Source organism: Ictidomys tridecemlineatus, chromosome 6 (assembly GCF_052094955.1).
Source record: "Ictidomys tridecemlineatus isolate mIctTri1 chromosome 6, mIctTri1.hap1, whole genome shotgun sequence".
NCBI lineage: Eukaryota > Metazoa > Chordata > Mammalia > Rodentia > Sciuridae > Ictidomys > Ictidomys tridecemlineatus.
This window is the reverse complement of record NC_135482.1, coordinates 55,608,988-55,681,076: the sequence shown is the minus strand read 5'-3', so window position 1 is coordinate 55,681,076 and position 72,089 is coordinate 55,608,988. Positions and strand designations below refer to the sequence as shown.

General features: G+C 37.2%; 1 protein-coding gene across 6 annotated transcripts; it reads left to right on the top strand.

Moving 5' to 3' along the window:
- Positions 1 to 27,072: 27,072 nt before the first annotated feature.
- Atp23 (ATP23 metallopeptidase and ATP synthase assembly factor homolog) lies at positions 27,073 to 44,614 on the top strand. Of its 6 annotated transcripts, none has more exons than XM_078053232.1 (7): positions 29,689 to 30,739; positions 33,676 to 33,721; positions 34,837 to 34,918; positions 39,181 to 39,318; positions 41,042 to 41,125; positions 42,692 to 42,738; positions 43,930 to 44,126. In XM_078053232.1, coding segments are annotated over exons 1-7 (585 nt in total). In that variant the 5' UTR covers positions 29,689 to 30,552; the 3' UTR covers positions 43,931 to 44,126. The 6 variants fall into 6 exon arrangements, 5 of the variants coding, with proteins under 5 accessions (XP_021589216.1, XP_040136335.1, XP_077909358.1 ...); XR_005731789.2 differs by lacking the exon at positions 42,692 to 42,738 and adding an exon at positions 41,345 to 41,483 and having other exon boundaries at positions 29,691 to 30,739; XM_021733541.3 differs by lacking the exons at positions 29,689 to 30,739; positions 42,692 to 42,738 and adding an exon at positions 27,073 to 27,132 and having other exon boundaries at positions 43,930 to 44,614.
- The last annotated feature ends 27,475 nt before the right edge of the window (positions 44,615 to 72,089 follow it).

Genomic DNA, 72,089 nt, shown 5'->3' with positions numbered 1-72,089 from the left:
ATGTTTTCGCAGGGTTATTGACATTTTACATTTGTTTTTCTGGGTTTAGTATTCATTTTTCTATGCTTGTTTTTTTTCCTAATTGGTTTTCCTAATTGATTTGTAAAGACTTCCTAAATGTTAAAGAACTTCACCCTTCTTCTGCCATGCATATGGATGTACTGCTCTGCATATCCCTTTCCTGTAGCCCACTAATGATGGGATTAAAAACCTTGACCTCTATAACACATTGAACATATTTGGCTCTGAGCACTTCACCATATTGAAGGATAAAGTAAAAGCTGGTGGAGACTTGGTGGAGGAAGCAGTGTCACTCTGTGGAAGTGGACAGTTCATATTAAATGGACATTCACAGTGTGAACACTGAATGTCCATTTAATATGAAGACAATATTGAAATGAAGACTGGAGAGAAGGTTTGAGTTGGGGCAATGGGGATGTGGTCAGTGTTCTCTGTTCTTTTTTTTTTTTTTAGTATTTGGAATTGAACCCAGGGCCTCCAGAAAAGTAGGCAGGTGCTCTGCCACTGAGCTATACCCTGAGCCCTGAATTCTCATTTCTTAAGTAAAATGTTACCTGAGTAAATTTTAGGTGTCTTGGGTATTTTGGCTCCCCTACGCTCATGGTAAGAACAGGGAAATTGAATAGTTTCCAGGGTCCAGCCTGTCAGGCACACAGCCCTGAGGGAAGGCATTCTTATGTGGGAAAAACACAAGCTCAAGAAAGCTGACTTGTTCCAGGTCACACAGCTGTTAAGTGGCCAAGCTGGGACTCAACTCTGGGAACACTCACTCCCTATCCCTGCTCTTTGCAGTGAATCATAGTTCTACAATGATTAGGCTCAATTAGGGGAGAACTTGGCTTCCAAAAAGGGATTTGTTAGCAGGGCCTTCTAACAAGAGAGCAAAATTAGGATATGTTTTGCCATCTCAACAGTGAAATTTCACATTTATATGATTTAATGTCAATAATTAGCATAGGTAGTACTTCTTGGAGAACACAGGTAAATGAACAGTAATTATAATTGGGCTCTATTGAAAAACAGCAATAGTTTCAATAGCCCTGTTCACACCTGAATGTTTGTGATAGAAATCATCCAGGATTCCATTTTTCCCCCTCTTGAATTTGGATGACACTAAATTTTCTCCTCATTCATTTATTTATTCAACAACTGTTTACTAAGCACACATATACTGTTTTGTTCAAAGCTGAGATAGTGAATAGACCCAGGTCCTGCCCTCATGGAGCCTATAGTCTAGTGGAGGGATAGTCAGTAAACAAGGAAACAGACAAATGAAATACCTAGTGCTTCATATGAGTGCTGTGAAGGACATATACATGTAAAATTGCAATAGGGAATAACAGGGGGACAGTTTAGTGGGAGGTGGGCAGTCAGGGAAGGAAATATTTATTTCATGGGTGGTTAGGTACTAATATTTATTTATTTTTGGTAAAAAATATCTCCTATAATCAGCCTCCATATCAATAGCTTTCTTATAGGGGAGGAGAAACAGCATCAGTATATTAAGAAGAAAAGCAGGGACTGGGATTATTTCTTCTGGGGGCTACACAATTAAAATAACCACAAAGCTCCCCAGACAGGGTTTCCTTCTAGTTCTGTATGCAATCACCATTCATTCCTGGTGTAGTCTTTTCATACACTCTTGATATGAATCCTTATTTTTGATGAAAATTTCTTCCTTGAGATAAGGAAAAAGATACTCCCCCCTTTTTAGAGAAAGCGTCTACGGAGAATATAAATTCCAGAAGCCTGTCCAGAACTAACATGAAATTCCCTTTTCTAAGTTTGCAGTACTTCAAGGCAAACTTCCTTGGAGCAGGTTTGGGGATTGGCTTTCTGTATCTTACCAGACCCCTGTCCGCTTGCCTAGCAGCCACATTGACCTGAACGTTTTTCCTCATCAAACTCTCTCTTGCAAGGACACCTTTCACTTGGGTCTTCTGAGACAGGAGAGCACCAAACTTTCAGGAATGTAAGCTGATGCTCATGGTTGGGATCCATTCTTCCCTCCTGGACTGTTTGGAGGCTTTTATTTTGATTGTTTTGCTTGTAGGCATACACATTTATTTGTTTTTAATTAAAATACCATAATACCCCTGAAAAAAATAATGATAATTCTTTGGATGAATATAAATCCTTAGTCTATATTCAAATTCTTGGCTCTCTTATTTGGGCTTCAAGAAACCCTCTTTTCTAAATAATTATTTTTCCCCAGTACTAGAGATTGAGCCCAGGGTCTGGCCCATGCACACAAGGGCTGTATGACTTTTCTAGACCCCCAGGCTGGGTAGTTGGAAAGCTCACAGAGTCTTGCCAAGTTGTTCAGGCTACCTATAAGCTTGCTATGCTACTGCCTCAATTTCAGGAGTAACTGGGTATAACCAATATTTAAAAATTTCTGAAGTGTTGCTTTTTTTCCCCTTCCTACATTTCCTCTTCCTTAACAAAGTAACAGATAACCCTCCACAATTGACAGGTGTTTGTGTGGTCACTATGGGAGAGATTTCACTTTCAAGGTAGAGGGAATGAAGGAAAACTGGTAACTGTAGCGACTTGATATGGCGTAAAGATCTTGCCTCCCTTAAACTAGCATTTGGGTCCCTCTTGTGGCCAAAATAATTATAACACAAATTCGGCCTCCCCTTTTCCCTCTGGTGTTAGTAGGTAGTATGACACCCTTGGAATCTTCCTGCTTTTCAGGATTATAGAAAAAAGATACTGATCAAGAAGGAAGTGAATTAAAATTAATATTAACTCTTATAAAGCAGATGGGGGCTAGAGATGGGTTAGGACAGTACCACCACAGGCATGACAGCTGCAGTTGCTGCCTGAGGGCCCCAGGATATTTAAGAAAACCCTATATAAGAAAATCCAAATTTTAATTTTGGGTGGAGTTGGGCAGAGATATATTATCAATTAAAAATTAATTATCTTGTTCTTGAGTCAAAGAATTTTAGAGATGAAAAGATCTTAGAAATTAGTCAATACAATAAAATCATTTTACGTGGGATCTAAGGACGAATGAGATACATGTGAGGGAGGCCTGTCCTCAATGGATTGAAAGTATAGGAGAAAAGACAAATAAGTAAGCAGATGCCTTGTAGTGTTGTAGGTGCAATAACAGTGAAAGACCATGGCATGCCGTGGGAACAGAAATGTAGAATGGTCACCTTCACACAGAGGCTAGTGAAGGTTTAAAGAGAGGAGACAGCATCTGTTCTGTCTTGCTAAATGAAGTTTTAGGGAGGTGGGTGGGAGTGGAGATGAGAGAGGGAGACCTGGGTAGTTGGAAAGCTCACTGCCTTGGGTGTCTGGGCAGTGCAAACGTGTGAGGTGCAAAGCCAGATGCTCTAGTCATTGCTGCATGAGTGAGTAAGTGCATAGTGCCTGGGAATGGGGAGAGAGGAGGCCAAGGAGTTTACCTGAGGCCAGATGATAACACTAAAGGAATTGAATGTGCATGAGAAGAGGTCAGGGGCCATAGGGGTGGAGGTCCCACTAATGGGTCTAAGCAATGGAATTATAGCATAAGATTTGTATTTAAAAAAATTTTTTTTTGTAGCAGTGAGGAGACAGAACTAATTAGTGCACTATTATAGTAGTTCAGTGAAGGATGATAAAGTCTCAAGGCAGTGAAATGGGAACACTGAGGACAGAATTGGTTTGAGTACTGTTAAGAATGTAGAATTGATTGACACAATGAGAGAGGGAGGGAAGTCTGGGTTGGCTGCCACTCAGGGTTTCAGCATGGAGTGTTGGAGGAACAGAATTTGATAGAAAGATAACACAGTAGCAAGCCAGGTAGACATCTTGAAAATGTAGGACCTGGTTTAGGATCATAAGACTAAATGAAAGACCCCCAAGAGCCTGTGGAGGGGTGGGCAGAGAGCCAAAGAGAAGGAACTTTGTGAGCAAAGGATTGGTGGAGAGGGGGCAGAAGAGAAGCTAGGAGAGGAAACACAGTGGAGGGACAGCAGTCTCAGGATGGGACATGCTGTGCAGGATACAGGACAGGCTGGCAAACTGCACTAAGTCTGCTCTGAAGGGATCCGAAATCTGAGCTGGCCTGAATTGCTTTTAAAATGCTTTCTGTGTTGTCTGCATTATATGTTCACTTTTTAAATCTATTACTTGCCTTCATCTTCTGAGGGTGCCTCTCTCTAGCCTGGAGTGGCAGCTCAGTGCCCTCCCTGCCTGCAGCCTCTCTCTTCTGGTCCCTCTCATCACTGGGGTCTCACGAGCTTGGATAATGGGCAGTGGCACATTGGTGACTTTCCCTCATCACTCTTGTTTGCTCTTTTGTGTGTGTGTGTGTGTGTGTGTGTGTGTGTGTGTGTGTGTGTGTGAGGTGGGTATTGGGGATTGAATCCAGAGCCTCGCACATGATAGGCAAGCACTCTACCACTGAACTACAGCACCAGCCCTTTAAAAAACTTAATAGAATAAAACAGGTTGCCCAGACTTAGCTGGGATTGTAGGTGTGTGTCACTATATTTGGCCATTTTCTTTTTCTCCATCTCCTTTTCTTGAGGCTCCCCACTTCCTCTGTAATAGCTCTCTAGCCTATAATTCAGGAACCCTAAAATCTGAACCCAACCTCTCTTTCCAGGTTTGTCTCAGAACTTTCCTACTCACTTCCACTAAGTCAGATGTTAGATATGTAGAAGCACATTCCCTCTCTCTATATTAATATAGTCACCCAAATTCTTTCCATCCTGTAAGGTCAAAATAGAATAGACCTCCATTCACATTTATCCTTGTATAGTAATTTAAAATCCCATTTTATCATTTTAGGCCTGTCAATATAGAAGGGGTCTGTCATACTTTTCTTCTTTTTGCATTTTGGTACTGGGGATTGAACCCAGGGGCGCTTAACCACTGAACCACATTTTAAGTCCTTTTTGAGACAGAGTCTTGCTAAGTTAGAGGCTGTCTTTGAACTTGTGATCCTCCTGTTGTAGTCTCCTGAGCTGCTGGGATTCCAGGCATGTGCCATTGCCCCTAGCCTTCTCATTTTTTTTTTCTAAAGTGCCCAACATAATGTCCTGTTCATACTCAGTGTATGTTAGAAAATAATTGATGACAGACAAAATGCCTGGGGAAGTAGCAGCTACTATATTTTTTCTGAACTAGGTTAAGAGTTGAAGCAGAAGAATAATTGGGAAGCACAAACCAGTCCTATTTGTCAGTTTGGGTGCCCATAGAAAAGGGCAACAAGGAAGACTGTGGACTACCTAAGGGCGAGACCCCAGGATTGGGCTTGAAGATAGTTGCAGGAGTTCATTACTTTGTTAGCTCCCTCATAGACATTAACTGAGGAAGTTTATTATGTTTCTAAAAGGGGAGGCAAGGAGAGATAGCGGTCACAGCCTGTCCTGCGGAGCAGGAGGAGTGGGGTGCCACTGGGGCCTATGTGCTTGGACTCTGTGGTTGGGGGCTTGGATGATTCTTCAGAACTTTAGGGAGCTGTTGAGGTCAAACATTGCCTTATACATGTTTTGCTGAGGGACACCCTGCATAAGAGGTTAGCTACCAGCTTCACCTTCTCTGGCCTTAAATGAGAATATAGCACAAACATGGGCAGGAAGGTGTGGTAAGCCAAATAATGTGTGTTCACCCACCAAGAGTCTACACCCTAATCCCAGGAATCTGTGAATATGTTAAATTGCATGGTAAAAGAGATCTCACAGAGGGAATTAAGATTATGGACTTGAAAATAGGGAGATTATCCTGGATTATCCAGATGGGTCTAATGTAATCACATGAAGGGGGCTGGTTGGCAGCACAATGAGTCAGAGAGGTGAGACCAAAACATTGGAAGCATAAGGAGGACTTGAACCCTGGCTTTGAAGATGGAGAAAGGCAGCCATGGCCAAGTAGCATAGGCAGCCTCTAGAAACTAGGAACAGCTGATGAAATGGAGACGTCAGTCCTACAGTTAATTTCAAGGAGGTGAATTCTGCAACAACCGGAAAGAGCATGGAACTTGATCGATTTTCCTCTAGAGCCACCAGAAAAGCAGCTTGCCGCCTTGTAGATTTTAGCCTCAAGAGACCTACGCAACTGTAAACTAAACATTTAAGTTGCTAAATTTGTGGTGCTTTGTTACTGTAGCAATAGAAAGCTAATATAAAGGTAGATCACCACTTAACTTCTTAGGTCAGTAGTCCTTCACTGATACCCTGATGAAAGCTATGGATCTTCCATCTAGAAGAATTCACATATGGGGTGGGGACAGAGGGAGGTTGGATAATAGATACCAAAACAAAGTTGAATAGAGGGACCAAGAAACAGAGTTCTACAGCGTAACGTGGGGACTGAAGTTCACAATAATTTATTATGTATATTGTGAATAACTGGAAGGGAGGAGCCTGAAGCCTCCAAATACAAAGGAATGATAAGGAGAGGGAAATGTTAATTATCCTGATTTGATCATTACATGATGTATTAAATTATATACATGTATCAAATTATCACAGTGAACTCCATAAATACGTACAATTAAAATATAAGTGGATCCTCAGAATCACCACCAAGAGAAAAAAAAAGAGAAAAATATTCAGATACACAAAACTTTGAATTCAATTTCAAGAGTTTTATAAACTCAATAAAGCACATCTCATGGGCCCAGGGGAGAAACCTTTGTAGGTGGTAAAAGGCAGAGAGTACTGTTCAGAGGAGACAAGCAGGGTAAAAGGAGAATTCCTAGTTAATGCATTGTTATCCCACCAAGGGCTGTCACAGTACCCAGGAGAATGCTTAGCTGGGTTACATTGAACTAATTCAATTTTAATGAAATGAATTTCCCAGACACTGGAGCTGAAAGGCACTGTCTCTGTCTCATCTTTTACTGACTTCTTGGAATGAGGCCACACCACTGAGTATGATAGTCAGTCTTCATCAGATAGCTACTGATATCTAGTGATTTGAGGATTACTCTGAAAAATTAAAATCACTAAGAGGGGGATTATTGATTTTATTCCCCAGAGTATGAACAGGGGAAAAAAATCTATCACAGGTATTATTATTAGTAATTTAAATTTAGTAAAAGTTTGTGATAACAACTGTTTTTGGAGATTGTTGGTGTTATATATATTTCCTATTTATTTATTACCAAAAGAAATATCATGTGATCTACTTAGGTAATTCTAGTAGCCTCATTTAAAAAAGTAAAAGGAAGTAAAATTAATTTTAATAATTATTTTATTTAGTTTAATATATCTAAAATAGTAACATTTAAACATGTGCCAATATACAAATATAAATGAGGTATGTTTCATCTTTTTTTTTAAACTAAAGTCTTTGATATCTGGTGTATAGCTCATGCTTATAACATTTCTCAATACTGACCAGCCATATTTCAAAAGTGTAGTTGCCATGAGTAGCTAATGCTGACCATATTAGTTAGACAACACAGATTTAGAAAGCCATGAAGTGCTGACATGAAATTTTTGAGGCATAGATATTATTCAATAATAAATTATAAAAAATCTAAAGATTATTTTTCAGCAGATATTTTTTTCTTTTTGCCGGGGGGGGGGGCAGGTCCTGGGGACTGAACTCAGGGGCATTCAACCACTGAGCAACATCCCTAGCCCTGTTTTGTATTTTACTTAGAAATAGGGTCTCACTGAGTGACTTAGCACCTTGCTTTTGCTGAAGCTGGCTTTGAACTCACAACAATCCTGTCTCAGACTCCCAAGATGCTGAGATTACAGGAGTGTGCCACTGCACCTGGCTTCAGCAGATTTTAATTTAAGCAGATTGGACCAAAGTAGACTTATTTAACCTTCTCTGTACATAATAATCCTTTAATATGCATCTGTTCATTTTATTTTGTCACTAAAACCACAATTTTAGTATTGGAAAAGATCTTAAAGATAATTTATTTTTTTTTCAAGTGGGAAACAGATTAGAGGATGATAAGAAAAGAAAGCATGAAGTTATCTTTTTAGCCTTACTTGCATGGGGGTTTTATGTAGAAAGTCTAAGTTCTCTCCTCTGTCCACTATCAGTTACTATTTATTGAGTTACTAATGTGTCAGACACTAAAAACCATCATTATTCATTCTACATTAACTCTGCCAGGTGATATTTTTAATCCCCATTTGATAGAAGAAAACATTGAGACCTAGCTAAAAGTCAAAGTTACCCTTTTTTTTTGTTTGTTTTTGTAGTACTAGGGATTGAATCCAGGGTGCTCTACCGCTGAGCTATACACCCCAGCCCTTTTTATATTTTACCTTGAAACAGTGTTGCAAAATTGCTCAGGCTGGCCTCATACTTTGTGATCCTCCTGCCTCACTCTCCAAAATTGCTGGGATTATGGTGTGTGCCACCAGGTCAGGCTTAAAGTTACACCTTTTCATCCAAAGCCTGTGCTGTTTCCACTATGACACATGGCCTCCATCAGGTCTGGGAAGGAGGGATGAAGGATAAGATAAAAAGCAAGGGACAGAAGGTAGAAGTGTGGTATAAGAAGGGAAAGCCAGTTGGATGTCCTACATTGAAGTTAGTGGGGTGGTTTTCTCTAGCCTCCCTAGAGCAGTGGCCCTTGCTTGACAGTTAGCCAGCATGGGCTTTGAAGAGGTGGGGGAAGAAGACACTGGTGAGCTGATTGACTCCCTTAGGGAGGGGCCTGGCCTCCTGGCTGGTTCCACATTGTTATCCATTGACAGAAGGGCCTTTTCCTGTTTGGGATCCTGAGGATGGCAAGAACAAAGTGAGGGCTTAAAGCCTGTGCACATACTGCTCAGCAGCCTGTGCTTCTTGGGGGTTGTAGTGTGCATTCAGTCAGACCTGAGAAATATCTGCAGTCTTCTCCTTGCATATGTCTCAGGATGATATTTAGTTTCACACATTTACCTTTTGCTTGTTTCTTGGTGCCAGAATTTCCAAACGTGAAAAAAAATTTCTTACATGATTAAATATGTGAATAAAGCAAAACCATAATTTTCAGGGAAGATAAACACAACACTCAATCTTTGAGACAGTGACAAAGGGCATGTGAATATAAATTTGAGTGATTGTCCTTAAGGCATGGTATTTGCATCTAGCCTGCTGGTGGGGTGGCAGCCAGGCTATGTGATGGGCGCTTGGCTCTGTGGCTAAGGCAAGGGAAATGCAACATGGGTCTGGAACACTTGCTCTGCCAGAAAGTAAGAGCTAAAGCAAGCATGGGGACAAAAGGACACAGGAAGGGATGTGTAGAAGGAAAAAGATTTAGAAAATCACCAATTATACAATTACCATAATAATAATTTATTCAAGCTAGAATCATCAGTGTGTGCTAAAATTTTGTTGTAGAAAATTCATTGTCTCGAGGCTGGGGTTGTAGCTCAGAGGTTGAGCACTTGTTTCGCATGTGTAAGGCACTGAGTTCAATCCTTAGCAGCATATAAAAATAAATAAATATTAAGATATTGTCAATCTACAACTAATATATATATATATATATATATATATATATATATATATATATAAAAGGAAATTCATTGTCTCAAAAATTATCAGCTAAATATAAAGAGAAAAGGAAGAACAAATCTTGAGGAAATCACTTCAAGCAAGTCATCAAGGTCAATAGCATCATCTCAAATGATACAAAATGACCTTAAATATGTCCTGATGTAATGGATATAATATTGCTTATGTAATGTTTCTGCCCAAAATACATAATCTTGATTGACTCATGAAGAGACAATGGGAACAAAACAATGAGCCTGTATTCTTAAAAAATGTCACTGTCACAGTCAGGTTCAGTGAGGCATGTCTGTAATCCTAGCTACTAGGGAGGCTGAGGTAGGAGGACTGCAAGTTTGAAGCTAACCTCAGCAACTTAGAAAGACCCTTAGAGACACCCTGTCTCAAAATAATAGATAAAAAGGATTGGGATGTAGCTCAGCGGTAAAGCACCCTTGGGTTCAATCTCCAGTATAAATAGATAAATAAATATTAGGATTTTCTAAATGTTTCCTAATTTTGTGGTTAGTTAAGAGAATGCTCTTGTTCCTAGGATATACATGCTAAGGTGATATGTCAGTTAGTTTGATGCTCAGCACCACGTATAAATAAGTAAATAAATGTCCATCATTAAAAAATAATTAAAAAATAAAATGGAAATATAAGGCAAATATTATGCTTTTAAGGCTAAAAGTAACAAGTCCCATATCTTTTTACAGAAAATGGGATATATGAGTCCAAATTGCTCTAGTTGGACTCGTTTATTTATATAAAAAATAGATTCATTCTAGCTACTTCAAACTAAAGATGATGATAATAACAAGAGTGTTATGATTTGGATCTGAAATGTCTCCCAATGGCCATGTGCTAAAAAGCTTGAGTGCCAGAATGTGGCAATATTACGAGGTAGTAAAAACCATGAGGTAGGGTCTTGTTGGAAGTAGGTCATGGGAGTGGGATTTGAAGAGCATATTTTGTTCCTGATCTGTTCCTCTATCACACCTCAGGTCCAGAAACAATGCAGCCCAGTAGTCATAAACTGAAATCTCTGAAATTAGGAGCCAAAGTAAATATTTACTTCCCTTAAGCTGTTTGTGTCAGGTATTTTGTCACAGGGATGGAAAACTGACTAACACAGAAACTCGGTATTGACAAGTGGGGTCATTACTGTAACTACATCTAACAATATGGTTCAGAAGCCTTTGGAGTTGGTGTTTGAAAATGTTGGAGAAGAAAGCTAGAGAAAGCTTAGAATGATGTTAGAGGAATTTATTAGGTAATCTGGTGGGAACTAAGAAGACCAGAATGCTGATACAAATGTGAGAATAAAGGTCAGTCTTGTAAGGTTTCAGACAGAAATGAGGACTCTATTAGAAATTGGACTACAGCCCATTTATATTACATTCATGCAAAGAACTTGTTTCAAAATTATTCATGCCCTGGGACTTTGTGGGAGGTTGAATTTAAAAGTGATGGGCTAGTTTATCTGTCAGGGGAACTTTCAAGACAGTACAGTGGCCAGGCTGTGGCATGATTTATTATTGGCTGTTTTTAGCTAGACTTACAGTGAAAACTGGGAGTAAGAGGCAGGGCAGAAAAATCTGAAAATCTTGTAGCTAGGCCAGAAAAGAAGTTGTGGCTAAGGAAGGCATGGTTGTTAAAGAGATTAGTACCATCAAAAAGAAGCCAAGTATTTTTCACTGGGACAATAGGAAAGAAATCTTGAAGGTATTTTAGGTATCAGCAAGACCCCATCCCTCCCAGGCTCAAAGATGCAAAAATAGAAAGATTTCATTTTAGAAGAGAGCTTCTGGATGACCTGCTTCCACAGGGCCACTTTGGAAGTTGTTTCCCCAAGATTTGTTTCACATGTTCAACCATTTGGGCAGTCAGAGGCTGCTGCAGCAGTGGTCCAAGTGGCCCTCACTACTGCTTAAACTGAAGGCAGACTCTAGTATTGTTCCTGAGGTGCTGGTTTTCCAGGTACACAGAATGAAAGATTTGTGGGGTCATAGAGGCTTTCACCAAGATTTCAAAGGAAGGCCTACAAGGCCAAGCAGTATGTGGCTGGGTTAAAGTCCCTGCCAGCAGTCTCTGAGGGGTGGGGCAAAGTTCCAGGCAGCAAGGCCATGGAGTGGGGCTGCCCAGGCCCTTTGAAGCTGACGTTCTACCATTACCATTATATGACCCAGATGCTGAATATGGAGCTATAGGACTTTTTGTTTTTCTTTCTTTCTTTTGTGGTACTGAGAATTGAAACCTCTTACCACTGAGCTATATCCTCAGCCTTTTGTAATTTTGAGACTGGGTCTTGCTAAATTGCAGAGGCTAGCTTCAACTTGCTATCCTCCTGCCTCTGCCTTCCGAGTGGCTGGGATGACAAGTATGCATCACTGTACCTGGCCAGAGCTACGAGATTTAATATTTTCCCTCCTGGGTTTTGGTTTTGCATTAGTCCAATACTTCCTTGTTATTCTACTTTTCCTTACTTTTGGAATGGAAATGTTTATCAAGTGCTATTGTATGTTGGAAGTATATAACTTTTGTTTTACTTTTTATTGTTATAGGGGCTCTTAGCTAAGAATCATATTGAGTCTCAGAGGAAACTGGATTTGAATTTTTGATCAATGCCAGCACTGCTAACTTTGGGGACTCCTGGAGATGGACTGATTTTGCATTATGATATGGAAATGTACCTTTGGGGATCTGTGGCATAATGTTGTGGTTTGGACCTGAAATGTTCTCAAAAGACCATGTTCTAAAGGCTTGGTCACCAACTCATGGTGCTATTAGGAGGTGATGAAACCTTTGGGAGGTGGGGCCTAGTTGGATGAAGTCAGTCAGTCCCTGGGGATGGTCTTTGAAGGGTACATTTTTTTCCCCCTGGCTACTTTCCCTTGCTATGTCTCTCTTTCTGCTTCCTGGCTGCCATTAAGTGAGCAGATTGCTCTACCATACCCTCCCCACAGGCCCAGAAACAATAGAGCCCAGTGACCATGAACTGAAACCTCTGAAACAATAAGCCCCAAATACATTTTTCCTTCTCTTGTTTATGCAGATATTTTGTCAGAGTAATAGAAAGCTGACCACAAAGTGGGACAAATAGACAACATACTGGGATTATACCTCAGAGAGTCTCTAGCTGGAGAATGGTTCTGGATTTAAGCAGATATGTGTTGGCCTTGGCTCCATGCTTTGACATTAATGTGATTGGGGGATGCTGTACTTTTCTGAGTCTAACTGTTCAGCTTAGTGATTGGCTGCTCTTGAGTAAGGTATCTGATTATATTGATGTGATGCTCTTGGCTAAAAGAAATAGAAAACCTGATTCAAAGTTGTATAAACATTATCATATATACCATTAATTTGGAGATGGGGCATGTCCTCTTTGACCTCATCAAGGGCTCAGGTTCTTCCCATCGTTCTGTTTGCCATTCTTAGCCTGTTGGCTTTTTCTCTGAAATTGGCTTCTTTGATGATTCCAAATTGGCTGGTACAGCTTCAGAAATCACAGGGGTTGACAATACTGAGAGACAAAGTTAACTATCTTTATCATGTGTTCCTTTTAGAGAGCAAAGGCTTCCAACAGATTTACGCTTGTATCTTATTGGCAGACTGGGCAAGGGAAATGGTACTTATCATGACTGACTTAGACTAATCAAGATTCATCCTTTTGGGCTGAAGACGTTATCAGGCTGGCATAATGCATTTGATTAAAATAACAAGGAAAGTTCCCACTAGAAGAAAGAAGGGAAAGAATACTATTAGATATAGAGCCACACTCCCTGGCTAATCATTGATGGTGATGATAAATGGTGACATGGTCCAATAAATTGCCCTTTAGGGAAAAAATATGTGCACAAAAAGTTCCCTTAGAAGAATATGTGGGTTGCCAGATGTCCATAAAAGAGAATATATGAACAAATTATGGTATACACATATAGGATTCTATGTAAGCAACAAAAAAGGAAAAACAACATAGGACATTTTAAAAAACATTTTAAGTTAAAACAATTAGACACAAAACGGTATATACTGTAAGTATGAGCACATTTACATGAAGTCCAAGAATAGGTAAAACTATCAGAGGGCTGCCTAACCCTTCCATCTTTTTTGCCACATGAAGACACAGTGTTTGTCCTTTCCACCATTTGAGGACATAGCTAACAGGTGCCATTCTTGGAAGTAGTGAACCTCTGATAGGCATTGAATCTGCCAGTGTCTTGTTCTTGGACTTTCCAGTCTCCATAACTCTGATAAATAAACTTTTATTATTTAGAAAGTACCCAGTTAAGTTATATTGTTATAGCAGCATGAATAGACTAAGTCACTATCTATGGGGATGGCAGTGAGAACGTAGTTGATTCTACGGGTGAAGGGGAACTGACTGTAGAGACACATGATAGAACTTTCTATAGATAGACACGATAGAAATATTCTATAACTTATTTTGGGAGGAAACTACATGAGTATACACAATTGTTAAAATTAATCAATCAGTTATAATCTTTGCATTTTAAATTTTCATTATAACTTAATGAAAAAGGTAAATAGAATTTACATATCTCTTGGTGGGTGCATACAACATTGACTTACCTATAAAAGATTGCCAGAAATGTTGAATCTGAATCTGATAAAGTTTCTAGATCTATGCTTCAATTTACAGGAAACAAAGAGAAAAAAAAATTAATGACACCTTGGGGTTGTGATTGGCAAAACTCAGACCGTGGGTAATTTTACTGCAGTACTTTACTGCAGGAAAACAGCCCCTGCTCAGGGCCTCCTCTGGCTGTGCCTCTTCAGATGGGGAGAGATGTCCATGGGACATATCCACTTAGAATTGGTGCCTCTTCTTTCAGACCATGGTCTAGTTACCTAGAACCTGAACTTCCTGGCCTACACACACCCCATGCCTATTTCCAGGACCTGCATGGGCCCATTCCTAAGTTTGTTCTCCCAAAAGTGGACTGTCTACAGAGTCCTCTCTGTTTACAGAGGTTGTTGACTGAGCTTGGACATGTCCTTTTTAAAAAAAAAAATTTTTGTGGTGCGGGGGATGGAACTCATGGCCTTACACATGCTGGGAAAGCCTTTATTGCTGAGCTAAATCCCCAACTTAAAAAAAAAAATTGAGAAACTGGAAATCCATATGTAACAAAATGAAATTAAACCCCTATCTCTCACCATGCACAAAACTTAACTAAAAATGGATCAAGGACCTTGGAATTAGACCAGAGACTCTGCATCTGATAGAAAAAAAGTAGGCCCTAATCTTCATCATGTAGGATTAGGCTCCAACTTCCTTAATAAGACTCCTATAGTTCGAGAATTAAAACCAAGAATCAATAAATGGGATGGACTCAAACTAAAAAGTTTCTTCTCAGCAAAATAAACAATCTGTGAGGTGAACAGAGAGCCTACATCCTTGGAGCAAATTTTTACCCCTCGCATATCAGATAGAGCACTAACTCTAGGATAAAGAACTCAAAAAGCTAAGCACCAAAAAAACCCAATAACCCAATCAACAAATGGGCCAAGGACCTGAACAGACACTTCTCAGAAGAGGATATACAATCAATCAACAAATATATGAAAAAATGCTCAGCATCTCTAACAATTAGAGAAATGCAAACCAAAACTACTCTAAGATATCATCTCACTCCAGTCAGAATGGCAGCTATTATGAAGACAAACAACAATAAATGTTGGTGAGGATGTGGGGGAAAAGGTACATTCATACATTGCTGGTGGGACTGCAAATTGGTGTAGCCAGTATAGAAAGCATTAAGGAAATTCCTTGGAAATCTGGGAATGGAACCACTATTTGACCCAGCTATTTCTCTCCTTGGACTATACCCAAAGGACTTAAAAACAGCATACTACAGGGACACAGCCACATCAATGTTTATAGCAGCACAATTCACAATAGCTAAACTGTGGAGTCAACCTAGATGCCCTTCAGTGGATGAATGGATAAAAAAATGTGGCATATATATACAATGGAATTTTACTCAGCATTAAAAGAGATCAAAATCATGGCATTTGCAGGTAAATGGATGGCCTTCGAGAAGATAATGCTAAGTGAAGTTAGCCAATCCCCTCAAAAAACAAATGTTTTTCTGATATAAGGAGGCTGACTCATAGTGGGGTAGGGAGGGGGAGCATCAGAGGAATAGATGAATTCTAGATAGGGAAGAGGGGTTAGAGGGCAAGGGAGGGGGCAGGGGATTAGCAAGGATGGTGGAATGTGATAGATATCATTATCCAAAGTACATGTATGAAGACCCGAATTGGGTGTCAAAAAATACTTTATATACAAACAGATATATGAAAAATTGTGGTGTATATGTGTAATACGAATCGTAATACATTCCGCTGTCATTTATCTTATTTTAAAAAAAAATCAAAAAAAAATTTGAGGCAGTGTCTTTCTAAGTTGCCAGGGCTGACTTGGAACTTTCCTAACTCTTGCCTCAGCCTCCCCAGTCACTGGAATTACAGGTACATACATCACTGTGCCTGGCTTGGGGTATTCTTGGAATCAGGATGGGGCCAGGGGTGGGAAGAAAATGAGGACATTCTGTGGGCCATGTGCCAGCTCTCTGGGCAACCACAATCTAAAGAGGAACTCCAAAGAGACTAGAATTCTAAATTTAAACCTGGTCTTTCGGGTCATAAAGAATACATTTGTCAAGGTAGAAACGTAGAGCGTATTATAATGTTAGCTTGAATTATAACTTTAATATATTTAGATATGTACTATTTGGGCTTCCTTTGTACTGTTATTATCCTAGGTCAGTCAATGTTAGGGATCAGCCAACTCCTAGAGTTTAGAATATATAGCCTAGTGTAATGAATTTCATGAAAAAAAGGACACATAACCTAGATATTAAAAATATATGAAAAATTTTAATATATGAAACTCAAAACTGTAAAACAATTCAAAAGACAATCAGGAAATTATAAATCCTGATCACAAATAATTGATTTTACTAAGGCATTTTTAAGAATTTTTCTAGGTACCATAATGGTATTAAGATTGTGTTAAAAAGCATCCTTATCTTTTAGAAGGATATATTAAACTTTTTACAGATAAAATGTATTGGATTTGCTTAAAAATTAGGGTAAGGAGGCAGTAGCTGGGAATACAGATGAAATAGGATTGTGTATGAATTGAAACTAACAGAGTACATGGGAGTTTATATATTCCCCCTCCACCTCCCCCCAACACCCACCTGCAGTGATGGGGATTGAACCCAGGGCTTTACATGTAAGAAGAAAGAGAACAGTCAGGAGGGACATATGGGCAAGCTTTCTTCCACTGAGACATATCCACAGCCCTTTAAAATTGTTTTTTAAATTTCAAAACAGGATCTAAGTTGCTGAGGGCCTTGCTAACTTGCTGAGGCTGGCCTCAAATTTGTGATCCTCTGTCTCAGCCTTCCGAGTTGCTGAGATTACATGCATACTCCACTATGCCTGACTTCCATTATTAACATATTGATAAATATTACTTTTGTATATACTTACACATAATTTACATAAATAAGATCACTGTGAAAGTCAATGGATAGATAATTTATAAATAGAAAGGTTTATTTTGGCTCATAATTCTGGGCCAAGATTGAGGGTCTGCATCTGGTGACTGCCTTTGTGCTGTCAGTCTGAAGATGGCATAATGCATCATATGTCCCTCCTGACTGCTCTCTTTCTATTTTACCTAACCACTAGTATTCATTCAATCATGGGAGCTTTACCCTGATGATCTTTTCTAATTCTAATCATATCCCTAAAACCTCACCTCTAAACACCACTGTTGGATTGAGTTTCTATTCTCTTAATACCTCACAATGGAGATTTAATTTCAACACAGGAATCCTTGGGGGACATACACATACCATATTCAAACCATAGCAACAAACAGACAAAAACCCGAAAACTCCCCAAACAAACCAAAAATCCCCATGTTTTTTTCACACAAAAGTTCTTATTTATAAGCCTGTTAAGTCATTTCCAATTTTTAACTAATATTGTAATGAACATTTTACATTTTGTGATTCTGCCTTTGGATAAATTCCTAGGTTTATCACTGCTGTTCAAAGGTATGTATATTTAACATTTTGATATATGTTGTTAAATTGTACTTCAGAAAGACTGAATCTATTTTTGTTTTTGAAAGTTAAATCCAGGGACACTCTATTACCAGGCAACACCCCCAGGCTCTCCGTCTTAAAAAAATTTTTTTTTTTGAGAGAGGGTCTAGCTAAGTTGCTGAGGTTGGTCTTGAACTTGTGATCCTCCTTTCTTAGTCTCCTAAATTGCTGGGATTATAGATGTGTGCTACTGTGCCCAGCCAGCTTCATTTATTATTTTTTTTATTATTAAAGCTATTTTAAAAATGTAGTTGTTGCAGGCCTGTAATCTGAAGTCTTGGGAGGCTGAGACAGGAAGATCTCAAGTTTAGTGGCAGCCTCAGCAACTTAGCAAAGCCCTAAGCAATTTAGTGAGACTCTGCCTCAAAATAAAAAAATAAAAATGGCTGGTGATGTGGTTCAGTGGTTAAGTACCCTGGGTTAAATCCCCAGTACCCTCCACTTCAGATGTAAACATTATACACAGAATTGAACATTCTTGTAATTATTATTTTTTTTGAACTGAGGATTGAATCCAGGCTATATCTCCAGCCCATTTTAAAAATTTTATTTTGATACAATCTATCAAATATACGAAAAAATGTTCAATATCACTAGCAATTAGGGAAATGCAAATCAAACTACATTGAGATTCCATCTTACTCCAGTCAGAAGGGCAATTATCAAGAATACAAGCAACAATAAGATTTGGCAAGGATGTGGGGAAAAAAGGTACACTCATACATTGCTGGTGGAACTGCAAATTGATGAAACCACTCTGGAAAGCAGTATGGAGATTCCTCAGAAAACTTGAAATGAACCCACCATTTGACCCAGTTATCCCACTCCTCAGTTTATCCCAAAGAACTTAAAATCAACATACTTTGCTGATAGTCACATCAATGTTTATAGCAGCTCAATTCACAATAGAGAAACTATGGAGCCAACCTAGGTGCCCTTCAACAGATGAATGGATAAAGAAACTGTGGTATATATACAAAATGAAATATTACTCATCCTTAAAAAAGAAATTATGGTATTTGCTGATAATTGGGTGGAACTGGAGAATGTTATGCTAAGTGAAATAAACCAATCCCAAAGAACCAAAGGCTAAATGTTTCCTCTGGTATGCAGATGCTAATTCACAATAAGGGGCAGGTGGGAAATAGAGGTAATTTGAATAGAGGGGAGTGAAGGGAGGATAAGGGGCACGGGTGTGGGTGTGGGGTGTGGAGAAATGATAGTAGAAGGTATTGGACATTATTACCCTATGCACATATATGATTACATGACCTGTGTAACTTTACATCATGTATAACAAAATAAATAAGAAGTTATACTCCATTTATGTATGATGTGTCAAAATGCATTCTACTCTCATGTACAACTAATTAGAACAAATGAAAAATAAAAACAAAATTTTCTTTTTTATTTTGAGACAGGGTCTTGTGAATTGCCTGCTGGCCTTAAACTTGCAATTCTACCTCAGTCTCCTGAGTAGCTGGGATTACAGAAGCACCATTGCACCCAGCCATTGTTTGTAATTTTAACCCCAAAGAAAAATACCATTAATCCTTTTGTTTGTACTAACATATACTATACAAAGGAATCATATTATGCATTTTTTAAACAATTGTTTTCTTAAAACTTAATGCATCTTATGTATTCTCTCTTGTAAATATACAGAATTCTACCACATTTTTTAACAGTTGTTGGTACTGAACTACATGTATCAATTATTCTCAGGCTGTTTTATTATTTTTACCTCCATAAGGATAATTTTTAGATGTTTCTTCCTTAATCACTTCCCTATAAAGTTCAAATACCACATACATACTGTTTATCTGTTTATATACTTTATGAATACTTATGCTTTATAAAAAATAAGTTCTGTTTTTTTGTTTCAAGAATCAATTTTCACCCCTGTATATTATATCTATGATATGTTTCAAACCTTAAGTTTTTCCACATGTACTATGTTTGATATTCTAATGCTATTTTGTTAATACTTTATAAATATTTTGTTTCTGTAGGATAAATTTCTAGGATTGAAAATTGTATTAAAATATATTTAAAAATTTCTTCAATACTGCTAAGGATTCTAATACTATTTTTCAGCATAGCAAAAGTTATCTTGGGGTCATAAAGGTAAAAATAAAATAGGTTATTGAACATGAAAACATATTGAGAGAGATTAAATAAATAACTGGCATTGAACAGCACTGAGAATCAGACTTCAACTTTTTCATTTAAGTAATTGAATTTGCAGTTTATTCTGTAATGATAACTAAAGTGAGGATTTAATTATTTTCTCTCTTAAATCTAGCTAATTGGCCTTAAACACTTAATTTATCGTATATGGTGATCCAGGCATGGTGGCACACATCTGTTATCCTAGTTACTTGGGAGGCTAAGGCAGGACGATTGTAAGATTGAGGCCAGCCATGGATTAATTTAGTGAGAACTGAAGAATATAGAGTACATTACAGAGTAATACATTTAAGACAAGACACAGCAGAAAAAGATATGATTTAATAATGCACAGCTCTGTTTTCAGATGTTTTGAGTAGTAAATGACAAAAAACTATGTAAAATCTAAGTTTAAGTATAAAAGAGAGTTTATTGGCTCATTTAATTGGGAAGTCCAGTGGTAAAGCTAGTTTTTAGGCATGTGTGGATCCTTGGGCTCAGACAATAGGTTATTGAACATGAAAACATATTGAGAGATTAAATAAATATCTGGCATTGAACAGCATTTATGAGATAATGCTGATTCTTGACAAATGACTTCCTTCATTTTTTTGGATTTCATTGATGTTGAATTCTCCAAAATCTTGCTTTATAAATTCATTATGTTTTATACATAATCTCTCTTAGCTTTTCCCCCTAAAAAAAATCAATAAGCCTCTCAGTACTGCTCTTTTCAGCTCCTCTCCTAATATGCATTGAACAACTAAAAATTGTTTAAAGTTATGATTGTCTTAATCACTAAATGCAGTAGCCTTGGATCCTCCTTGATGACTTGTTGTTTCTGTAGTATCAGTGCTGACTGACCTTTCCCTCTTGTCACCTGGATTCTTAGTTGCTGTGAAATTCATTCTTCTGAAGTTTCTCTTTCTGATGACTTCTTCCCTGTTTACTTTGTCCATTCCTCCTTACCTTCTTTATATGGGAGTGATTCTCAAGGTTCTGCCTTCAAACTGTTTCTCTATTCATTCCTCTTCTTGGCAATCTCAAATACTTCTTTTTTTTTTAATACATTGTAGGGGGATTAAATCCAAGATATCTCTACCACTGAGCCATAACACCAGCCCTTTTTAATATTTTATTTATAGACAGAGTCTCGCTAAGTTACTAAGTGCCTTGCTAAATTGCTGAGGCTGGCCTCAGCCTCCTGAGCTACTGGGATTACAGGCATGCACCACCACGCCCAGCCAGCCCTTTTTATTTTTTGAGACAGAATTTTGCTAAATTACCCATGGTTGGTCTTGAATTCAGAAGCTCCTGCCTAGTCCTCCTGAGAAGCTGGGATTATAGGTGAGTACCACCACACCCAGCATTATAAGCTTCTCTAATTAAATCCTGCATTTCCTATACTACAAAGCACTTTGTCTTGTATTTTCATTTGTTAATTCAACATACATCAAGTACCAGATGCTGGGTAAGTGGTGAAAACATGTGTTTTCTGCTCTTATAGGGTTTTAAATTTCATAAAATAACAAATTCATAATGTGATATATGTCTAATAAAACTTTATTGAAAGTGAGTCTTACATCTTTGAATTTTCTTTCATCTTTTCTTTCCAGACTTCTGTTTTACATTCCTGTATCCGTTCTCAAGATAAATCCCACAGAGTTCTGAAACTCAATAGTTGAATTTGGACACACAAATTAAATTTGTGGACACACATTAATGATAAATTTTCCTCATGCTCAACATATCCTCATTACCTAGGGTATATCTTGGTCCTTTTTAATTTTTTCCTCTCTCTCCATATTTAATTCTTTTAACTTAAACACGTATCACTCTTGTTTAGGCCTTTTCACCTATGGCAGAAAGCCTTTTCACCTTTGGTAGAAGTTTAAAATTTGTTTGTTCTGTATAATATTCTTTAAAATATGACTTTCCTGTTTCTCCTGAAAAATCAGAAAATCTGACAAATACTATGTCTTTCTGTGAGAATGGACTGAAGTTTTAGATGGAACATCTAAACTCAGCCATAATCCTATCTATCTTTATCACTCCTTATCATTTCCTCATTTATGAAACCTTTTTAGTCCCTAATTTAGGGACATGCAGTCTCTGGTCTAGATGATCACAGTATTAGTTCTGAAAGGGATATTAAGAGTTATAATCTTCTGCCCTTTACCCAATCATTTTTTTTGGGGGGGTGAAACTAGAGGTTGAACCCAGTGGTGCTTTATCACTGAGCTACATTCTCATCCCTTATTTTTTGAGACAGGATATCACTAAGTTGCCTGGGCTGCCCTCAAACTTGCAATCTTCCTGCCTCAGCCTCTGAGTTACTGAGATTACAGACAGGTATGGCCACCATGCTTGGTTTACTCAGTTTTATAAAGGATTCTATTATATGCAATTGGACCTTCCATTCCACCTGGCTGGGTTGTCTCCAGTCTAGTTTCACTGTCAAATCTCTCACCCATAGCTTTCATATAGAATTTTCAGGTTCAATATATTTGTGCTTAAAACTCTGCTTTTTAGGTACCACATGCCTAAAGAATGAGGTGTTTATCAGGTAAGCTATACCCTACACAAGCCAACTTTCTGTGAAGTTCTAGATTATGGTTCTTTTTTGGGGGGTGGGGTGGAATGGTGGCTGGGGATTGAACCCAGGAGCATTCTACCACCAAGCTATACCCCCAGTCCTTTTTTATTTTTTTGAGACAGGGTCTCTCTAAATTGCTCAGGTGGGCCTTGAATTTGAGAGCATACTGTCTCAGTCCTAAAAGATTATTATCTTTATTATAAAGATTATTATTATTATCTTTCTTTTTTTTTCAGTTAGATAAACAAAAGTTTATAATATACTTTGCCACCTACCATGTACTTATACTTAGGGCTTATATCATCCATTTTATTTCTTTTAAGAAACACCTAAGGAATGTTAATAAGACTTCTTTAAAATACATAGAAATATGCATAGGAGAAAAATGCACCTTAAAATATTGGGAAAATATCTAATATTTAATGTGTTTGAAAAATCATCTTGAGTCAAAAATAGTCCTATGATTGAAAAGATTAGTAAATATTGGTACATTTCAAGAAAAATTAGGAAAAAACCTACAATACTTGAAAATTACATAGTATCTAATAATTCTTATGCAGTATTACTTAAAAATAAAAAAAGAAAAACAATAAAATATTAAATAGTCTCAAGAACAGAAAGTTCATACAAATGCGCGCGTGCACACATACACACGACATAAATGGAAGTTCCTAATAGTGATGAATTCTGATTTTTTGGGGAGGTACTGGGGATTAAACTCAGGAGCACTTGACCACTGAGCCACATCCCCAGCCCTATTCTGTATTTTATTTAGAGACAGGGTCTTACTGAGTTGCTTATCATATTGCTTTTGCTAAGGCTGGCTTTGAACTCAAAATCCTCCTGCCTCAGCTTCCTGATCCGCTAGGATTACAGGCCTGTGCCATTGCATCTGGCTGAATTCTGATTTTAATAAGTGCTGTGCATAATTAAATATTCTAAGAAACAATTTTTCTATTAAATTGGTAAAAAATTCAATGACTTTATAGTATATTCTGCCCAAGATTATGATTCTTTTTTTTTTTTTGTGGAACTAGGTTTTAAACCCAGGGCTCTCAACCACTGAACCACATCCCCAGCCCTTTTTATATTTTATTTTTGAGACAGGGTCTTGCTAAGTTAATTAGGATGTTGCTAAGGCTGGCTTTGAACTTGAGATCCTTCTGCCTCAGCCTCTGGAGTTGGTAGGATTACAGGTATGTGCTACCATGCCCAGCTGATTATGATTCTTAATAGCTTAAACCAATAAGTCTGTGTGAGAAAGAAAAGATTACTAGGTTGACATTGTTACAATGTCCTTAAAAATCTGTCCCCATTCTTTTTAGCTTTATTCTCCTGTGTTCACCTGCATATATCCCATATTACTGAGATTTTTGTGAGGATATGTATGCTGTATCCAAAACATAACTTATGCTTTTCCCAGTTTTTGATTCCATTTACTGCTCTTTTCTCTACCTCAGTTATCTTTCCCCAATCTCTACTTGGCAAATCTACTGGAATGCTATCTCTTAAAAATAGTAGTTAAGAAAGTGGTGGATGGAATAGACTTGCTTAGAAATCCTGGTTCTTTCCTTTAGCAATCAGCTGATCTTGGACAATTTATCTAATCTTGGTAAATGTCTAGTTCTTCATCTGTAAAATGGGATAGTATCCCCATTTTACAAATGGTTGTTTTGAGAATTAAAATGAACTAATGAATTAAGGAGCTGAGCATTGTATAGGCATATTACATGCAAGAAATGACAACCATAAATATTACCTTACTGATTGAAAGTTTTTATGTACTGTAAAATCCCATCTCACTTTTTTGACTAAAATACTGTTATTCAAATTAGATACTCTAGTATTTATCATACTCCCTATTCATCATATTGATGACATCAGGGACTTTGTCTTACACGTGTTTTAATTTTTCACAGTACTTGCAATTACTTAATTGATGATTGTAACCTTTCTTGAGATGTTCTTAAATTACAATAGTAACAGATGAATCTTGTATCACTTCCTTATGAGAACCTTGTGATTTTTTTTTTTTTTTTAAGACTGAACCCACGGCCTTGCACACAATACACAAATACTCTACTATTGAACTATGCCCCCAGCCTCTGGGAGAAAAATTTTGCAAAAAAGAAAAACCTTATGGGCCACATCAAAGTACATTTTCCTTTTGTTTTAGTTGTTAGGATCCTTAAGAGTCCAATTTGTGCTACCCCTTTGGTACTTACACAGGAACTTTTGGCATGAGTTTTTGGGAGTATAATATATGCCTGGCTTTATTTTGTTTTCCAATTACCTTTTGTCAATCATTTTCTCCTATTATAGTGTATATCTTTTTCTAAGCATGTCAGTCTTTTGTGAGAGACATGGGACATCAACAAATAATACAGATCCATAAAACATTTATAATAGTTAATTAGAGCTGGTTAAAGCTTTTTATTTCATTTGATTTCCTGTTTCATAGAAAGTTTGTCATCTATTTCAAGGCAGGATCAATTCCCAACTTTCTGCCCCAAAATGCTTATCTGCATCTTTTAAAGAACATTTTATTTGTCTTAACAAAATATATTCATTGATTAAAACACAGATAAACAAAAAAGCAGAAGAGCTAAAAGACACTGTGTGGTTAAGAACCATTCTACACACTGATTTCATACCCACTTTTCTCTCTAATCAGTGTATCTCATAAGCATTTTCTTATAGTCTTCTACATCATCATTTCTAAAAAATATTTTTTAGTTATAGGTGGACACAGTATCTTTGTTTTTATGTGGTGCTGAGGATGGAACCCAGTGCCTCATGTATACTAGGCAAGTGCTCTACCTCTGAGCCACAACTCTAGCCCTACATCATCATTTTTTGATGGTTCAAAGCATCCCACTGACTGCACCAGAGTAGCAATGAGATTGCATCTCCACAGAAATATCAAGGATACTCTTACTTAAACTAATGTGAGTGAACTTCTCTTATCTGAAACTATCATGTTTAAGGAGTATGGGTATAAAATATTTAATCTGTCTTTTGTTGGCAGACAATGCTGCAATGAACTCTACACAGCTCAATATTTTCAATTTTGATTATTTTGAGAAGTTCCTACAAGTGTACTTATTCAGTCTCAGAATTTTAAGGATTTTGATAACTCTAAAATTCCTGGGGGTATCAATTTCTGTTTCTACCTGCAATGCCTGTTCCACTGAATCCTTGCCCAACACACATTTTCTTTTTAATCTCTGACAATTTAACAGGCACTTAATGTGACATTTACATTTACTAATAATTCAGCTTGATATGTGCATCTACAGCTCTTGTGTGTGCATGTTTGTGTTTCTTTTTTGAGACAAAGTCTTACTATGTTGACAGGTGCCCTGTTAGTCTCAAACTTGTGGAATTAAGTGATCTTCCTGACTCTCATTCTCCAAAGTAGCTGGGACTACACCACTACACAGACTATATTTTGATATATTTTTGTTACTCTTTTGCCAATTTGTAATAGTTCTTTAATTCTGAACAGTCATGCCACTTTGACATCCTCCTACCAAGTTCTATCTCCAATCAATTTATGTACTTGATCTATGGATCTCATTTCCTCTTGTATATATATATTTAGTTGTTAATGGACCTTTATTTTATTTGCTTATTTATATGTGATGCTGGGAATCAAACCCATTGCCTCACACATATGAGGCAAGCTCTCTACCGCTGAGCTACAACTCCAGCTCCTCCTCTTGTTTCTTTAGGGAGTTAGTCAGTTATCCTCTTTTTTGGCAGTATCTAATCTCTTCCAGGTTACCATTTTTTTTCCCTCTTGTATTAATACACATCAGTAAGTCTCTTTCCTATTTGGAAAAATTCCAATTTCTTTCTTTCACTTCCCATTCTCCTCTGGCAACTAACCTTCTTTTCCTTTACAGCTAAACTTCTTGAAAGATTTGTCTTCACATTTTGCATCCAAACTCACTGCGAACAGATTTACATTAAGGCCTCAATACCTTCTTGTTGCTAAGATTTTTAACATCACAATTAATATCATTCATAGATGAAAAAAGCAAAATGGTTTTCGCCAAGTCAATTTGACTATGTAAAAAAAAAAACCAAAACAAACCTTAGGCAGAGAACAAAAATTGATAGGTAATACATTAAAAATTTAAGCTACTTCTGATAGCTGGATTACTGAAAAATTATTATTTTCTTTTTTAAAATTTCCATAGTTACAAAAACAAGAATAATTTACTTTCGCATTAAAACACATTATGATGTAATTTAGAAATTCTCAACTCACTTTCTAAAAGGAAGCGGAAAACTAGAGAAAGGACAGGGAGAAGCCACTGGACTGCACTTCATTTCGCCTCAATACTCAAAAGAGGGCGCGACCCAGATTCCCAGGTCCAGCACTCTCGCGGTGAAACGCGACCGATTGGATGATCTTCTTTGAGGAGGGCTCTCTTGGCCCTTTTGCTCATCCCTAAAGACCTTGAGCATCCCAACCTTTTCTGCTAAACGCTCCAAACCGCAGATAACTGTCATTCGCCTCCGGTTGCCCAGGTAACACCCACAACCCCATTCCCGCCTCCTTAACTTTTCCCAGAATGCCTCACGCCTTCTCGCTCACTCACTTCCGGGGTCGGAGGCGTGACTTCTTCCGGAAGTAGATGCCTGTTGGTCTTCCGGGGGCGATTCCTGGAGGGCTGGGGTTATTATAAGGTGGAGACGTGGCGTATTCGCAGGAAGGGTGGCGGGGTACGTTTTCTTTCTAACGTTGAAAGTGACTGGAAAGATAAGGAAACGTAATAATCTTTTGGAGCTTTGTTGACTCAATAAGTGGGTTAGGTGTTAGTTATTTTAAAAAGTGCATATTTTAATTAGTTTGATTTAACCATTCCACAGTGTATATATATTTCAAAATACGTCGAACACCATATGTGCACTTTTTGTCAATTGAAAATGAGTTGAAACAGCATTAAATGTTAAACAGCTGGAAGAGGGTAAACACTGTAAAAGTATATGTAACTTCATTTGTTAATGAGATAGAATTGAACAACTTAATTTCCTATAAAAAACATTTATTTTTGCTTTAGAAAATGAGGGCCAAATAAACACTGAATTGTACTGAATGCCATGCTTTTTCCAGCAGTTTTACGGCATCATAAATATTTTTGTGTCTTACACTGCTAATGAGTTCCATAGAAGAATTTTTAGCCCATAAACACATTTGTTCAGCATTCTCCTTTTGGCAACAGTAATTAGAATTTTTATAGGACTTTGCTAAAGTTCTTCTTGGTTGAATAACTATTTTTAAAATATTAAACAAATGAGGGCAAGCACCTGGCGCCATGGTGGTGCACTCCTGTACTCCCAGCTAGTCGGGAGGCTGAACTAGAGGCCAGCCTGTGTAATTTAGCTAGACCTATTTTGAAATTTAAAAAAATGGCCCCGGGATATAGCTCAGTGAGTGAGTCCTTAGGTTCAATCCCCCAGTACTGAGGTGGGGGGCGGTCAGATAAGAAAATGAAGACAACAAAACCAAACCCCAAGACAAGACCTTTAAATCTCATGAACTTAGAGACAACCACTGTGAACACTATGGAGTTTTCCACTACTATGCATATAGTAACTAAAAATTGAAAAGGCAATCACATTGTATGTACTGTTTGTAACTTGAAAAGCTTTCAATGAGCGTATTTTATTAAAAGGCACTTGTTTGCATTATACTTCTTATTGGACATTTGAGCATTTCTGTCCTTTTTTTTTGTCTTACTAAGTGCTACCATGGAATAATGAAAAGTTTTATAGCTAAATCTGCCCACACTCTCATTTCTTAGTGGTAATTATTTTTGTCTTTTAAACTCATTTGTATTTGTATTTTCTTCCCTAATGCCTTCTCATTCCACCTGTGTGTCCTTATACTGTATGTGGATGAAGTTGGACATTTGGCATCCAAAGCCCACTCAAGTCTGGCACGGTGGCTCAGGCCTGTAATCCCAATGACTCAGAAGCTAAGGCAGGAGGATCACAAGTTGGAGGCCAACCTCAGCAGTTTAGGCCCTAAGCAACTTAGTGAGACCCTGCTAAAAAAAATAAAAAGGGCTGGGGATATGGCTCAGTGGTAAATTGCCTCCGGGTTGAATCCCCACTACCAAAGCAAACAAACAGAAACCAAAACCACCAAAACACCCCACTAAGTAGAAAAGCATTTTTATGCTTATAATAGAATTGAGGAAAATTCAGAATAATATAATAAAAATTTTAATACTTATATAACCACTGGTATTTTGGTATGATTTTTTACTGTTACTTTTAGTAGTGAGTATTGAAAAGTGCTAATTTAATGGCTCTTAATTTGCACATTTTGCTTATTCATGTAGCTGAATAATCTTTTAAATAGTATTTAAAATGTTTACAGCTATAGTCCATTTTAGGCCCTACATTCTCTTTCCTTCAGTATTCCAAGTTAATCACACTGAATTGTAATGATTTAATTTTCTGTATGTGTGTGCTTTAGTTCTATAACAGGATTGAAAAGTGGTTGTGTGGTCCTAGATAAATTATTTTATTTTACAAAGGGAAGTACTCTTACCTGCAAATTAGAGATAATATTACATATTTTTGAAGGGTTGTAGTGAGGATTAGAAATAATGTATCCAAGGTGAGCTCAATAAACAGTATCTACTTTTTCTTTTTTCTTATAGCTTCAGAAATCTCTTCATAAGCGGTGTTCATGTTTTTATAATATTTTAAATGTGAGTAATGTTAGCATCCCACTAAATTTAGATATTTACTGAGCAACTATGACACAAGGCACTGTTTATCTCAAAGTCTTGTGACCCTATATTATTTAGATATATTTCCTGTGTAAGTCTTAAGCTGCTCCTCACTTTCACCAGTTTTATTCATCTTTGTTTCCTTAGAAGGATCCTCTCCTCTCTCTCCCCTCCTTTCTCCTCCCCTCTCCTCTCTTCTCCCCTGGGTAGCTTACCATGGGGTGCTCCCCTACTGAGTTACATCCCCATCCTTTTATTTTGATACAGGGCCTCATGGAGTTGCCCAGGCTGGCCTCTATTTGCAGTCCTCCTGCCTCAGTCTCCAGAATACCTAGGATTACAGAAGTGTGCTACCACACCCAGGTTGTTTCCTCAGGCTCTCCATTCTGCAGGCACCATTGTAGTGGCGTTGAATGAGTGAGCTAAGCTGAATAATTTAACGGGAAAAGAAAAACACACAAATTAGATAAAACCTGGCTTGTTGTGATGAAAGCAGTAACAGGTATGAAGTACTTTGTACTTTGGGAGATCTGGAGACATTAACTTAGATTAATATCTAAGACATGTTTTCACCTGGGCTTTAAATCATGGGGACTAAAAAAAAAAAAAAAAAGGCTTAAAAATAGGAGTAACAAGATGAGTTCGGGCTTGGAGGTAGAAGTAAACAGCGTTTTGTTATCTCAGAGTTATTTGGGGTGGCAAGAGAGTAGGGTAGACGAATGGGTCCAGATGAGCCAGAAAAAAAGGAGTTGGGTTCCACATCTTGAGGCTTTTGATGTGACAAATCATTCTTTGGAATCAAATGTTTGAAAATCAAGATTTTCAAACGCTCCTGAAAGGTACTGTTTTCAATATGGTTTGGTAGAGTGGATCAAAGGGACCGCAGGAGTCAGAAAAGGTGGACAAGAGATAGCAACTGGCCTTTCCTTGGGCAAGGTAGGGAGTGGGAGGATTGTAGAGGCCTTCAGCGGCAGAAAGGGACTTAGTGACCAGTGTTGGCCAGGAAGAGAGGAAGGAGGCAGGAAATCCAGCAGTTCAGCAGAAAACTTCATAAAGGTGCATTTGGGGACCAGCCACCTACACCCAGGGGCAACTGCGAATCGTGAGTAGCCGGAGTGCTGCCTGGGAGGGCAGCCGTCAGTCCCAGCTCCGCCCACATGCACGAACCTCTGGCCGCGCGTAGGGCCTCTCGCCCCGCCCAGAGGCTGTAGCCACGCCCCTCTGGCGTCCCTATCGGGGCTCAGCGACCCTGCAGCCCAACGTTCACCGTCCTGCTTAGCTGCTGGTTGGCTCAGGGGAGGAGGGGCCCGGACCGTGGGGTTGGTGGGAGCGAGGTTACCTTTTCCTGTATCACACCGGAGTTGGATCTGGAGGAAGCTGCTGCAAAGTCTGCAGCGGCATGGCGGGAGCTCCGGACCAGCGCCAACCTGGCCCCGCAGCAGGGGAGCAGCTGCAGCAGCCACAAGTCTCGTGCCAAGTCTTCCCGGAACGGCTGGCCCAGGGGAATCCCCAACAAGGGTTCTTTTCCAGCTTCATCACCCATAACCAGAAGTGTCAGCAAATGCTCCTGAAGACGGTGGAAACAAGTAGGAGCAGAAACCTGGAGGCTGGGGGTCTGCGGGGTGGTGTCTGACACCGAGTGGGCGAGGAGGGGGCCTGGACCCTTCTCAGCCGGGGAGCTTTAGTTCAGTCTCAGTCGCTGCGGGTTTCAGGCACCTCTGCGCAGAGTTTAGGAAGATCTAGCATCTTGTGGGCGGAGACGGGGGCCCAGACCTTAATTTCCACATCAGAGGAGGTGCTGAGGCCTCGTTTGGTTCTACTGTTGCTTGTGGGATGAACAAAAAGTTGGGCTAGGAGTTTGCCCTTTTTGGTCAAGTTCAGTGATTTCTTATATAAGTTATGAAATAACAGGGAGACTTTATAGTCAGGGTAAGGTGGGGTTTAAAAGAGCCCCGTTAATTAAGGCATTCTTTTTAAATTTTATTGGTTGTTCAAAACATTACAAAGTTCTTGACATATCATATTTCATACATTTGATTCAAGTGGGTTATGAACTCCCATTTTACCCGGTACACAGATTATTGTTGGCAGTGCAAAACCAGTTTTTCAAACCTGCTCTTCATTGTGAGGGTTTCTTAACTTCAAGCATTGGTGGGCTACCACGCATAGAAACCTTGAAAAATTGTGTGTATATACACCTACATGAAGTTTTTTGGGGAGAAAGTTCATAGTTTCATCACATTCTCAAAGAGGCTCACTGATTCAAAAAGATTAAGAACTACTGTTGTGGATTAAATAGGGAGACCCACTGAGGCATATCTCTCAGTCCCAGAGATATTGCACTAGAGAAGATTTCTTAACTTCTTTGGATTGAAATAGACTTTCCAAGTCTACTTAAGATAGGTTTAGTAAAGTTTTAAACATACTTGTCCTATAGCAAGGTTACTGTTAAACAGCTGGCCAGTCGAAAGTAGACTTCCCAAAGATTTTCCAGCCTCTGGATTAGTAGCATATAGTGAATCAAAGGAGATGGGAGGATGAAAGGAAGGGAATGATAATGACATTATACTTACTTTATAAATGTGAACTGAATGTTTCCTAGAATGTGTGGGAAGAAATACAAAGAGGAGTAAGGTCCCTACCTTTAAGGCATTTACAAGTGGAATATAGTAGAAAGAACCTGGGCAGTAAAGTTAGATATGAGTTCAAATTCTGGTCTGTCTTTTAAGTTTGTATGGAAGAGTGACTTAACCTGTCTTATCTGTAACAAAATAAAACAAAACAAAACAAAAAAAACCAAAAGGGATGAACAGATAATCACACCTCTTTTAGGGTTGTGAGGAATAGATTTGAAGAAGGTAAAATGCCAGCATATCAGGAGCTGAATAAAGGGTAGCTTTCTTACAGCAGAAGAGCCAAATAGTGGAGGACAATTTAGGATAGGATGTGAGGAAGTTGGGGTGCTGACCATGATTCCGTGCACCTCAGCCTTCCAAAGAGAAAGCCCTTAGTTGCTTGAATAATCACTTAAATATGATGCCTGGCATCTGGTATATACTTATTTAGTAATACTTATTATTAGTAGTAATATTTCTGTTAACACTAAGAAGAACCAAGTTAGTAAAGCAGTAAGCTATACCTTGCTACTTTTCTTTTACTCACCTATTTTTGCATTAAACATTTTTTTACCCCCCCCCCCCCCCCCGACTTCCTGTACATTTATACTCAGACAAGATACATGCATGCAAAGTGTATATTAGAGGCATCTGGGTTCATTGTATTTTCCAGGAGTAGTTACAGGCTCAAGTCTTAAAAGGCCCTCAGGAATCATTTAGGATTCTCACTCCCATACAGGAAAACCTCTGTGCCATCACTGTCCAGATATCTATATATCTCTCCTGGAACAGGTTACCTTTTTTGGGAGGCACTCTCAGGCTACTTGTCTGTTGTTTCCAACTTTAATTGTTGGAAAAATCCTTTCTCATGAGTTGAAATCTGTCACATGTGACTTTGGTCCTCATGCTACTTTTTGAAGCACATTGACTGTATCATCTCCTCATGATACCCTTTCAATACTTGAACCTCTTGTGGTCCTAATTAACTCTTTTTTTCTCTTTCCAAACCCTCAAATCCTTTAGTGCTTCTTGGCAAGCACAGCCCCCCACTATTTTAGTTGCCTTCCCCCATGGGAGAGCTTCAACTGGTGAGTCCCATTTGGAGTGTGGAACTTGGAATGGGACTTTGTGTTACCAGTGCTGTCTGGTCAGCACAGAAATAGTGAGGCTATGTCATTCTTCATATCTGGAAATTATGCAATTGATTCTTTCTATGAATGTGGCTCAAGATTCCTCCACTCTTTTGGTATACACTGTAATTCTAAATGTTTGATCATTTAACAGAAAATGACTTTTTTTTTTTTTTTTTTTGGTACCAGGTATTAACTCAGGGGCATTTGACCACTGAGCCTTATCCCTAGCCCTAGTTTGTATTTTATTAGAGACAGGGTCTCACTGAGTTACTTAGTGCCTCACTAAATTACTGAGGCTAGCTTTGAACCCGCGATCCTCCTGCCTCCACCTCCCGAGCCGCTGGGATTACATGTGTGCGCCACCATGCCTGGCCTACAAATGACTTTTGACACTGTTTAAGATGCTTGATGGTACCACCTTCATGTTTGTATTAGTGTTTTATTTAATTAAAAGTTTGCTTTGAAGTTAATTTAAGTTCACATTTCTATGCTCATTTTTTTTTGCCAATTTTCAGATGGTATGATTTCCTTGTGACTTATGAATTACTTTTTTTTAAAAAAATATTTTTTAATCATTGTCAGAACTTTATTTATTTATTTTTATGTGGTGCTGAGAATTGAACCCAGTGCTTCACATATTCGAGGCAACTGCTCTACCACTGAGCCCCAGCCCCAGCCCTGTGAATTACTTTTTGATAATCTATTTCTATTTGGATAATTTAATTGGTGCTACTTTTCCTATTAGCATACTTAATTGAACCAATATCTTTTTAGATCCATATGTCAAACTTCTACTTGATGCCATGAAGCACTCTGGTTGGTAAGTAATTCTTGTTTACTTTAAAAAAAATTTTTTAAATTTTGAGACTGGGTTTTACTGTGTTGTCCAAGTTGTCATCCAGGTTGTCCTCAAACTCATGATCCTCTTGCCTCAGCTTCCCAAGTAGCTGGGATTATAGACATGTACCACTGTGCCTGGGTAATTAAATCTTTTAAAAGTGCTGTTCTGACTGCCAAAATAAAAAAACCCGAAAAGCTTTGAGCTACTTCAGATTTCTGACTTCAGATCATGAAGACTTTTTCATGGATAGTGATTGCCGTATTCTCTCAAGGCAAGCCTGGCTTTTCAGTGTTTTTTGACCTAACTCAGTCTCTGGCTCTATTATTCACCTTGGAGATTTAGTAAATACAACGTTCAAATCTTTCTTTCTTTCTTTGGTACTATAAGGATTGAACCCAGAGATGTTCAATTATGAGCCACATCCCCAACCCTTTTTAAATATTTGTTATTTAGAGACAGAATCTTGCTGAGTTGCTGAGGCTGGCTTTGAACTAGTGATCCTCCTATCTCAGCCTCCCAAGCTGCTGGGATTACAGGAGTGTGCCACCACACCCAGCCCAATCTTTCTTGTTAGTAATCTTTCTGGCCTTTTCATTCCACCAGCCTAGACATTGTCCTTAATGGAGGACAGAGTGTTCAGAGTGTTATGTAGGAGTCTTTTATAGGTTTAACTTTGAGGGGATTAGAAGAAGTAACTTCTGACTTCAACTTAACATTCCAACCAAAGCAGGAACTTCAGCATATTTCCAATAGTCTTTTTTTTTTAAAGTGAAAAGGTTTACTTTCTTTATTTTATATTATATTATAATATTTTATATTAAAATAGGAAATACATCATGTATCACAATATCCAATTCAGTCAACCAAATGCTTTATAGGATCACATAGAATTTGAATGAGGATCAGTTTGGCAGATAATCTCCCTATTTTACAGGTGAGAAAATTGAGTTCTGTAGGTATTAAATTGCTTTCCCAAGGTTTCACATCTGTTGGTGGCAGAGGGGATTTCCTGTATTTTGGAGGTTTCTCCAAACTTCTGGTCCAGGGCTATTTCCCACATATAAACTTCTCTTTTATCTGTTCTTGCCTTTTAGTGCTGTAAACAAAGAAAGACACTTTTCTTGTGAAGATTGTAATGGAAATGTTAGTGGAGGTTTTGATGCTTCAACATCTCAGGTTGGTATCTTTGTTTTCTCTCCTTTAATCCTTTCTTATGATATTTTTCTGAGCACTTTCTACATTCTGAATATTCTGTTTCATAGATTTTCTGTAAGTTTTTAAAAAAGTTTAAGTCATGGTCCTTCCTCTTAAGGAGCTTATATTCTCAGAAGAGATAAGACACAAACAGATGATTATAAAATTTTAGGCAGATTCAACTATTTCAGGTAGGCCTGCTGTGTTAGTCAGCTTTCCATCACTATGATAAATACCTGAGATGATCATCTTATAAGAAGGAAAGGGTTATTTGGTTCACAGTTTCAGAAGTTTTAGTCCTTACTTGCTTGGCTCCCCATACCTTTGGATTTATGGCAAGGCAAGGCAGTACATCATGGCAAGAGTGCATGACAGGAAAATGCTCATCTCATGGTGGAGTGGAAGTAAGAAAGAGAGACAGTGAAGGGTCAGGGTCTCAATATCCTGTTCAGGTGCCCAGTCACAAAGACTTAACTTCTTTCCCCCATGCCCCATATCCTAAAGGTTCCATCACCTTCCAATAGTACATCAGGTTAGAATCAAACCTTCAACACGTGGGCCCTTGAGGGACATCAGATCCAGGCTGCAGCACTTGGTACCACAATGGAAAGTGATGTGATTGGCTGAAAAATACCAAGGGATTGCTACAGGATATAAAGCTTCTTCAGGGGCAAAGACTCAGAGTTGTAGTAGCCTGAGCATAAGTGGTGTGCTGTGAAATCAGCAGGCATGTTGGGCAATGGCATGTGGTCTAGTTTAGGTGGAAGGCAGGAACGTGGGCGTGGGGAGAAAGGGGAAATAGAATTGGAAAGAATGGTGAGCTAAGTAAAAGGGTTACACCTTAACATGGTGAGAAGTGATAACTACCTATGGAAGTTTCTGATCCGAAGTAAGTTTTCTTAAAGTTGCTTTTCATGGTGCCTGGCCCATAGTGAGTATTTAATGTTTCATTGTTAGTTTTAAGTCCTTGAAGAGTTTGACAGAGTCTTGAAGGTGGTAAATGGGTTATGTCATATGATGATTGTAGGTAAAGGTGTTATAAAAGTAACTATTTCCAATTGTATCTGTAATCCTCCTTTAACTACTCTTAACTGTTTTGCTGGTGAATTTCATATGTATTTTGGTTATTTGTAATTGTTGTATAGTAATCGTGGGAAAAGGCAGAATAGTTCAAGGGTGAGAATTTTGGGTTTTGGCAAGTTATTTTTATTGTTCTTGGGCAAGTTTTTTCTTATTCTCGGTTTCCTCATTTGTAATTTGGTATTCACAATACTGACAAGTTTCAAAATGGCTCTTGGTGAGTTCATCTGTTGCTTCACTCTGGGGGTTAAATAGTGTGGACCTTTTGAACTTTCACAGTTAACTTTTTTTTTTTTTTTTTTGGTACCAGGGGTTGAACCCAGGGGTACTTAACCACTGAGCAACATCCCCAGCCCTTTTTATTTTTTAATTTTGAGGCAGGTCTCACTAAGTTGCTTAGGACCTCACTAAATTGCTGAGGATGGCTTTGAACTTGCGACCCTCCGGCCTCAGCCTCCCCAGCCACTGGGGATTATAGGCACAGGCTGCCACACCCGACTTCCCTTTTTGTTTTTTAAATTAAATTTTTCATTCATATAGAAGAGTAAAAAACCTGTATGTCCACTTTCATTAATAAAAGAAACAGCTGTACAACTGCAACCCAGATTTGAAAAGTGAGACATCACCAGGATTTTAGAAGCCTGTGTGCTCATCTTTAACCACATCCCTTTATTCCTTACCCTGAGTTTTGGAAATCATTACTTTTCTGAATGTTTTACCATGTACATATACAGATTAGAAATGTACTGTTCTAGATGCCTGCTTTTGTGCTTTGTATCTAGAATGCTTTGAGTTCTATGTAATACTTTGTAGTTTTTTTTTTTTTTTTCCATTACTGGTGTTTGAAACCAGGGGTGTTCTTATTACCAAGGCTACACCCCTGGCACTTTGATTTTTGAAACAGATTTTGGGTAAGTTGCTGAGATGGTATATGTACATGATAAAACACTCAGAAAAATAATGATTTCCAAAACTCAGGGTAAGGAACTTGTGGTCCTCTTGCCTCAGCCTTCCGAGTTGCTGGGATTTAAGGCATGTGCCACCACACCCAGCATTATGAAATCTTACAGTAGATTGTCTTCTGTAAATCAATTCTTTAGTTTAACATTGTGAGATTCTTCCACACTAAATAAACCTCTCTGGTTTATTTTATTTTCTGTAAAATATGGGTAATTATTATATCTATCTTATAGAATGATTTTGAGTATTAAATGAGATATCTTTAATAAAGTTGCTTATCATGGTGCGTGGCCCATAGTGAGTATTTAGTGTTTCAATGTTAGTTTTAAGTCACTTTTTTATAGTATTCCACTGTGTGAGTGTTACAGTTTGTCCTAATATTGTTTCCAGTTTTGTTGTTATGAATGATGCTGCTATGAACATTTTTACCTTCTGTCCTAATGCACATCTGCAAGAGTTTCTCCAAGATACAAGCCTTAGAGCATAATTTCTGGGTCTTGGAATATATATACACTGGATTTTAGCTGGTCATGTCAAATACTTTCTTCTCAGGGTTTCATAGACATAACACTCTGGTTACTCTTTTGTTACGAAACCCTTCTTCTCGTCATTAACTATTGAAGTCCTTTTATCCTTTGTGTACTTACTTTTTCTTACTTTGTATTCTGCCAAGGGTATCTCATTAATTTTTCTAGGTTAAAATCTCTTTTGAACTCCACATTCATGTATCTAAGTGCCCATTGAACACCTTTTCATGGATGTCTTAAAGGCAAATTAGACCTGACATGTCCAAGTCCAAATTCATGATTTTTGCATTCTTTGTCACCACCCAACCTAATTTTTTAAATTTTGCATATTTCATTTGTTTGGTCTTTTAGCTTTTCATATTTCAGTGAATGGTTCTACCATCCATCTTATTACTTAAGCCAGAAATTTATGGATACTTTTTATTCCCTCCTCATCTTCTACCCATCACCAAATTTTGTCCAGTTTGCCTCCTAAATTCCTCTTTTAGTCTTACCATTCTAACTCAGGTACCCCATTCTCTGACTCTTGCCTAGAATATTTCATTAGCCTAGAAGTAATTTCTCTGCATCCAGTTTTGTCATCTTCTGCTGCTTCATCCAAGTATAGTAAAAAGGATAAAAACAACATAAAACAAAAGCAGTGGTCTATGTCAGCTCTCCCCCTCAGTGGCTTCCCATTGTTCTCAAGATAAGACAGGGGAGTCTTTTGGTCTCTGCCTTCCTCACCAGCCTCATCTCAGGCCTGCCATGGCCGACTCTGGGCTTCAGCTCTTTGCCCTGCTTTCAGTTTTCAAATATTCTGTGCCTTTAAACAGACTAGATTACCGAATGTTCTTTCTCACTGTATGTTCTCAGAACAACCTGAGTTTTTCTTGATGACAACTGTCATTCATGTTTTTAAATATTTTGGTAAGTATTTATTAATTTCTGTGTATTAGTAGACTGTGAATCTACTATTAGATCTTAATAAATAAATAATAAATTTTAAATGAATATATAAAATTTCTGGTACATATACTAGTGTCTAGTATTTAGGAAGTGCACAATAAATGGTGTGTCATTATTGGCTCTCTTGTGTCTTATTCTTACAGAGTCCTGCTCAGTGTGCTATTTGTGAAGATCTTTTTGGGAATTTTTCCTGGCATTTTTTTCTTATTCTAATAGAATGAGGACAACGGTGTTCATTTATTGTTCAGAAATGTGCTAAGAACTATTTTAGATATATTCTTGTTTAATTCTCACAATTCAATGAGGCAGGTACTGTAAATGATCTCCTTTTTATAGTTGAGTAAATTTGCCCCAGTTTACCAAGTTACCAAGGACTGGAGTTGGAATTTGAATCTGTCTCTTTCATTCCAAAGTCTAGTCGTAACCACAGGGCTATGAAATACAAGATAGCTCAGTGAGGACTCTTATGGGAATAAATGTCCTTGACCCAAGTGCCATTGTGATCCCGAGAAAGGAGAAGGGAGAAAATAGTTATAGGGAAGGCTAATAGAGCATGCACGTTGAGGACTGGGACTTGACAAGGAGCAGGTGTGGGGTTGGTGAAGAAGAGTAGCCAGAGGCATTCCAAGCAGGTGAGTTCACAGGATCATGTGGGAGGTAAGGTAGAATCTGTGGAACGAAAGTAGATTTTAGAAATACGTGAACTTCTTTTATTTTGGTGTCTTCTAGATTGTTTTGTGCCAGAATAACATCCGTAACCAGGCCCACATGAGCAGAGTGGTCACCCACGAGCTCATTCACGCATTTGATCATTGTCGTGCTCATGTCCACTGGTTCACTAATGTCAGGCATTTGGCCTGCTCAGAGGTGAGTTTCACTGTAGAAGACACTTACATTTTTTCCCTAGAATACTCTGTGCTTTACATTTTATTCAGTATAATTTGCTTAAACTTACTGCTTTTCTTATTGTCACAGTTCTACTTTAGTCTTGAATTTCTATATTTATATATAGAATATACATATAATCTATATTTAACTAATAAATATAATTTTTGAGGTACAACTAGAGAAATTTTAAGTATATTTTAAAGTGGGTATTAAATATAACTTAAGGCCCAATAATAATGATGACTGACTTTAATTATAACAATAAACCATTTTTTCCTATGGAATAAGTTATATAACATTAAATAATATAATATTTAACATTTACTGAGGGCTACATGCCAAACACTATTCTGTTTGAATGGATTCTTATTTAATCTTCGCAACAACCTATCAAGGAAGATATTCTTATTATCCTTGCTTTACATAAGTGGAAATAAAGCATTTGTTTAGATTCGTAGTTAGGAAGTGGCAGAGGCAGGGTTTCAACCAGGGTTCTTAATTAGTTTGCCGTGTTAACACGTCTTCCATAGGTAAAGTCCTTGCTTGACCTAGAATAAAACATTTAGTTTCAAATATATAACATAAAATATATTTATTCATAAGCACTTTGGATTCCTTTCACATGTATACACACATATGTTCCTAGAGAGATGTGTATTCCATACTACTATTTTATTAATTGAAGAGGGCATTGTAATGAAAAATTTAAAAAAAAATCGTATCAATCTCAAGCTTACACTTTACAACTTAGATTATTTTTCTTTCCCATGAAATTAATAAGTGACCCCACTGCATCTAATTATATATAATTCATATTATTTGGAGAGTAGATTGAAACCTGAGTTTTTAAATAGCTCTCTATCTTGGGCATTTAATGCCTATTAGCTAGTTAAGTATGTTAAGCTCCTTGGGGAATGAAGCCATTCTCTTTGCAATGAATTAGCAAAAATGTTGCCAGAGGGTGTGGAACCTATGTGGGTAGTTCCAAGACTTTAAAAAAAAAAATCTATTGAAATGTAGCAAATTAGAAAATATGTTCTAACTGCAGTCTGTCATTTTCATAGCATGACTGCTTTTGAATGTTCTTGGTTCTTTGTATAAAGAATGTTTTTAATTCTTTGTATTAATCTTTCATAGTTAAGTCAAGGTCCTGGAGAAATGTCATGATAGGGGATCTAGGGAAAGTCTAAGAGAGTTTCCCCCCATGTGGACTGGGGCTGGGAGGAGTCCTATGATCAAAGATATGTCTTAGATACCAGTGTGTCCAGTTTTGAGCTCACTTTGCAATTTGGTTTGTAGATCAAAATACTCTCTTGAAGTCCTTTTGGTAGTTTCTAGAAGTGCTTATATCTTGTAGAGATATGGACTTTAACTTTTACTTTTAACTTTAACTTTTTTTAACTTTTGGTTTAAAAAAATTAGTTTTGTCTTAAGGCTATGGGGTAAAATTTAGAAAATTCCCTTTGGTAAGCGAATGAACTTTTCTCCAACCTCAGTGTATTTGATGTTGTCTACTATAGGTCACAAATGTGTGCTTTTGTTGTTAATGAAGAAAATTCTTTAAAAGAAATACTTAACTCTATTCCTAGAAAAACATGCTAATTTTATATTCTTTCTCAGTTTTAAAAAATTGTTTGCTATCATAAAAACACAGGGCATGAGCATTTATTTTCTTTTTGTTTGCCTTTTTTCTTTGTGATAGGTTCGAGCTGCTAACCTTAGTGGGGACTGTTCACTTGTAAATGAAATATTCAGGTTACGGTTTGGATTAAAACAACACCATCAGGTAAAAGCTAACATGAAATCACCTACCCTCAAGATTAGGATTAGGATTGGAAATAATGAATGAAAAAATGAAGTACATTAGTATTTGAAATTTGAAAGAACTCCTTATTGAAAAGCCCATTTAACTGAGTAGATGGAATTTACTTCTGCTTTACAATTACAGACAAACTATGTGTCTAGGAGATATTGGTAGTGAAAAGGGCTTTGCTTTTGCCTCTAGGATACTTTTGGATGGGGGTAGATGAAGAATAGAAGGAAACCACAGCCTGTCTTTCATTCTAAAGTCCTGCACTTATATTTGGAAGCTAACACAGTATTCTGGAGACAAATTGTAATTCCCTTCAGAACAGACTGCATGGGTAAGGATCAGTGCCCCTGATAGTTAAGTCAAGGCCCTGGAGAAATGTCATGATAGGGGATCTAGGGAAAGTCTATTTTTAAAATCGTGTGACAAGGCAGTATAGAGCTCAAGGATTGATAATGGAGATGAGAAGTTCTGCCCACAGCTCTCAAGGCTGTGTCCATGCTGGTTAGAGGTTTTCTGTGAGAAGAGCTTGTTGGGCTGATTTGTGAAGTTAGACTCATCAGGATAGCAGTTTCAACCAGATATAAAGAGGATAGGCTTGGAATGACAGAGAGGCCTTTGGTTTCCAGAGGAAAGAGCAACTCAACTCTGGGGTGGAGGGGTGGAAAGTCATGGCAAATTATTAATAGAAATTGTGAACTCAGTGAGCTGGAAGACAAGCCTGATGCTTGGAGATGGCAGTTATTCTGAATGGATTGATTGGACCATTAGGCTTCCAGTCAGTGCCAAGTCAACCCAGTGTACCTACTAACTGGTCATGCACCACATGTCTCTTACCCACTTCCCTGGCAAATTCTCTGTGTCACTGTCAGTGGAGAGATGGAAGCAGGAATGTAAATTAATGTACATTAATGTACAGAATGGAAGCAGGGTGTGCATTAGCATATCCTAGAACTAATAAGAAGATAATGTGATTAAAGCATGAGCTCTGGGTCCACGGTCTTTGAAAGAGAAGTCTCTCCCCCTTTTTACCATTGAATAAAAGAAAATAAACAGAAAATAAGTAAAACTAGCAACAGGTTGGGAGACAAGTGGAAGTAGTAGACCCTGGTTGAGGGAGAATGGAATCTCTGCTTCTGAATCCAAGAAATGGAAACAGTAGGTCCTGTAACTGACTGTAAGATTGCACATTTATACTTTTATTTTGATAGAAATTTATTACATGTAGAAAGAAGTAAAGCTAAATTGTGGTTTACATTTGTGTCTTCCAACCATTTGGCTTCAGGAGACAGATTTTTTTTTTTCTTTTGGTTCTGGGGATTGAACTCAGGGGCACTTGATAACTGAGCTGCATCCCTGCCGTATTTGTATTTTATTTAGAGACAGGGTCTCACTGAGTTGCTTAGCACCTTGCCATTGCTGAGGCTGGCATTAACTCCTGAATCCTCCTCCCTCAGCCTCCCAAGCTGCTGGGATTATAGGCGTGCACCACCATGTCTGGCAGGAGTCAGATTTTTAGTTCTTTTTTTTTTTTTCCTCTAGAAAGAGAAATTTCCTCTCTCTGGCAATTGCTGTTGTGGCTTCATATGGTTCGTTTGTTTTCTTGTTCTTTTATGCATGGCATTTATTTTTAAAATCAGCGTTTGCTGGATGCAGTGGCTCAGGCCTGTAATCCTAACTACTTGAGAGGTTAAGGCAAAAGGATTCCAAGTTTGAAGCCAGCCTGGGCAACTTAGTGAGACACTGTCTCAGTATAAAAAAATAAAAAGGGCTGGGGATGTAGTTCAGTAGTAAAGTGTCTCTCAGTTCAATCCCCAGTACCACCAAAACATCATCAACAACAAAAACAAACAAACAAATCAGTGTTTGGTGTAACTTGGGTTGAGAAGCACTGGTTTATATTCCAGTGCTAATTCCAGTTTAAGCATGTAGACCAAGTTAAATTAGAACTGGGAAAACACAGAGAAAATTGGTAATTGTCATGATGCACAGCCATCAAATCATGTTTTGATTATTTTTTTAGGAAATGATCAAAAGCTATTCTTTTAGTTTTGGACTAGAGTAGAAAAAGGTGAATTAAAAGCTCTCCAAGAACTAGAACAGCAGGCTCTTATATTTCTTAAAATATTTAAGTTAGAAGGTTGAAAAATTCCAGTCACTTACTGTGTAACATTAGGTAAATTATTTTCTTGGGACTAGAACTTTAATACTTATGCAAAGAACAGACAGGGAAAAAAAGTTTTGTTTAATTTTTGTTTCTGTCTAAAAATTAAGGCACTTTCCAAGTTTGGATGTATATGTGTGTGATTTTCTATTGCTGCCAGGGAAGAGAGTGCCCTTCTTGAAGGAAAAGTTAGCTAGCATTGGTCAGCTGAGAAGGAAGAGAGGTGAAGATGTGAAGTATATTTTAAATGTAATTAAATTTTATGGAAATCAATTAGGACCTTGCTTGTAGACATTTTTTTTTATGTGTGTGATTTTGAAAATTGGGAATTACCATTTAGCACACGTTGCCTAAAACTTCAGAGAATGACATCTGCTTATATTATTGGAAAACATGAGAACATTGAGGTCTGTCTTATGCCTAGAAGATTTTAAGTCTGGCTAAACATTTTCCATAATTTGAATTACATTTCTGTGTTTTCTTCTTTTGAATGACAAATTAATAAAGTAATATGAGAGTAAATTAATTTTAATTGTGGTTCAGACATTATATAAATTGATATTTCATGATTAAATTTCACATAAAATGAAGGCCACATACTTTTCTTTTTCCTTAGACTTGTGTGCGAGACAGAGCAATTCTTTCTATCCTGGCTGTTAGGAATATCAGCAAAGAAGTAGCTGAGAAGGCTGTTGATGAAGTTTTTGAATCTTGCTTCAATGACCATGAACCTTTTGGAAGGATCCCACATAATGAGAAATATGCAAGATATGCTCATAGAGACTTTCAAAACCGGGATCGATATTACTCAAATATATGAATGACATTTTATATTACAGAGCTTCAATCAGCATGAAGAAAAAAATATGGTTCTCAAGAAAACAAATGTACAAAATATAAATGATCAATTAAATACAGATGAAATGCAGAAGATACTTTAATATATGATCAGAAAGAGTAACAGGCAAAAAATGAAATTGTTTTAAGCCACAAGGTTAAAATTATGTCTTTGGAGTTAATCATTTGCTAATTAGGATGAATAAATTACATTTTGTATTTTCTACTGTATACTTGTATTTTTTAATATTTTATTTATTATTTTGATTTATTTTTATTACATGAGATTATTTTAAAATCTGATTATGAAACCTATGAAGTATGTCCTTGTCTGATGTTGACAGGGGATCAAAGTTGATATTTACATTAAATGTAAAGAAAAATGAACTGATCTCATTGTAGGACATTTTAAAAAATATTGTCATAATTAAAACATGTAAAGAATTAAAGTTGAGAATAACTCATTCAATGGTCACGCCATTTTCTCTCCACTCTTTCAGTATGCATGTGAGCTACCATGTGGCTTAATTTTCGGAGGACAGTCTTGATTAAATATTTTTCAGTAAGGTAATGCATTAAATTTATAATGTAGTCTAGTTTTCATATGATCCTTTTCAAATCTTGTCAGGCCCTGTGTCTGAATTTTGGATTCAGAAGACACTGTCAGCTTATCTAAAACCCTTACCAAAGGCATCACATGCATATTTCACCTGCTCCTGGCAAATATCACTTAGATTTCACTTAGATTATGTGTAGACTGAAAAGATGGTGATGCTTATGTGTAGATGTGGCTTGAAGAGAGTGAAAGCAGGATTCAATTTTTTTTTTTTTTAGAATTTAAAATCTGTTTAGATACAAATTTTAATAGTGCATCAGTGTTCTGAGCGTGTTCCAAAGATGGAAGGTTCCTTAAGCTGAAACATGAGGTTTCTTTAGTTTGAAGAAGGTAGTATCTGAAGGAGGTAGCTATGGGTGGAGTTTTCTGTCACCCAAGATGGAGTGATAGTTTGTCACTCAAGAGGGAGTGAGTCCTTCATCCTCCTACTCATGTCTTTCTATGTACCTACTCTAACAAAAGGAGCAGTGTTTTGTTGTTGTTACTGAAGTGAATGTAGTGTAAATTCAAATCAGAGTGTTATAATTTCAGGATGCTAATGTAATCTCCATGGTAACCACAAAAATAGCTAAATACATGCAAAAAAGGAAATGTAAAGGGAGTTCAAACATTTCACTTAAAAAAATCAAACACAAAAGAAGTAATGTAGGAATTGAGACATAAAAATGTGATGCAGCATATAGAAAAGAGGAAAGTGACAGAAGCCTCTCCTTATCAGCTACTTTTAATGTAAATGGATTAAACTCTTCCATCAAAACAGATTTGTAGAAGGAGAAAAAAAATGATCCAACTATATGCTGTCTATAAGGGACTCATTTTAGATCCAAAGACACATGTTGGTTGAAAGTGAAAGGATGAAAAAGGATATTCCATGAAAGTAGTAAACATAAGAGAGCAGGGGTGGCTATAGCAATATCAGATAAAGCAGACTTAAAAAACAAAAAGCTAGATGTGAACTGTAAACCCAGTGATTTGGGAAGCTGAGATAGGAGGATCACAAGTTTCAGGCCAGTGTTGGTAACTAGTGAGACTCAAAATAAAAAGAAGTACTGTGTTTAATTCCCAGTGCCAAAAATAAAAGTAAATTTAAAAAAGTAAATTTAAAAGTAAATTTAAAAAAGACCAAGAGGGATATTGTAAATTAGTGAAAGGTTCAATACAACGAGATAAAATGATTATTAATGTTTATGCACCTAATGACAGGCTATCAAAATATGTGCAGCAAAAATTGACAGAATTGAGAGTAAATAATTCAATGAGAATAGTTGGAAAGTTCAATAATGAACAGCCAGACAGAAAATAAGTAAGGAAGTAGAGGACTTGAGCAACACAACAAATTCATCAGATCTAACTTGTGTGCTGGCCCCTGCCCCACCCAACATGCTCAACCCCAAAGCAAAAATATACATATTTTTCTCAAGTGCACATGGGGCATTTTCCAGGTTGGACCACATGGTAAGTTTCAATATATTTAATAATATAAGTCTATAATGGATGTTCTCTGACCATAGTGGTAAGGTAGAAAAGGATAGGCAGTCAAGAGTAGCGAAGAGACAGTAAAGATGGACAAGAGGACAAGCACAGAGCAGCTGTATGCCCCCGGCATATAATAACACTGTTCCTGTTTCTCTAAGGGTGTAAATTTCCATCTGGAGGAGAGGGACTGTGTAATCCAGCATGCCCCCAATCCCAGGACAACTGAAATATCAAGAGCTGTTTAACAAAGGGCACAGCCCTAGTTAACAGTGAAGAACCAATCAGGAGGAGTTTATCAATTTTTCCAATGTGTGTTTGAAAGAAGAATACTGCAGGACTTAAATGGCTCTCTGGTTCCTCCCAACTGCTTTCAGGAGTTCTGAGTCTTCCTTTCACTTTCCTATCAGTCAAGTCCCTGCTTACTTGCTTACCTTGGCAGTTCATGGTGTTTATTCTTGGACTCCATGGAACATGAACCCATTCCAAATTCCTGCAGGTGACAATTGGATAAAACTAAAAATCAGTAACAAGGAAAACTAGATTTGTGGAAGCTAAACAATCAGTGAACCAAAGAAGAAACTATAAGAGCAATCAGAAAAACCTTTGGTGAATGAAAGTGAGGACACTATATAGGAGTATTTATGGGACACAGCAAAAACAGTGCTCAGGGGGGATATTTAGAGGTATAAACACATTAGAAAGAGAACTAGAAAAACAAGAACCAATTAATCCTAACACTGACAGAAGAAAGGAAATAATAAAGATTAGAGCAGAGTTATGGCAGTCCTCGAAAAGTTAAAAACAGAATGAATATGTGATCCAGCGATTCCACTTCTGGATGTATACTCGAAACAATTGAAAGCAGGGTCTTGAAGAAATATTTGTACACCCTTTTCATAACAGTGAGACCTGGGCAAAGGACAGGTAGCTAATAATCAAAGGGAAGGAAATGGGTAGATAGCACTTCCCCATCAATTGGTTGCTAACACCTCCAGGAGAGGGAAAGAATTGCACTTTCCAACACAAGGGATTACCCCCCTGGACAGCTAGGCATGAGAAGAAAGGAAACCTAAAATCTATAAAGAGGCTAGACACCTCCATACCTATGGGCGCCAGCTCTGGGTCCTCTCCGGAGGAGAGGACTCAAGAGAGAGCTCTCTCTTTTCTGTTTTGAACATAAAATTTACTTTCTGCTCTTGCCTCTGTGAATCTCGGGTATTTAACTTCAACACCAGGGGAACAAGAACCCAGTCTTGATTTTCAAGACTGGTGTCAGCTGGGTCATCACTGAAAGGCAAGTGACTCACCCGAGAGGGAGATTCAACCAAGAAATTTTATTGGGGGGCTGCCTGAAGGGAAGAAAAGGAGTGAAGGAGAGCAGAGAGAAAGAAGAGAGCAGAGACAGGAGAGAAAGAAGAGGAAGAGGGCAGAGAGCTTGAGTTTGCAAGCTTCTGCTTAAGAAGGGTTGCTGTAGGCGACTTGGCGTGTGCTGATTGGCCAGGTGACTCAGGAACAGCAAGTGAACACTGTGTCCTACAGGGATTGGTTGAGAAAACCTTTGAATTTGGCGCTCTTCTGAGAGGAGTGATGTTCTCCCTAGAGGGAAACTTAACTTCAGTGGGGAGTCTCCCACACACCCAACAATCACCAAGGTAAGCTCCTTCATACCTCACATCTTTTTAAGGTGCATGTTCTGTCTCTTTCTTTCTATGGGACAATAACTGGGCACTCATCGGCACTTATTAGATGTGTGGAGAAAGGAACAAAGGGTTGAAAAAACTGAAAGATTCCGAACAGTGGCAACTCCCCCCTGAATTACAAAGCCCTGCCCCCCAACATAGGGTATCTTATGGTGACTGGTCTATCAAGTGGTGCTGAGTGAATGCTCCAGTAACACAGACACCTCGGTACTGCAATCTGGTGTGCTTCCTCCTCCCAAAGATACCCCTCCCCTTACTGATCAGACTCTAGCTGTTCAAAGAGGGACATTTTACATGGAGTGGTTCATAAGGAAATGCTTGGGTTCTCTTTGTTCGCATATTAAGTCGAGACAAGCCTGTAGGGATTCTCCCCATTGTTGTTTTGTACTCCTGTGTGCTTTGCTAGCTTCTTTGACTTAAAATAGGAAGATTTATATCCACACCCTTTTCAATTCACCTTTGCCTAGATTCCTCTGGGAAAAGGGAGTTAAATGTTTAACAACCACTAGATGTCTCCCTCTGGAGATTCCTTTTGCCCCCCGGGGAGTGTAATCTCTTTATTCCAGCCTTTACCACTAATGTTTTTCTGCTGTCAATCATTGTCTCAATACAAATTCTTATAAATAATCATGGTCATCAAAGGGAAACATAAATTTTAATACCATTCTACAGTTTAGCCTTTGTTATATTAAAGAAAACCCAAATTGCACCTAAAATATAAATCAGATTCAACTTTGATCCTTTATTCTAAGTGAGGCAGAATCCATCCCCCTTAAAAAAAAAAGTTCATTAACTAATGATAGACTCAACGCAGACAGATCAAAACTCATTACAAGAAAGACTTATAATGAAAAACTCCCAGGGTTACAAGTCACATGACAAGGGTGAATAATCTGAAGTCTTAAGATTTTTTTCATGGTCACCCATGAAAAAGTACAGGGGTCGTGACCACACTGGTAAAATAGCAATTAAATCCAGAAGTCATGCATGGAAGGAGAGGTGGAAACTGCTGGGCGAGAGAGGCTCCAACAGGGGAGAGACATTCTCTAGCCAAAGAGACAGTTCCTTGGCGCAGACACCTATGTTCCAGTTTCTTTTCTTTATTTAATTTTGTTGTTCAGAGGGGAGCTCATCCTCAAAAGTATTAGTGGGAAATGACATCTCCATAATTTTCTGCATTCAAACCTGGCATGATTACCAATGAAAAATGGTCTCCAGAGGAAACAAACTATAAAACCACACCTGAAGAGACTGATTTTACATAAGAAAATGCCCTATGTATGAGGTTTTCCCTCTAAAGTTCATAATAGTAGCTTTTTTTTTTTTGTTAGCCTTCTGCCAGATCTCTCTCTCTTCAAGGCTTGCATCTGAAATGTAAGCTGCAGAGGTGAATGTCCAAGTTTGAGGGGAAAAAAAGGTGTCACTTTTATATTAAAGCTTCTCTGGGACCTAATTAGCTGCTTATATTATCTGTTCTTATATTCTATCATCCTGCTTTCTTAACAAGTTTCTCCCCAAACACTATAGCACAGAGAGGAAAAATGGAATGATCTCATATACACAAGTCTTCTCTACCATGAAAATCTTTACTTGAAGATTTCAGGACTCACAGTCTGAATTGACTCTTAATCTAACCCCAAAGTGCACTCTGATCTGATAAAGATTTTCTGCATGTTCCTTTACTAGAGTAATTATGGCTGTGTCAATTTTTTAGAACTTGTTTTTTTAAAATTTCTATATTTTTGACCTCATGGTTTTATGATGAATTTACATTGATCCTGCACACCTAAATTGATATGTTTTCCTGATCAGTCTTATTTTATCTAACTATAGAGGTTTTTACTTTGTCTTTGTTGAGGTCAAATTTTCAAGGGTTAACTCTTAAGTACTTTGGAAAATTTCCTTTTATAGAATCCTAAGGAAGACATAGACATGGTAATTTTGGGGAATAAATGTGATAGCCATTGGGGACAAGTGGCTACTTGAACCTTTGATTTCAGTGTTCAACATGGTGTCAAACTTTACACTTGATATTGCCAATTGCACAGTCCTGCCCTATATTTAAGTCATGTTGTAAAAGTTTTATAGACTCTATTTTAATTTCTAACAAGTAAAATCTAATAGAGACTTTAATAAACATCAGTAGTGTTGTCTCCTACCTGTGGAGAGGTACTTGCAAAAAACTACAAGATCGACCCACACTGGAGCCCAGGCCCAGGCCTAGGATCACCCATAGGCCCATGCAAGAACCCAGGCCTAGGCTAGGCACAGGACTGATCCACAGACTGGTAGTCCCACGCCAAAGTCCAGGCCTGGGCCCAGGATCAGTGCAAACACCCAGCAGACCCATGCTGGAGCCCAGGCCTAGTCCACCTCCATCTTGAGATATGCAGCTATCACCATAACCCTTCTCATGCAGTAGCCTCCACCTTGGGACAACAAACAGGGCCTGGAGGCAGCTGCATCTCTGATCAGGCAGCCTACTGTTTCAGCCCCATCTCTGAAAGTGATCCATCCATTTTGGGACACCCCTGCTGCTATCTTGAGTTACCTCTGCTATTGCCGCCACCACCTTTAGTTTCAGTAGCATCCATTGTGGGACACCGACCAGAAACAGAAAGCCCAACACCAAGGTGAGGCACAGATTATCTGCAGGGACACTACAAGATTATAGGTAGAAACTATAATAACTCAGATATGAACTGCAAAAAAGAAGACACATAAACAACATGAAAAAACAAGGGAAGAGAGTGCCCTAAACAAACCAAGATACTACAATATAGAATCCATGGATAGTGCAGTTGATAAAATGTCAGAGAAGAAGCTCAGAATGTACATAATTAAAATTATCTGCAAATTAAAGTGAGCAAATACAGGCCAAAATTGATCACTTTAACAAAGAGATAAGGGAGCAAATACAGGTAGGAAAATATTACTTCAAGAAAGGGATGGAGATTCTGGAAAAAAAAAAAAACCAAACAACCAAATAAAAACTCAATAGAAAGAATCACCAATAGACTAGATCACTTGTAAGACAGAACATCAGATAATGAGAACAAAATATAATCTTTTTTTTTTGGTTGTCATGGACCTTTATTTTATTATTTATTTATATGCAATGCTGAGAATCAAACCCAGGGCCTCACACATGCTAGGCAAGCTCTCTACCACTGGGCTATAACCCCAGTCCAGAATACAATCTTGAAAATAAAGTTGACCATACAGTGAAGATGGTAAGAAACCATAGATAGCATCCAAGAATTGTGGGACAGCATCAAAAGACCAAATATAAGATTTATTGGGATAGAGGAAGGCACAGAAATTCAAACCAAAGGAATGCACAATCTCTTCAATAAAATAATAACAGAAAATTTTCCAAACATAAGGAAATCACATTATAATGAAAATGCCTAGCATACAGAATAAGGATAGAATCTTAAAGGCTGCAAAAGAGAGAAATAAGATTTCATATAGGGGGAGTCCAAAAACAAAAAGCTGGTTCTTTGAAAAAATTGATAAAATTGACAAACCCTTAGCCACCCTAATGAAAAGAAGGAGAGAGAAAGCTCAAATTATTAAAATTTGTGATGAAAGAGGAAATATCATGACAGACACTATTGAAATACAGAAGACAACTAGAAACTATTTTGAAACTTTATACTCCAGTAAAATAGAAAAACTTGAAGACACCAGCAAATTCCTAGAGTCATATGATCAACCCAAACTGAGTCAACAGGTCATACACAATTTAAACAGATCAATTTCAAGCAAGGAAATAGAAGACACCATCAAAAGCCTACCAACAAAGAAAAGCCCAAGATCAGATGGATTCACAGCTGAATTCTATAAGACTTACACAGAATAATTAATATTAATACTCTTAAAATTATTCCATGAAATATAAAAGGAGGAAACCCTTTAAAACTCATTCTATGAAGCTAGTATCATCCTGATACCAAAACCAGGCAGAGGCACATCAAGAAAAGAAAATTTCAGACCAATATCCCTGATGAACATTGATGCAAAAATTCTCAATAAAATTCTGGCAAATTACATAAAAACATATTAAAAAATAATGCACCATGATCAAATGGGGTTCATTCCAGGGATGCAAGTTTGGTTCATAAATAAGTGTAATTTATCACATCAGTAGACTGAAAGATAAGAATCATATGATCATATCAATTGATGTAGAGAAAGCATTCGACAAATACAGCACCCATTCATGTTCAAAAAATTAGAAAAACTAGGGATAGTAGAAACATACCTCAACATTGTAAAAAGCTATCTATACTAAATCCAAGGCCAACATCATTCTAAATGGAAATAAAATTGGAAGCATTTCCTGTAAAAACTGGAATAAAAAAGAGATGCCCTCTTTCACCAATTCCATTCAACATAATCCTTGAAATGTAGCCAAAGCAATTAGACAGACAAAAGAAATTAAAGGGATATGAATAGGAAAAGAAGAACTCAAACTATCATTGTTTGCTGACATGATTCTATACTTAGAGGATCCAAAAAACTCCACCAGAAAACTTCTAGAATTAATAAATGAATTCAGCAAAGTAGCAGGATATAAAATCAATACCCATAAATCAAATTCATTTCTATACATCAGTGATGAATCTTCTGAAAGATAAAATTAGAAAAACTACCTCATTCACAATAGCCTGAAAACAAACACGCAAACAAACAAATTACCACAAAACTTGAGAATCAATTTAACAATAGAGGTGAAAGACCTCTACAGTGAAAACTACAAAACACTAAACAAAGAAATTGGAGAAGATCTCAGAAGAAGGAAAGATCTCCTATGCTCTTAGATAGGCAAAATTAACATTGTCAAAATGGTCATACTACTCAAAGTGCTTTACAGATTCAGTGCAATTCCAACTAAAATCCCAACATCATTCCTTATATAAATAGAAAAAACAATCATGAAATTCATTTGGAAAAATAAGAGACCCAGAATAGCAAAAGCAATCCTTACCAAGAAGAGTAAAGCAGGAGGCATTACAATACCAGACCTTAAACTATACTACAAAGCTATAGTAAGAAAAACAGAATGGTATTGGCACAAAAATAGACATGTAGCCCAAAGGTATAGAGTAGAAAACATGGAGAAAATCCCACGTAAATACAGTTATCTTATACTAGACAATGTTGCCCAAAACATACATTGGAAAAAAGATAGCCTTTTCAACAAATGGTGCTGGGAGAACTGAAAATCCATATGCAGAAAAATGAAACTAAGCCCCTATCTCTCATCACATACAAAACTCAACTCAAAGTGGATCAAAGACCTAGGAATTAGACAAGAGACCTTGTGCCTAATGAGGAAAAAGTAGGCCCTGAAGTGTAAGAAATAAATTCAAGAATCAATAAATAGGATAGATTCAAACTAAAAAGCTTCTTCTCAGCAAAAGAAACAGCCAATGAGGTGAAGAGAGAGCCTACATTTGGGAGCACATTTTTGCCACATGTACGTCAGATAGAGCATTAATCTCCAGGATATATAAAGAACTCAAAAAACTTAACATCCAAAAAACAAAACAAAAACCAAAACAAAACAACAACAACAACAAAACCAACCTAATCAACAAATGAGCTAAGGAGCTGAATAGACACTTCTCAGAAGAAGTGTCAAAAAATCAATCAAAAAATCTATGAAAAAATGTTCAACATCTCTAGTAATTAGAGAAATGCAAATCAAAACTAAGAGTTCATCTCATTCCAGTCAGAATGGCAGTTATCAAGAATACAAATAACAATAAGTGTTGACAAGGATGTGGGGGAAAAGGCACAATTATACATTGCTGGCGGGACTGCAAATTGGTGCAACCAATCTGGAAAGCAGTCTGAGATTTCTTAGAAAACTTGGAATGGAACCTCCATTTGACCCAGCTATTCCACTCCTCAGTTTATACCCAAAGGACTTAAAATCAGCATGCTATAGTAATGCAGCCACTTCAATGTTTATAGGAGCTCAATTTACAATAGGTAAATTGTGGAACCAACCTAGATGCCCTTCAATAGATGAATGGATAAAGAAAATGTGGTATATATACACAATGGAATATTACTGGCATTTGCAGGTAAATGGATGGAGTTGGAGAATATCATGCTAAGCGAAGTAAGCCAATACCAAAAAACCAAAGGCTGAATGTTCTCCTGATAAGTGGATGCTGATCCATAATGGGGGAGGGCACAGGAAATATAGAGGAACTTTGGGCAAAGTGGGGAAGGGGATAGAAGGGGGCATGGGGGCAGGAAAGATGGTGAAATAAGATGGATATCATTACCTTAAGTACAAGTACGACTGCATGTATGGTTCGACGCTACATTGTGTACAATCAGAGAAATGAAAAATTGTGTTGCAATTGTGTATAATTAATCAAAATGCATTATGCTGTCATATAATAACTAATTAGAATAAATAAATTAATTCATTAAAAAATTAGCTACAAAATCTTTGTTTCCTATCTGTTTTATGTATGTGTGCACACCTGTGTATTGTATTGGTGTGTTTACATATGTGCTTGTGTCCAGATATCATGTATATGGTATCAAAATTGGCATAGATAAATGAGCACTCATAAATTAAAATTTAAATGAAAAATAGATACAAATACCTTTTAGTTCACATGGCTTAAAAAAGTAGTTTAATTTAAATTAGGTAAACAGGTGAGAGTAAAGACGTCATTAAAATTACTAACTCACAAGTTTTTCTAGGTGGTCAGACAATTAATAGAGTATTGGTTTCTATAAAATGTCTAGAATATAATATCCATTGCTTCTAGGATTTTTCTTCAACAAGGAAGAGATGGGTATAACTGTTAACTACACTTGTCTGATATCTTGGTTTTACAGTTAAAAATGAGCAAATTCGATTTAACATCAATGGGATTCATCTTTATAAATGTGTTTTTTAGAGGAGACATCTGATTATTTTGCAAATTTAAAATGCTAAAACCTCAACTGCTAAATATAAAATCAAATACTTCTGATTATAAATTCCATAAGGTAATATATTTAAACACTTAATGTGTTTTCATAAAAAGGTAGATGGAAAAAGGTTTGAGATGGCTTTGTTTCTGTGTCATCACTAAAAACAAGGTTACTAAGAGTTAAGATTCTATCAGGGGTAATTCTATATACAAAGAATACAAGAGGTTTAATTTGGGTTTCAGTTCAAGTGTATAAAAATAAAGTATTTTATTTTATTAAAGTGGAGTAATTTGTCTAAATTCAGAAATTTCATAATGATTATTTCAAAATTTCTTAAAACATTAGTCTGCTCTTTATCCAACAAGATAATTTCTTGTATCTGTTAAGTTTTATTCTTTTGAGAAACTAGTCTTAAAGGAATTAGGGTTTGGGTACTGGGATTGTGGCTCAGTGGTAGAGCGCCCACCTAGCAAGTGCGAGGCCCTGGGTTCAATCCTCAGCACCATATAAAAATATATAAATGAAATAAAGGTATCATGTTCAACTAAAACTAAAAAATAAATATCATTTTTTAAAAAAGGAATTAGGGTTTGGGTAACTCTGTAGTTAAACAACAACTGTTATTTTCAAGTATTATACTATACTACAGATGCTGAATTTTTCTTTAAGAGCTAAAATTTGTTAATATAAGAGCATCAGTGTAATTTTGGTGCCATTACTGGCTTCTTTGAAAACTAGATGTATTCATATCTTCCAAGTATACAAATATTTAAAATATAAAGGTTTAAAATATAAGGTTTAAAATAGTATTTTCCCAAGCTGGTGTTCATTAAACTAAAGTTTGAAGTAAAGATTTGGGGTTATAAAAATTATGTTTATTGGTTCATAGCTATTATATAAACTCAATGTTTTCATTCTTGTTAATTTCATTTTATATTTTTCTTGTAAACTTTATAATTATTGTCTGTTAGTGTCTTATAAAGGTGCAACTTCTAATATAACAACCTCAATTAATATGAGATAACAGGTCATCATTACCCATAGGACAGACAGGCTATAAGGCTGACCTCCAGTACTAATAATGACCCCAATTAAATGAAACAGATCAATAACTAAAGTTATAGACATCAAAGTTAAAATCCAGTACTTTTACTTTAAGACTGGTGAAACTGGCTTGCTAGATGTTTAAAACTAAAACTTGGAGACCAAAGGAAGGAAAAGGGCCAAGAAGAAAATAGCCAATATTTGGCTCTTGCTCTCTGAGGGAATGAGGGGACTTCTCTAAGGGCTTTGCAACTCTGGGCCACATGATCTCCTAATAAGGGAGATTAATGAGATTCTAGAGAACAGAAAGCTGACCTTTGCACATGTACAAAAAGGAGGGTCATGGAGAGAGGAACATCCCTGATGCTTCTGAGGGAAGGCACATAAGGTCAACAAGACCTTGACTCATGGCACTAAATCTGTTAAGAGGCTGCTCACAATTTTCCAAGAGTGACCCCTTGAGGAAATTCTGCTGACTCTTCACAATAGATAGGAACAAGGTCAATTTGACCAGCTTGGTCTTAAACACCTGGCAAAAATGGTTATAACTAAAGCACAGCCATATCTGGGCATTTAAAAGGAAAGAAAGTAGTTCTTTTATGTAACTTAAGATGTACACTTGTGTCAGCCCCACCAGGAGTAAAGAAAGCTGGAGTCTATGAAAGAAGAATTATTTTATAGGAGTGCCTAATAACTATCAAAAGAGACTATCAGATCAGAAGTTGTTAAAGTCAACTTAAGGCCTAAAAATCTTTTTAACATCCTACATAGGCAGACTTGACAAAATCAAATGACATCAGATATCTTAACTACATCTTATGGGGGCATCAGTGACATTATAAAAAATAAGTGTTGTGTTTACATTCCTAATAACTCTGGCAATATAACTAATATACTTAAAAACTTATATTCCCAAATAGAGGCCATGTCCTGCTGGTTTTGTCATGGGAACAACTTCTTAGCTCTTGCAATTCCTGGTAAAAAAAATTTACTGATTTCTATCATCATCATGATATTCATGGATATGTTCTAGATGCTGTGACATTTATTTTGTATTTCAATATTCATGTCTTCTTCTCCCATAGAAGCATCCATCTCCCAGATGAGTTTACAACCTGTTCTTTCCAAACCAGACTTTTACCATGGACCTCTCAACATACACCAAACATTCCTAAAAGGGAAACCCAAACTGCTTGCCCCACGTTGCCTCCTTTTAGCCTGAAGCAGCCAGAGTGGTCATCACCCATTTCCTGTTATGGCTCTAAGGGTTCCCTTAATTAGAGTGGGGAATGAGAATAAGGCAAATGAAAGGTAGCTGATAATCAAAGAAAAGGAAATGGGTAGGTTACACTTCCCTATCAACTAGTTGCTTACACTTCCAGGGGGACATTATTACTAGAATTTATGACTCTTATTCCTTTAATGTATTTTTAAAATATTTATTTTTTAGTTACAGGTGGACACAATATCTTTTTTATTTTATGTGGTGCTGAGGATTGAACCTAGTGCCTCACTCATGCTAGGCAAGTGCTCTACCTCCAAGCCACAACCCCAGCCAACTACTTCAATATTTTAAATTCAGAAAAAAGTTAGAAAACTTCTAGTGCAACATTTATTAATTGTACACTCAGTATATTTCTCTGAAATGAGTTTAATAAACAAATAACTAGGTTTGGTAATATCTTGGCTGGATATGTCTATCCCCTTGAGAAGAGAAGTTGAGTAATTGAAATACTGTGGTCTGATGATTGCACACTAAGGTTATTCTGTTTCACTATTCACTCTTTCTTTCTCCCAAGGCAGAAATAAACAAAACAATATTTTTCCTAATTCTTTAGTACTCAAACTTCTGCTTAGCAAAGACTCTGTGGTTATACCAGTTCTCATATGATTTTAGTTAAAAAATGATTGTATTTACATTTCAGTGTATGTTAATCTTAAACTCATTCCACCAGCTAAAAAAAACTTTATTGAAGGAAATTTCAAACATTTAAAAAGTAGAACATTGTAGTATAATGAATATCCTTGCACCTATCACTCAGGTTTGACAATGATCCACATTCTGTTCTTTTATTTAATCTATTTCTTTATTTCCCACCCACCTTCTATTATTTTTTTAAGGTAAATCTTGCATATATTGAGATGCTCAAATATTAACTATATAGCTTGACAATGGATGTGCTCATGTTACTCCCAACATAATGAAGAACAGGAAATGCCCATCATTCTAGAAAATTCTTTCCTCTTTCTTCCTAGTCAAGTTGTCCTTTTCTCCCACCTTCTATGTAACCACTGTTTTGATTTTTTTTACTATAGATTAATTTTGCTTATTTTAGAATTTTATATACATGGAATCATCAGAATGCTCATTTTATATTAGATTCCTCTCATTTATAATGTGTATAAACTTACTCTATATCAGGGATTCTTTCCCTTTTATTGCTGAGAAATGTTCCCTGGTCTACATAGAACACAATTTGTTTATTCATTTTTAGATATTGGATTGTTTCTGGGTTTTAGGTATTACAAATAAACCTGTTATTTCCACAAATACCTTAAGTAAAATTCCTATGATGGAATAACAGAGTCAAAGGATAGGTGTACTTTTAACATTTTATGAAACTGAAAACTTTTTCCTAAGTGGTTGTATTCTTATATTGCTACCAGTAGTGCATAAGAGTTCTATTTGTTTTATATTCTATTTATATTGTCATTGGCCTTTTAGCTTTATATCCTTTATATTCTTTTGTTTTATATCCTATTTATATTGTCATTGGTCTTTTAGCTTTACTTCTCTGCACTATTTATTTTTAATGATTGCTGTAAGGATTACAATATGCATCCTCCAATGATTATAATCTATTTGAATGAGAGTGTTCTATAACATGTAAAATATGGGAAACTTGTAATAATATAGTTCCATTTACATTTAATTCAGGTTCTTGGTGCATTGTCATTTATCTTTTTTTTTTTTGGGAGGGGCTACTGGGGACTGAACTCAGGCACTTGACTACTGAGCCACATCACCAGCTCTATTTTGTATTTTATTTAGAGACAGGGTCTCACTAAGTTGCTTAGTGCCTCACTGTTCCTGAGGCTGGCTTTGAACTTGAGATCCTCTTGCCTCAGCCTCCTGACCACTGGGATTACAGATGTGTGCCACTGCACCTGGCTGTCATTTATCTTATCCAAATATATTATAAACACTAAACTATAGTGTTTAAACAGTCATACAAGTCGTGTTTTTTATTTAAAAATTTTTTTTGTGGTCCTGGTGATTGAACCCAGGGCCAATCACCACTAAGTCCCCAGTCCTTTTTACTTTTAATTTTGATACAGGGTCTCACAAAATTTCCCAGGCTGGCTTCATAGCACTGGGGTTAGAGGTGCATGCTACGTTACCTGCCTCATACTTGTCTTTTAAACACAGAGAAGAAAATAGTATGATATTTTGTATTTACACACATAGTTATTATTTCTAATGTTCTTTTGTTTTAAATCTTTGCAAGTTAGTTTTATTTTGTGTTTATGTATACTACATATGTGTTTTTTTTTTTTGCACAGGTAAACATTTGGGTATTAGGTAAAAGTGAACTGTTTCTATAACATCATAATAAAATAAAATGTTTCTCCTGCAAAATTAGCACAGTAGTTCTGTCTGCTGTCTATGCTAAAATTAAAATCTGACATGGATTTCCTCACTCCACCATTATTTGTCCCTTTTCTACTTCACTGTTATGTACCATTGGCATCTGGGACTCCTACAATGTGTTGTAGTTCTGAGTATATCAGTTTGTAAATACAATGGACTTCAGTTAGTCATAAAGGCATTTTTTTACTCTATAATTCTTTGTTCTAATTAGTTATACATGAGAGTAGAATATATTTATGCACTCTGACATATCATACATAAATGCGGTATAATTTCTCTCTTTTTATTGTATGGTGTTCTTCTTTCAATCCTAGAGCCTGAGTTACTCTCTGGTGTTGGTTCCCTTTAGCCAGAATAACTTTCTTTTTAAAAATTAATTAATTAATTGATTAATTTTTTGGTACCCAGGATTGAGCCCAGGGGTGCTTAACCATTGGACCACATACCCAGCCCTTTTTGTCTTTTATTTAGAGACAGGATCTTTATTAGTTGCTTAGGTCCTTCCTAAGTTGCTGGCTGGCTTTGAACTTGCAATCCTCCTGATTTAGCCTCCTGAGCTGCTGGGATTACAGGTGTGCACCACTGTACCCCAGAATAACTTTCTTCAGGATTTCTTTTGTGCAGATTTGCTGATGTATTTTCTCAGCTTTTGTTTATCTGAAAACGGGTTATTTTTCCATCATTTTGAATGGTCATCTCTTTGGATACAAAATTCTGGATTGAAAGTTTTTATTTTTTCAGGATTTTAAAATGGCCCCACCTATATAATCCAGGACATCATTGTCTGGACCCCATCATTTCTGATGAAAAGTTGGCCATATTAAAAATAATTTCCCTCTGTGCAATGTGCTATTTTTTCCATTTTTAAAAAGATTTTCTCATTTCAGTTGTTTGCTTATGATGTGCTTAGGCTCCCACCAATCCCTTTATTGCTTGCCCCCACTTTTTATATTACTTTGTTTGGAATTTGTTAAGCTTCATGGAACTATAAATTTATGTTTAATCAATAAATTTGTGAAATTTCTTCATCATTTCTCTCCTGGGCATTTTTTGTCCCATTTTTCTCTTTCTCTTCTGGAATGCAAAATTTACATATATTAACTCCTACATACACATAAGTCTCTAGGGCTCCATTTATTTTTCTTTAGAATTTTCTCTTTATTCTTCAAATTGGATAATTCCTACTGATCTATGTTCAAGTTACTGACTTTTTCACTTACTCTAATCTTTTGTTAAAGCTCATACAGTGAACTTTTCATTTCAGTTGTTATGCTTTTCAACACTAGATTTTTTTTTTGGTAGTTCTGGGGATCAAACCATGGTTGTTTTATAGTTTTAAATTTTCTATTGAGAATTTTCATCTGCTTATTCATTCTTAGCCTATTTTCTTTAAGTTCTTGAATCTTTTTTTAGTAGCTATATTTGTAGTTCATTAGTTGTACCATTTATGTCATATTGAGCTTTGCTTCTACTGAGTTTGTATTCTCCTGAGTGTGGACTATATTTACTGTTTCCTTGCAGGTCTAGTCATTTTTAATTTTATTTAAAAATGTACATTATGAGTCATGGTTTAGAGACTCCAGATTATGTTCTGTTGCTCTGCAGAGTGTTTATTTTAATTCTAGTAGACAATTTTTTCTGTACTCCAAATCTGGTCTCCTCTGGATTGGGCAGCAACTTTCAGGTGATATTTTTCACCTCTCCCTTGGGGTGTCTCTACAATATCTGTAGTGCAGCAGCCAGCCGAGAGTTTGAGCAGGGTTTATTTGTAGTGTTCACCCAGTCTGCTCATACTTTTCATACTAGACTTCCCTCTAACAATATAGTTACTTTTCTAGTCCCAACATTCTCCTCTGTCACAAAATATCAATAAGGCTGTGGCTTTCTGTCATTCTTGTTTACTCTCAAGAAGAGGCTGTAAATTCTCAAATTCTCTTACTAGATGCACCTTCTGTCTTTCAAGATCCCTTCTAGTTTCTGCCTGCTTTTGACAACTCTTCTGTGCCTCCGGACATTTTTAAAATTTTTTCCCCAGATTTTATAATTGTTATTTGAGGGAGAGTTAGTTTGTCATTAATTTCCCCCAACATTTGAGTGCTGGCTCAGAATGGTGAGATTTAATAGGCTCCCCCACAAAGATGTTCACATCCTAATTCCTGGGGCATGTGAATATGTTACTTTTATGTAATAAGGTTGAGGATCTTAAGATGAGAGTATTGTCCTGGATTATATAGGTGGGTCCATTGGAATTAAGTAACAGTGAGGAAGAATGTATATGGCAGGAGGAGAGGGGAGGGTGGAAGCAACAGTTGGAGTGATGTTCTTTGAAGATAAAGAGGCCAGAAGCCAAGGAATGCAGGCAACCTTAGAAACGAGGTAAGACAAGGGATGGATTCTCTCATAGAGCCTCCAGAAGAAACAGCACTGTCTACACCTTGAGGCTAGCACCATGACTCATTTTGGGCTTCTGATTTCCAGAACTGTAAGATAATTAATTTGTGTTGTTTTCATCCACTGTTTATGGTAATTTTGTTTCAGTGGCAATGAGAAACTAACTCATGAAGCAAAAATGGTACAAAATCATACATGCTTGTTAGTTACTCCATGGACTCCGGTCTTCCTTACTGTATCCCATACATATGAAAATTTTATATCCAACAACCTTGCTTAGAAACTTGCTCGAACAGATTGGGTGATGATCTCAATATGGTGGTGAGGGAAGAGAGAAGGGAAATCTGTAATAGGGCATTAACTGAGACAAGGAGGCACAGGATGGGTTGTTTAGGAGTGAGGAAAGTGGAAGGTTGTAACTACCTTTGGATGTGATAAGTTTCAGGTGTCTCTAGGATACCAGGTAGACAGAAATAAAAAAAAATTCATATACCTTCTAGGCAGTTTGTATAGTGGTTAGGGACATGGCCCCTGAACAATGCTCAACCTCTAGGTTTCCTCAATAGTAAAATGAGGAGAATAATAATGATTCTTACGTTAGAATCTTGTTGCTTCCTGATTCCATACAAGATCCTTCCTCCTACACGCACTCCTGCCATGATGTGATATCATGTACTGCCCTCACTAGATGCCAGATCAATGGGCTACTCCCTCCCCATTTCCATCCAATCTTGACCTCGGAACCTTCAAAACTGTGAGCTAATAAACCCCTTATTAATAAGTAGGCTGTGCCAGGTTTTCACAGTAGTGACACAAAGATAGCTAATACATTCAATAATTAAATATTGCTAGTCTATACCTTACTGGAGAGTTCAGTTAAAGAATATTTCCTCTCATCACAAAAAGTTCTACTTGACAGTACTACCTAGATAATGGTAACTAATACGTAGCATTTGCTATATACTGGGCACTTATCTTTATAAGTCTTCTCTGTTTTCTATCTATCTCAGAAGATGGGAGGAGCCAGTCTTACTACTTTATAATAACCGTCTAGTAATAACGAAAGGCTTATATGAAAAATACCTCATGCCCCCAATGACTGAAGAACATCCCACTAATCCTCCCTTCTAAGAGATTTCACTACCTCCTAATACCACTGCCCTGTCAGACCAAACCCTCAGTCACAATGGATTCTTGGGGACACTGAAACCACACCCAAACTATAGCATTGCGTACTGGAATGTGGAAGGACCAAAATTTTAAATTTTATTTAATTTTGACTAATTTAATTTTAGTTAGCTACCCTGTTTTACAGCATGTCTCTAGGGCTTGGAGAGGCCAGGCCAGGAGTTATAAATGGAGTTATCCCACTTTATGGTTGAAAAGTGAGCATAAGAATAAAGGGGCAATGAATAGAATGGGAAAGGAAGAGGGTCAAGGATTAGAAACTGGGAATACCAGCATTTAAGGGCTTGTCAGAGACCTTAGGTCTAACAGTTGAAAAAAAATGTGATCAAAGAGGTCAAATGGAGGAGTGATGTTCTATAAGAAAACAGGGAAGAGAGTTCCAAGAAGAGAAGGAGTGGTTGCTCGTGTTACATACAACAGACTAATTTATTAAGATGAAAATTGAAAATGAGTTCTTGACATTGACCATGACTATGTGCTTCAAGGAGGTCTCATAACTTTGAAGGTGAGGATATTGGCTTCCCACTGGAACCTGATGCAGTTTGTAATTCCTCACTCTTTCTGGCAAATACATGCAAAAGACTTTGTAAAGGCACTGATTTTGAGGTGAAATATGAGTGCTTAAGGTAAGAAAACGAAATGCAAATCTCATGACTAATTCTGGAAAGTTTTAAAGACAACACTATACTGCTGTGCTGCTTTCTGTTCCTATAAATCATTGTTAGAAGGCATTGGAGGAATTATGGTGGCTGTTTCCATATTAAAATGTTAATGTATCAGTCAAGTTGATGGTTTTTGAACCTGAAAGATCAAATACTTGCATTTAATTGTATTAACCAAATTGATTTTAATCAGCAGAATTATTTGCAGGGCTTAAGAAGTCATTATTCTCCAACCAAGCAAGATAAATGGGTCACCTTGGGATTTGCAGCTGAAGTTTTCCTTTATGACAATACATTGGGAACAAAGTCATTTGTCCTAGAGAGACTCTCTCAGCAAAGGTTCACCAAACCTGTCTTGATTAATTTTTCAAAATCACATGAGGAGATTTACCAATTACACTTTCAAGGGTTGATTTGATCAGCTTCACATGGATGCACAATCTGCATATTGCTACTTTCAGCTCCAACAGAACAAAATGGTTAAAAAGGTCTGATGGAAATGATCTATGAACTAAATTCTAATATGATCTAAACTTGTATAACTTAAATTACTGCATATTTGAGATGCTGCATATAAAATGAATTAGTGAAAATTCTCAAAACTGTTTTTGAAAAAGTAGTCAGGGAACAAATACTAACTCCTTTTTGCTGATGAGAGATACTATGACAGAAAACAGGGAAGTCACTGAAGATAATAAGTAAACCCACTGGAAATCTATTAAATTTTTCTTTCATTCTAATTCCTGCCCTTCATTTCTATGGAAGTTATCCTTACACTATGGCAATAATGTGATTATAAGTAATTCACATTTTCAGTTCACACAGACTTTATGTTTTCATATTGAAACAAATTACCTTTTTCTTTCTTTCTTTTTTTTTTCTCTTTCCTAAAATCTTGCTGTCCAAGTCTGGTCCTTGATCCAGCAGCACAGTATCAATTAACAGCTAGAAATATCCAGATTCTACTAAATCAATCTGCATTGACTCAAGTGCACATCAAAACCAAGAAGCATTTCCAAATGATACTTAATAAAGATGATGGTTTTCCACCCTGGCTGCATATTTAAATCTGCCTTGGTCACTTTTAAGCCCAAGTTTCCTTGGGGGTTCCAACATTAGGAGTTCTGATTTAATTGATCTACAGGTGAGGCTTGTCCGTTGAGTTTTAAGACCTCCATAGGTGTTTCAGGTGTGTGGGCTTGGGACTCACTGCTTTAGGATAATGTTGCATCTGGGTACCTCTTCTTTCTAGTTTACCATTCTTAAAACAACAACAACAAAAAAAGTTTTTTGTACCCAGGATTGAATCCAGGATACTTAAACACTGAACCACACCCCCAGACCTTTGTATTTGAGATGGGGTCTCGCTAAGTTGCTCAGGGACTCACTAAGTTGCTGAGACTGGCCTTGAACTTGCAATCCTCCTGGGTTGCTAAAATTATGGCTTGCACCACTGCACCTGCTAAAAACAAAACTTTCAATATGTGTTTTATATAGTATCTTTGTTGTTGAATAAAGAAAGTTGAGGAATTCAGAATTTTTCTCATCCCACTCATCCATTAATTGCATAACTTTTAAGAACAAATGTTTTTAATCTCATGCACAGGTAACCCTAATTCAGCATTTTTAAAAATTTAAGCTTTGATATATTAAAATCTATTCAGAGTCATAAAATGTGAAGGGAGAAACACTGAATATCACGAGGAAATAGAGAATATATGAAAATAGTTAAGGTCATTAGATAAAATACAGAAAACCAGCTAAATTTGAATTTCAGATAAACAATGAATAATTTTTTATTTGATAATTTAGTTATTTTTTTAAGCATGAGTAGTATTTAGTATAAGTAGATCTCATGCAAGTTTGTGTTTATAAACGCTACATCTAGCAATACCAAGAAATAGATCATGTAAGATGAGGAATAAACTACATATATAATTAATGAAAACTTGAGATTGTTTGATGTGCTATCAGGATACCTACATTAATTACCTTTAATGGAATATTTTACAGTTTAAAGAGGAGTGACATATACTCCATGATTGTAGCTCAATTTCTAAACATTTTTGACCAGAAAATCAGTTTGAGATTAACACAAAATAATTTTATGTATTCTCATTATCATTCTACTAATATTTTTAAACTTATATGCAAAATGCTGAGCCAAAACAAAGATTTGCAATATTCTTAAAAAGAGTAAAAAAAAAGCAGCATGCACTGAAAAATTCAAGCTGTTAGAAAAACTAAAAGCAGCAGAGGGCGCTGGTGTATCACTTATGAATTTCAAGTCAAAATGGCCCAAACATTTCTGTACGCTTTGTGCAACTTAGATTTTGTTTAAATATTTATTTGAATCAACTTTGCCATGCAGTGGTGCAAAAACAGATTAGAAACTAAATGCAGGTTTAGTGTACTCTTTTGCATTTGCATTTCCCTAAATGATATATTTCTTAGCTCCTTGGCTAAGAAAATACTTTAGTCCTTTTTGGCAGTTGGAAGCACTGTGCTTCCGGTTTATGCTTGAATGCTTGGGTTCTTGCAAGTGCCTGTGACTGTGTGTGAGTAATCATAGGTCTAATTAAGAAAGGCAGTGATGGGTGGAGTTTTATCAAGTTAAGGAAATGAAAATCCCAGTTTGGGTGGGAGTCCTCCATGGCTGGGCTGAATTGGCTCCTGAACCAGAACATTAGGAGTCATATGCCACAATTCTGTCCCCAAACTCACACACCTATATGTATCAATCTAGAAAAAGTCAAAAGACAATTTCATTTTCCCACCAGTACTACCTTCTTTGACAGAGAAAGAAGACACATTCTGGCTTTCTTTGTGCTAACCTTGGCATTTTATATATAGCCATGCATTGCTTAACAATGAGGATTCATTCTAGAAATGCATTATTAGATGGTTTTGTCTTTGTGTGAACATCTTAATATGTAGCCTATTGCTCCTAGGCTCTGATCTTGTATAGCATGTTACGGAATTAGATACTGTGGGCAATTGTAACACATTGTATTTGTGAGAAATACTAGGTGCTAGGAATTTTTTTCAGCTGCATTGTAATCTTATGGGACCAACTTTTATATGATGTTCATCATTGACTGAAATGTCCTCATGCAGGTTGTGACTGTAGTTGGTGATACACGACTATATTTAATTTTAGTTTAATCTCATGATAACCAAGTGAGGTAGATGTAGTTATCATCTGTTTATAGATGAAACAACCAATGCTGAGAGAGTTTCCATGGGTACTATTCTTTGTTTATAGTGAGTATTTACTTAACATTCGTCTAATATTGCATACATTGAAAACTTTAACTCTCTCTTATGATTTTCCAGTGAACAGAAAATGTTTTCTTAAGAGATTCTGCTGCTGTGCTGGGTATGGTGGAGCACACCTATAAACCCAGAGGCTCAGGAAGTTGAATCAGAATAATCATGAGTTCAAAGCCAGCCTCAGCAACATCCAAGCGCTAAGTGAGACTGTCTCTAAAAAATATGAAATAGGGCTGGGGATGTGGCTCAGTGGTCAGTCTCTTGAATTCAATCTCCAGTAACCCCATCCCCCTAAAAAAGAAAAGAGATTCTGTTGAAATAAAACTTATTTAATTAACTTCATATAACTTAGGTTTCCCAATCTTAATTGACTGAAGAACACCTCTTTCTCAATTTTTAATAGAAAAACCTTAAATATTTCAAGACACGTAACTTTTTTTTAAAAAATAACTATTAAAGGCAAGACTTCCTGGAACTTGCTCTAATTTTAGGACAGACTAATATTTTTTAGAAAATACTTATTTTTTAGTCGTAGTTGGACACAATACCTTTTTATTTTATTTATTTATTTTTATGTGGTGCTGAGGATCGAACCCAGGGCCTCCCATGTGCTAGGCGAGCAGTCTACCGCTGAGCCACAATCCCAGGCCAAGACATGTACCTTTTATAAAACGTATTTTGAGAAACATGGGTCTAATGAGTAAATATATGAAATGTATTTCCTGACTGGAATTAAGAGTTCATTATTACCACGATCAGAAAACCTATATTCAGCACCTTCCATTTGTAGGGCATTGGGTTAGGACCCAGAGACAATGAGATTTGTTTTACTATAGATTCTGTTCTAGAGAGAGGAGTTTACAGTTCAGAGAAGGAAAAAGGCCTTTGGTTTGAATGGGAATAAAACTTCAGATCCTGTGATTTTTTTTGTCTGGTTTTTAGGGTAGGATGGTGATAATGGATAACAGGGTTGCCAATGATTTCTTCATGTGGCATTTTGTTTTCGTTCCCCTTCTTAACAATTACCATTGTCTTCCATTAGTTTAGCATGGCTCACATATTAGGAGGATGGGAAATGTAAACATCAAATATGAGTAAGTAGAAGTCATTAAGAATCAGACAGACATCTCTGACACACCCTGAGAAAAAGGGTTTCTTCCTTTTCACACACACGTGCGTGCACAGGCAGACCCACTCAAACCTCACCCCATCAGTTTGTCACATCCCCATGCTCTTTGTTGGATGAATAAAAGCAGATGAAGGATGTGGATGTTCATGTCAAGGGATGGGTCAAAGGGTTTGGAGTTTACACAATAAACAATTTCAGGTGTTTTCTGGTAATTTTGATGGCTGGCAGGGTCTCTAGCCTTTCTTCTCCAGAGATAGGATGATATTTCACACTATTCTGGCATCTTTTCTCTGCGAATCTTTTAAAAACCTTATTGAGCAATGTAGCATATTACCAATTGGGAAAGTGAAATTAATTTGGAGTTGCACCATTAATAGAGGAGCTGGAAATGAAATATTCAGCTGTGATTAGAGATGCAAAGGGAGATATGAAGATGATGAACAATAATCCTGATAATTCCATCTTGAAATATGTTTTCCTGAGTTATTCTGGTGTAAAAAAATATTTTTCCTCTTGATTCACCTTATTTAAGCCAGTCTCTGTGTGACACCCTGTGCATCCCCTTGTGAAGTGGGGCTCTCAATGTGGAGGTTTGGGGCATGCCTTACTTTTGAAAGTATGATGACATTTGTCTTCATTAAGTTCATCTTCTTGGAGAGAGGAGATGAGAGGCTTTATCTTTGCTTCTATATATCTTAGTGGGATTTTCATTCGATGAATTCACCAGGGCTTATTTATTCAGGTCACAAATAACTGAACAGGATGGAAATAATAGAATACTGTGGCAAATTGTGGTTTTCCACTATGAATAAGTTACCTAGAGAACTTTTCAGAGGCCAATTTCAGTACAATGGTTTAAACCAAAATACAATGAAAGGAAGTCAGTTTTTTCACATAATACAGTCATGATTAAGAATGATTATTTTCTCTTTACATTGGTAACATGTAATCCTTAATCTTCCTTATGAGATTTGTTTTACTATCTAAAAATAATGGACATTTCTGCAAATGTGCTTGCCATGGAACCACAAACTCACTGGAGGCGGCAGAGATCGTATACACAGGGATTCTTCATGGGAAATTGTGAGTGGGTCATGACATTACTTTTGGATAGTCTCCTAGGAGAATAGGACACATATCTGACCATATAAATGAGAACATTCATGTCTTTGTTCAAACAGGCACCGTGAGCACTGTTCTACCTTGGTGTCTTTCCATTTCATATAAGGACACAGTGGGGTCCTGAGAGAAAGAGGTTACTTCTAAGCTGTGTTTCCTACATTAAGAAATCATAAATGCAAGACTAAGGAATGTGGAATGTAGGATGAAAGGGGTTGAGCTCGGGAGTTATTGGTTGCACTCTTTTCCAGAACCACTCACAAGTCACAGATCCAATGTGAACTCGTTAGGGCAACTTGGGAAACTTGGGACTCTCCAATGACTTGTTTATAACAGAGATCAATGTTTTAAACGCCTATAATTCCAACTGTGGCATAAAATCCTCACTAGACTCAGTTGACCAAAACATTTAAAAAATATTCATAATTCATTTCTTGCACAAATATTTATTGAGTACCTATTATGTACCAGGCATCATTGTAGGACACTGGTATACTGGTGAACAAGGTAAATGAAATCCCAGCTGTCTCAGAGTTTACTTTCCATTTGGATTAAACAAAAAAAGGTGAAGAATCCATGAGAAAATAAAATAGGGTAATAACAATGGCCATGGGGTGAGAAAAGGCCTTTCTGAGAGGGTGTAGTTTAAAGATATGGAGTTAGCCATGACAAGTGAGGGAGAAATGCATCCTCTTGAAAAACAAGCGCAAAGGTCCTGAGGTGGGTGCAAAATTGGCATGTTTGAGGGACTGGATGGAGCTCTTATGACTGGAGCCTAATGATGAGGGAGGGAGATTGGAGGACCGGGAAGGAGAAACCTGGATTGGGTCGTGTGGGATCTTGTAAGGCCCTGGTAAAAAGTTTAGATGTCATTCTAAGAGTAGTCAGAAGCTTTATAAGAGTTTAAAAAAATCATTCTAGCTGCTAGGAGGAGAGTGACTGTGGGGCATGAATGGAAGCAGGGAGAATACCTGGTCTATTTCAGGTCAGCCCGGCTCAGGGGCTTTGGACTCAAGTGGAAATAGTAGAGATGGAGAGAACGGGTTGATTTCAAAAGATTATTTTAGAGAGGGGAACAATAGTTTATACCAATGGATTAGATGTGGGGATGGAGGGAAAGTGGATTTTTTTTTTTGGTTGGTCTTGAACAATCTACCCAGATGGAAAGAAGATCTAGGGAGAGAGTACAAACTATGAGAAGACAGTCCAGCACCGTGTCCCAGGTCACACCAAAAGCTGGAAGAAGAGGAGAAGTCAGCAAAGGAGATGGAGAGGGAACAGCTAGTACAATGGGTAGTCAGGGAGGAAGCTGGAGGAGTGTGGAGCTGAGGAAACCAAGAGAAAGCAGTGCTTCAGGGAGGAAGGGTCCTGCTGCCAAGAGTGAAGTAAGATGAGAACAGAGACAGAGTCTTTAGACTCATCTCTCAAAGGTTATTGTGTGACCTTGAGAAGAGTGAGGACCCTGATAACAAAAGGGGACCAAACTCAATTTTTGTCTTCAAAGGACTGACAATGTTGTCATAGGAAAAAAAAAAAAAAGTAAAACCAGTGCTAAGTAGGATTTCACTTGTGACTCCACTTCTGAGTGCCTGTGTTACCATGGAAACCCAGGATTATTCTATGGAATAGTATCATCTCTAGATTTAAGGACCCTTAAGGGGTCAGATAGAGAGGCCTTCCATGACAGGGTGACAGGTGCTAACATTTGTACAAACATTTCCAGAGGTGGAAGTTCATCTTATGGGATCTATTCTGCAGCTGATTGACTTTGGTCAGTTAAAGGGAAAAAACCTTGCACAATTTATATTTAGCAGGGATTTTTTTTTTTGATCAAAGAACTACTTATGAATCTGTTGGTACATAGAATCAAAAAAGTTCAGAGTGCTCCTAAACAGCGATGGTATTTATAGATAGTAAAGGGGAGTATAGTGCAGCCTAGCTGGATTGGTTACAGCTCTTTGCCTTATGGTTTGGATGTGAGGTGTCCCCCAAAAGCTCACATGTGAGACAATGTGAGAGGATTTAGAGGAGAAGTGATTCAGTTAGGAGAGCCTTAACCCAATCAGTGAATTAAACACCTGATGGGGTTGAGTGGTAACTAAAGGCAGGTAGGATGTGGCTGGAGGAGGTGGAACATTGAGGGTGTGGCGTTGGGGTATATATTTGTATCTGGTGAGTGGAGTCTCTCTCTCTCTGCTTTCTGATCACAATGTGAGCCCCTTCCCCGGTCACACTCTTTTGCCATAATGTTCAGTCTCACTTTGAGCCCTGAGGAATGGACCTGGCTGTCTACAGACTAAGACCTCTGAGACCGTGAGCCCTCAAATAAAATTTTCCTCCTCTATAGTTGTTCTGGTTTGGTCCTTTAGTCACACGGCAAAAAAGCTAAATAAAACACCGTATTTGATTAAAGTCTGATCAGCTGGCAACCTGTGATTGGTTGAAGCTTAGCAACTTATGATTGCTGAGACTAGACTAAAATTAAATTAAAAAAAATTTTTTTGGTACCAGGGATTGAACCTGTGGGCTTAACCACTGAGTCACATCCCCAACCCTTTTTAATATTTTATTTACAGATAAGGTCTCACTAAATTACTGAGACTGGTTTTGAACTCAAGATTCTCCTGCCTCAGCCTCCTGAGCCACTGGGATTACAGACATGTGTCTCTGTGCCTGACTTAGACTTGAATTTGTTTGAATCTTAAATTGGGTTTCAGATTAATCAGGCCAGTGGTTCC

Coding starts and splice junctions, on each gene's coding strand:
- Atp23 (XM_005335708.5), top strand. CDS start 30,553: ATGGCGGGAGCTCCGGACCAGCGCCAACCTGGCCCCGCAGCAGGGGAG. Junction 30,740..33,675: donor CCTGAAGACGGTGGAAACAA/GTAGGAGCAGAA, acceptor ATATCTTTTTAG/ATCCATATGTCAAACTTCTA. Junction 33,722..34,836: donor GCCATGAAGCACTCTGGTTG/GTAAGTAATTCT, acceptor CTTGCCTTTTAG/TGCTGTAAACAAAGAAAGAC.